Below are 60,948 nucleotides of genomic sequence, written 5' to 3' on the forward strand. Positions count from 1 at the left end.
GCTGTGGATGTATTGACAAAATGTCTGAACTGAGTCCCTTGTAGACACTAAAGGTGCCAGTATACCCCTCACCCACCAATTTCTGAGTGTCCAACAATTATTGTAACTTTCCAGAAGTAACTATACGAAATTTACTCCCATGTGACAGCATGATTGGCTCGTTAGCTCTCTTTTTTTACTATTTCTGTCACTTTTCATGTGAACCACTAAGTGCATAACTATTAAGGGCTTCCAGGAGAGATGAAAATGTGCACTGCTATCCCTCTTGCTGTCGAGTGTGCCCATTTGGAACAACTATAAACACTTTGCTTAGGTGATTGGACAATTCATCAAACAAACTAGTTATTTTTCTAGCATAACCTGACCGTAACGTTTGTCCATACTTAATTTGTTTAATCCTGAGCAAACCAAAAAGGAGCCTGGGTATCTGGATTTGCACACAAATAATATCCTTAACTGCCCTCAAACTACTGCATTGTGCTCAGAAATGACTTTGATCATTTGCTCAAGTTAATAGCATTTGGTTAATGTGGCAGTTGGAAATGTAGGCACAGGTTTTTGTGGCTAGTCAGCAAGACAGAATCATCCAAGGCATTAGTGTTGTCAGTGTAGGCATGCCCTGAAATTATAAAATCAAATAAATGTTGCCTTAATAGCAGTTGGAATTCAAGTTGTTAGTATAGTCAGTTAGGGAGGAGAGTGCCAGCAGCACACAGCTATGTTTTAGTTTAGACAAGTCTATGGAGTTAATTTCCACCCTGATCCCCTCTGTACACAGATTATTAATATTCCCAGTGGTGCCTGTGATGCCCATCGACCTATGTGAACAGGGTGTTACTGTTGGTGTTAGTTAGGCCTATCTCTCACGCTTGCAGTTGGTCCCCCATCTTGGTCACCCTACACTGGCTCCCTCTACATTTTAGAATTGATTTAGAGATTTTATTGTTTGCCTACAAATCATTAAATGGCCTAGCTCCAACCTAACTCTTTGACCTTGTACAACCTCACATCCCATCAAGGAAGTCAGGACCAGTTGTTTCTGGTTGTGCCGAGATCATGGTTGAAGCCCCTAAACTCTGGAACAAGTTGCCTCTGCGTGTTTAGTTGGCCTCCACATCCCCTGTTTTTTAATTCTGTCTTATTCCTTCTTCTATTTTTATTTCTTGGTTTGGCTTGCTTTTTATGGCCATTATGGTCTTGTGCTCTGGTCTTTGTGTTTTTATTGTGTTGCTTTTTGGCTTTTGCTTTTTTTTATTGCAAAGAACTTTACTTAAAATGTGATTTATACATGAATTTGGATTAGACTGGATAGGAATCAACTCTGTGGATCACAGATGACATCCTCTCTGGGGTCTTTTGTTCTGGTGAGCCCATTTGGACACCACAGTGACATTAAAAAATGGTGCACTCACACACAAAAAAGCAGGAGTGTTTCACAGAAAGGTCAGCGTTACTCTGGGAGAGGTAGTGGGAGAGAAGAGGACAGCAGCAAAACAATGAATGTGCTGAGAAAAGCGGAAAAGGTTATGAGCCTTCCAACAATGATGTGATGTATTTTATTTACTTTGTAAAAAGTGACATTTTCAGGTATTTTATGGATACTTGTTGGGTTATAAAATCTGCCTTTTAACGTATATATATAAAAATAAATATGAACATGCGTTATAGAGAATATTTTGCACAAATGTGTATACATATACATATTTTGGCTTGCCTTTGTTATGCCTGCGACAAAGTTTGAAAACCATTGCCTTACTTTATACTGTATCAGGTAAAAGTATGATAGCTAAACATGCTGTTGTACTAAAGGGATCAGAAGATTTTGGATGCCGAATAAGGAGGAATTATTACACTGATGACAATATTTAGAAGACTGGGGAGACTGCATTGAAAAGGCATCATGTATTTAGAAAGGAGAAATTATGATAATAATTCATTATAATAATTTGATAGAAATATAAAATGTCCTTTTTTGTGTTTTTTCTTTTTTTCTTTTATTTTTTTACATGGGATATGTTTACTCAATAACCTTTCACCCAATGCCTGTGTTTAGTGGTGAATCTAATTGCTTTAAGGATTTCTCATGATAGGACAGGTTAAGTATCAATATTCATTTATTTTCAACCAAAACACCTGAGGAGTAACTCCTCCACAACAAATATTATTAATGTCTCTTATTCATTCCCCAGCACACGGGAAGCAGTCTAAGGAATTTGTTCATTAAGTCAATTGGGTTTATTATGTGTTTAGGATTTTTACCATGATGATGAAGTGCCAGTACACCTGTCGCTAGTACTCTCCAACATTTATATTCATATGTCCTTTTGGGAGTCATCGGCAAACTCGGTTATTCTGTCTTTTATGTGACGTGTTGCAGATGCTCCTACAGTCTCCAAACTGATGAGGAACTTTACACACTACAGTTTCAAAGTTGCCTGTGGACAACAATCTTTGTCAATTTGTTGATCCTTTCAAAACCTGGTCAGTTGATTGAATTCTCTGTGGATTTTTATGCAGGGTTTTCAGAAGATAAGCACAGACATGAACACCATTAAAGTGTATTGTGTTTTTAAATATATACTTACACTCTGGGAGCACATGGATCTGGATCTTAGCTGACACTTTTCCACCTTTGTAGATGGCAGACAGAAGTATAAAGGTTGGGAGAAAGGAGACATCAACAGGGGGCATTCTTTTATGCAAAAACACAATGCCCTTCATCATAGCTAAAGTAGAGTCTTTCTTATCAGCAGCCGGGCTTATGCTGAAAGGTCTGCAATAACAATGTTAGAGATTTGACGTAAGCACCTGGAACATTTTTAATTCGTGCCTTCAGATGAAAGATCGTTCAATGATGTGAGCAGCACCTTGTCCTGTTCTTTGTAATTTAGTGCCCTCTCCCATTAGTGGTTGTTATCTAGTCATGCCACATATTTGTATTTACTGTATTTAGCACAGATAGAATAGAACATTGTTTGTTGGACAGAAAAGAGAGATTGAAAAATCATTTTGAGCAAAATGCTATATGCCCCAGGCTTGAATAAGTGATCATTTAACCAGCTGAACCCAATGAAAGTCATTTGCAGTTATTCTTCTCAGGTTCATACTTTCGGAAGCATTTAACGTCCATAAACGAGACCCATATAATTAAAATCAGCAGGACTTGGCCTTTCAAAACATGCTGCCGGCTTTGTTCTGCGGCCGTGATTTAAAACTGTTCAAACCCTGTACTTGATATTAGGCTATAATATCCATATTTGCACTATAGAGAAAATTTGATTTTTGCTTTTAATAGTATGGACTAGTATCACCCAGTTAGGCTGCAAATTAACACCACGAGGCTGCTACAAAAAAACCTTCTGCCATGGCTTCACAATCCTCTAAATCCTCTCTTTTTCCTATACTTTTTCATAATGTCCCTACTTGAAAGACATAGTTTTGCATGTAAGCTCCTATATTAATCAGCTGCACCATCATATGGACAATGAAATCTGGGGACATGATTAAGAGCTTTATCTCCATGGCAACAGTGTTTAATTTTCAATAGAGAAAATGCAAAGCAAGGACACATGAGTATGCGACATATCACATATTCAGGGAGAAAGGAAGAAAAAAGTGAGTCTGTCCAGCTCTTACCATGCTTTTATCCAACCTGAGAATTCCAACCGAGTGGGCGAGTGAAAGACAAAGACAGGGCAAGACAAGTGTGAGCTAATGACACAGGAAGGGACAACCTGTGGGAAAGAGTCAGTGAGAGACTCCACATCAGCTCAGTGACAGTGGATGAGTGACATTGAAACTGAGTGAAAAGGGCCAAGTGTGACTTACTGAGGAGAGATCTCATGTCGTCGTGAGAGGCAGAGGGATAAAAACAGATGATGGAAAAAAAGAGAAACTTGGGGCAGATGAGCTGTATATCATCGTATGTGCATGTTCAAAGATAAAATTAAGAGGGAAAGGTATGAACACACTCCATACTTACAACCTGCTTAGATATAGGGTAAGGAAGTAGGACACACTGTATGACTTGGTGATTTGTTGACTGGTTAAATAAAGTAGTCAATAAACAGGAATAGAAAACAAATCGGATTAATTTAAATTAAAATAGATAGATCTCCAATCTCCAATCATAATTTGATAATTCATTCTACATATAGTAGCACCAGTTGTTTGTCATATACTTACAGTAATAAACTGTCAAATAAACTGGGATCTGAGGAGTGCAGTTTGGTATCATGAATAATTTTGACAAACAGCAGCACTGACAGCACTGATGGACTTATATATTCTGAGCTGTGTCCAAACCATTATCTCTTTAGATTGTTTTAATTTGTTGATGAGCTGACTGGATCCTTATAAACTCACTGCCACCAAACATGCTTTGAAAAGTTAATTTGATTTGAAAGCAGTCAGCATTGTCTCAAGGAAAGAGATGTTTAGTTTTGACTGGGAACAACTGGTAATCCAGAACCAGCCGATCTGATAGGTCTGCAGGGTTTGTACTCGGTCATGTGATCTGATCTTGGACCTAAAGATACTTAGTGATTACTTACTGACGGAGTCATTTATGGACAAGCAATATCATTTAGAATTTTTGAAGAAACTGGTTGCCCATGTTGTGATCTGAGAACTGGAGTTATATGAGCGTTTTTGGTCCTTGTTACAACCCTGGCAGCAGCCTTCTGGGTCAGCTGAAGCTGTCTGCCTGGGAACAGTTCATTGCGGTATTCCAGCTGAAGCTGTCTGCCTGGGAACAGTTCATTGCGGTATTCCAGCCTGCTAGAGATAAATGCATGTACAAATCTCTCTATATCATGTTTTGACATCATCCGTGTGATATTTTTAAGGTGGTAGAAGTCTGATTTTGATTAATTTAATGTGGCTAAATTTAGGTCAGAATCCAGGATCACTGAGGTTTCAAGCTTGATATTTAATCTTGAAGGACAAATGATTCTTTCTTTACTGGTCACAAAGACAGTGACTTAAGTTTTGTTCTTTCTTGAAACATCCAGCTACTAATTTGTTTAATGCACTGTCCCAAGGAGTCTTTTGAACTGTATTCGTTTGGTGACACAGCTATATATATGTGTATGTCATCTGGGTATATGTAGTATGAAGCCTACACATTTTGAGTGGGATTTTCAGTGGGAGACTAACACGTAAAGATTAAACAACAGAGGTCCCAAAATCAACCCTTGCAGAACTCCACACACTTGTGGGAGGTGCACTGATGTGCAGCTACCAACTGATACACAATAGTCTCCATCTTGAAGGTAGGACTTAAAACAATTCAGGACCTTGTTAGAGAGACCAAACCAGTGTTAAAGTCTGTATATTAATATATTGTGATCAATTGTATAAAATGCAGCAGTAAGGTCCAATATCACAAGGATAGAGATTTTACTAATATCTATTCTAAGATTGATGTCATTCAGATCCTTGATAAGAGTAGTCTCGGTTCAGCTCCCTTTTCACCACAACAGTCTGGTACTACTTCCGCACTACTGCCGCTGCATCTGGCTGTCAGTCTCAAACTCATGAACAGGATCCAGAAATATTTTAACTCCTTCCCTTGAGACATCATCTCACTCCACACTTTTTCATCAGAGTACCGTTTCCTCAGACTCAAAGTAGGCTCCTTTCAGTCCTCAAGGACTAAAGGTGATTGTGTCTTTGCCATTGTGGCTTAGATATGGTCAGGTAATTTAATCCAGTGGTTCCCAACATAAAGGGAAGATAAATGAGGGGTTGTAAAATGATAAATAATTGGCTTCGAACAATTATATAGATAGCATCATCTAAGAAGTTTAGAGTGGACACCAGACACTGCTGTTTGGTAAGGGGGCACAATCCCAAAAGGTTTAAAATGATGCATATAACTCATCAGGTTTTTTAAATTTTTTTATGTAAAATCTTGAAGATTCTCTGTTTAGTTTTTGACCTCTAGCACTATGGAACTGTTTTACTGAGAGCGCAAGACATGCAGTGACTCATACACAATGGGGCCAATAGTGCAACACTATTCCACTGATAGAAGATATGTAACAATGTGCCACCAAAGGCAGGGAAGAAGACAGCAAGCTAGTAAACAAGGATGTGAGGTTTATGAGAAAGGAAATTCACTCTTTTGGTGAGTAAACAAAACTTATATTTGTTTACAAGAAAACTCCACAGGGCACCTTTAATGCCATGACATGTAACTGATATATAGCTGCAAAAAATAAGGAAGTATAAAGTATGAAATGGAAATACTCAAGTACAATGTTGAGGTACTTTATGTTACTTAAGTGCAGTAAAAGTATTTTCATCGCACTTAACCACTGCTTTTTGACCTTTTCAAAGTGCAAAACATGTAAAGGTCACTTGTAACTCTGTCTGAACAACAAGTGTGTTTGTTAATATCATCTCTCCAGGGCTCAACATGGCCGTAATAAACAATTAACATCTGAGCTCTTCATTGTTATTCAGGATCTTTTTTGGAAGGGCTTGTTCTGGAGATATCACCCATTTACTGATTCAATGGCAACATTACCCTGAGTATAATGTGTTCTATGACGCTACAGTGCAGCAGTAATTAAATTGTTTGTGCAGTGAACGCTGGGCAAACAGTTACATCTGTCAAACTGATGTTGTAAATAAGCACATGGTGGGAAATGACGTTCTTGGAGGTTTAGCAGGGCAAGTTGTACGAGGAAATGAATGAATTACGGTAAGCATATCATCGTAATTGCATTTGTGTTATTTCCCCGGAGTCCCTCGTTTGCCGTTGCTTCTCCCAAAATAACACAAATGAACAGGCTTACACACACACACAGTCAAAGACTAGATGTAAAGGTCCTGCATTCATAATTTGATTTAACTAAACACACTGAAAAAAGAGAGTATAGAGAATAAATAATAAATAATCACTATCCGCAAACTGTACACAAGTACCAAAAGAAATAGCCTTCTTAAAATTGGATACAGTATAACAGAGCAATGTTACACTGTGTTATGGAGTATTATTATTATTTAAACTACTTTATTCACTGTTGTTTTATAAGTGTATTATAAACAGGGCTGTAGCCAAGATTTCAGGAATACTGAAGGTCCCCTAAACAGTCATTTTAATCCCAACTACAATCTTTCTCCAAACTTAAGTTGTATGCCAAACAATATGCCAAAGTTTGCAAAGAGAACAGCTACTTTAAAAAAAGTTGATGGTGTGGGTTCAGGTTAACTTGACCCAGTAACAGTGGGTTGTTGTGACCCAGTCTTATTTTTATATTAATGTTGGGTTACTGGATCTGCCCTTCCCTTCTGTTGGGTGGTTCCACCCATTGGTACTGGCTAAAATTAGCCCAGTATTGCTTTGCTGCTATGTTGACCCCACACAGTATTTTTTCAGTGTGTTTAGTGTGAACTTCATTCCTCAGGATGCAGAGTGTCGCGGCTACTTGTCTTCAGCTGAAGAGAACAGCACATTTATCTGAAGGTAATACACTGATGCAGGTGTGGGTGCAGTGCTTCAAACTACTGTTCAATCTGTCTTTGTTCTGTCTTTGTTAGACAACTTGAGTGATGATCTTAAAAACTCTAGCTGTATGTAACTCAAGGTCCACTTACAAGCTTGCCATCTGCACTTTTATCTTTTCAACCTAAAAAATATTGCTCTTGTTTTCATGCGAAGAATATCAGGAAAATGGAGGCTACAGTCTGGAGTATGCAAACCTTTTTGATTTAGCTTAATGAGACCTTGGTACCACTTTCTAATTAATCACACTTTGAATAGAGTGGTAATTAATTATTATTTTTTTCTTTTTTCTTTTTTTGTTTTTTCAATTAATCTGTATTTAATCAGGCAGTCTTAGTGAGAGTAAAATCTATTTTCCAAGAAAGACCTGAGAACAAGAAACACACAATCAGACAAAAATTAAGGAATTAATTAATAACTAATCCTTTAAAGGACGTTTATAAGTTTTGTCCACTGACTACTGGCTTCTGTTCTGGAACAGAGGTCTGTCTTTCCCTCTGTGTGATTTAGGTCCGTCTGCCCCTCTGAGTGCCCGATCACCCACACTTGAAATCCATCTGCTCGTCAGTGGAGCTGAATATCAACCCCCCAGACCCAGTGCTTCCCCGAGTGCTTTGCTGCCATAGTGAGCTTGTTGCACTCTGTGGGGTTTTTAATCCATTAATAAGAATACGTTTTGGGTTGCCAGGTTGTGAAAAAAATCTTTACCCACAAGAATTTCAAGGGTAAACATAAGCCACGTAGATTTTTCAAATTGCTCTAATGGCTAATAATAACTGATCTATAAAGCCTTAGTGGTAAGGATCTAAGAATAACGGATGTGTTTTCTGGTGTGTAATGAGCACAAACTCTTCAAGGGTCCTTTTCTCTTTCCCTTTCTTAATCAGGTTGGTTCCACTGTGGTCTGTCTGGGACTGTGAGTCCCATCATCAGTGTGATCGTGATGCAGGAAATGATAACCAATATGCTCATACTTAACCCAGCTCATAAACCTTTTTATGAACCAACACTGCCATCTCCTGGCACAGAGTTAAACACCTCACAGACTCCCTGACATTGATGTTATTCACTCATTTGCTTGATTCGACCTCCACTTTGTGGCTCCTTCTCTCTCATCACATTTGTTGCACCTGGTAGGGCCAGGCAACTTATAACTTTATTCTTTTTATTAGTACATGGGGTTCGGTGAACTTCCACCATAGCTTAACTCTGTGCAGTCTTATCAGCCAGAATAATGGGGGAAAAAATCTACTAGTGGTTATAAACCAGTGGTGGAAGAAGTAACAAGTCAAAGTCCTGCTTTCGTAATCCTAAATACAGAGGAAGTGCCAGCAATATGTACTAAAAGTAGTAATGTAAAAGACATATTATCATTATATGTAAACAAATACATATTTATATAGATTAATACTTATCCATCAATGTGTAAGCAGTATATGAACTACTTTACATAGTTAAAAAATATTGATTATAGCCACTTTATGACTTCCTAAGGAAAAGAATCAAGCCCAGGATTTTTTATTTTTTAGCTGAACACATACATGCATGTTGTATAATGTCTTCCTTCCATCTCTTTAGTTAAATTGTTTGTGCAGTGAGCAAACAGTCATATCTGTCTAAATGCCTCAGCTCTCTCCTCTTCACTGTCCAGTAGAGGCTCAGCAGGATCAGTCCAGCCCCGAGGCCTGCGAGGCTCAAGCTAATCAGCACCTGTGTGTTTAGACAGAAGTGCTGATGAGTAAAACAATTATTTTGGTATTATCCATGAATCACTTTTTTAATCTGCTGGCTGCATAAAAAAAGATTTTTTATAATAAATTCATCAATAAGTAAAATGATCATTAGTGCATCATCACTTCCTGATTCAAGCTTTACAGTGTGAAGAAGAGCCGTCCTGTTGTCAGGCTGGTCTGAAGCAGTCTGATTTTCCTGGTTTTCAAAGTCCCACTGGGCCAGAGAGCTTTCATAGTCCAGATTGAGAACCCCAACAGGCATAACCCGGATCCCCCAGTAAACCCTCTTCACCCTGCGGGAGGTGGCATCCTGAACGTCACAGCGATAAGTACCTAAAAATTACATGACGATTGTATTTAAAAGATTTATTTTTAAATCTACCTAATGTACAAAATTCAGAGTCTAGGTAGTAGAGGTTTCTTTGTTTACCTGCATCCTCCTCCTTGACGGGGTCCAGAACCACTCGGTCCAGCAGAGGAGCATCCCAGCGAGTAAACAGAGAGTCATCAGAGCTGATTATTCCTCGGGCATAACGCCACGCCACCCTGAGACAAAAAAGGAAACATCACGTTGAACTCTATCGAAGAGCTGCCATAATCACGGGTTGTTCTACCTGAGGAGGAAATGAACTAAACCCAAGACCCAAACAGTTTCTGGGGCTGGGAAAATACACTGGCATACACTGATACAGTACAGAAGTGACTTTAAAGTATTCCTGCTTGTTTACAAGGCCCTAAATGATATGGCTCCTAAATATATTTATGACCTGCTCACTGGCCATAGCTCAACCAGATCATCAAGCATGTTTTGATTCCAGGTACATTACCTGGAATCAAAACTAAATCATGTGAAGGTGCATTTAGTCACTACATGGTGCTGTTCTCTGGAACAAACTGCCTGATGACCTGAGACTGGCTGCAACTGTGTCCTCTTTTAAAAGCCTCTTTTTTCTCAAGCTATTAGTGGTTACTTTAGGCTGAACACACTTCTACAAACAGTAAACATTAAAAAACTTTAAATTGTATTCTGCAGTGGGTATGAGACTCTATCCCGGCCAACATTAGAATTTCTGTTTCCATTGTTTGCAATCAAAAGGTCTCCCTCCACTCCTCCATCCTTACCTCCAGGAGAACCTCCCCACCGCCTCCATGACTTCTCCCAGACAGTCAATCTCCACTCTCTGTCCGGAAGTCACAGTCATCGTCCTGAGTCCACACTGCCACGACTCCAGACACTTCACCTTACGGGCACGACACTCCCCAGACACCTTTGATTGATTGATTATTGTTCTTATTGGAGCTGTTTTGTTACATTTCTACATTTTCTGTTGTCATTTAGTGCTACATGTTCAAGATGTCTGTATGGTACCTCTGCTCCATCTTTACTTCCCACGTCTTCTTCCATCGCCGTCTTGCCATCTTTCAGTAAACACAGGGTTTGAGTTTTCACCCCCAGCCCACAGGTTGCGCTGCAGGGGGAGCCGTCAACAATGACCTCCACCAGCACTTTATCCTCTTCGTCCTCCAGGTCAACTGAGGTTAGAGGATGGATGAGGAGGAGGAGGAGGAGTAGGTGAAGCCTGACAGTCACATGTTGCATTTTGATGTTTTAAATCTGTAGGAAATAAAAACGTTTTCCGCTTAATGCACAAAGTATCAAAGACTTTTGTATTCTAGGTAACATGTTATATTAAAGATCCCCTCCAGACACATATTACAGCATACACAAATAGTCTGCTTGGAATAATAATGTGTCTGATATGTCTCTCTTTATCTGTCTCTCTCAGCAGTATTTCTCTCCAATATTTAGAATGATGTAACGTTACCTACAGTGAGATTAACCCTGGAAGACTGAGTGAAATAATTTTTTGTATGTGACATGTTCAAACAAGTAAGACAATGTCAGTAACTGCACTAACCCATACAACATACAGTAACTATTCAGTTAACAACTAACGTTAATACAGGTCCAGATGAAGCTGTCGGGAAGTCAAAGCGCACTCACCTGTTTGTCAAACCAAAGTGAAATACAAACTGAAGAAGTAAAAGATGATGTGATGATGAGTCCAAACTGTTGCATCTGCTGTGTCTGAAATATATTTTGAATTGAATGTTGTGTTGTGACAACCAGAGTTCCAGGCTGCAGCAGGTTCCCTCCTTCACAGTGTTAAGATACAAAGTGCTGGAAAAAGGTTAAAGGCCTCTTTGCTCTTTATTTTATTATTGTTTCCATCATGGTCATAGCTGTTAAACATTTGTTGATGATGTTTCAGAATGAATCTATGACATTAGATTCAACAATTTATAAACAAAAATGAATGAAATGACATACAATACAAATAAAATAAATTATATAACAATCTATTTAATAATAGCCTTATTCATAAACATTAAATGTATTGTTGGAGTCAATTTCAGGACACAAAATCTGATTTTAACCAGAAAAAGTTTCCATTTTGTGCATCCAACCTGTGATTGTCCAATAAAAGGGACATCTGTTAAGTCGGTTTATATTTTTTTCCAATGCAGTAATCTGGATGATGTTGCAGTTTGTATGATGGCCACCAGGTGTCAGACAAATGCCAGAGAGAGAGCACAGAAACCCACAACATACAGCACTGTACTGTAAAGAGACTGCAGCCTTTAGTTCATTGATCATGTTCTCAATTTAGCAATAAATCAATAAATTCCAATTTTAGGGTGTTAAATTATCTGCAGTAAAAGTGATCAAATAAACATACAGTGTAGAATATAGAGCAACAAGGTAATAATGATTATATGATTATAATGTTTAAAAAGTAAAATATCAAAGTCATGTTATTTTGTTAATCAGACCACACACACACAACACAGATCCACTATTTTCTAATCCGAGTCCAATCCATGTCCAGGTATGATCATCACATTTAAGTTTCCCCTAGTGTCGTATATACTTTTTCTTCTGTATTTGGTTGTGTTTTCTCTGCATCTTTCATAAATACTGCAAACATGTTGTTAAATTGGTGAAGGCGTTTTCTTTTACGTTGCTTTTACGAGCTCTCCCAGCCACTGAAATAAACACTAGTTTTGTATATTGTGTAACATGAAAGTTGTATTTATAGTTGGACTTTTTGATGGCAACTTCTTGGTTATGACTTGGATGTCAAGGACCCACTTTCTTGGTCCATTGCTCCCACTAATAGAAAGGCTCCAAACCTGCCTGGGGTTTCAGGCCCAAACAAAGATTATGGCACTGTTAGCTCTTCTTGACAAACCCAGCCCATTGTCAATGTACTATTATGAACCCTACTTGGTTCTGCTACTGATAACTGGAAAAAGGACCAAGACACGAAAACACACAAAAGGAAAAACGCACACAAAGAGAGTCACAACGATGATTCAGCATCAGTGGAGGACTGCAACATGTTCAGTAGCCAGTAATAGTGGCCTAGTTGGCAGACCAGTAAAAAGCATTGTGGTCAACACCACATGTCTCAGTATGTGAAAAAGAAGAGTGAGGGCGATGAATAAGTGTGATGGAGGAGTGATGGGGGTGTGAAAGGAGGAAGACAAACAAGAGATATTGTATAAGAACAGGTGGATGTGGAGGAGGAGGTGAAGTAAGAGTGGCAGGACAGCCCATCAGGAATTACATCCATATTGGACATCTCATCATTTATCCGTGTCATTTGAAGCAAGGTAATGTAATTAAATTTTATTTGTATACCGCCAAATCATAACAGAAGAATCTCAGCACACTTTTCAAATAGAGCAAGTCTAAACCCTACTCCTTATAAAATAACTCACAGAGATCCAAAAATTCTCATCATGAGCAAGCGCTCGGGAACAGTGGCAAGGAAAAACTCTTAGGTTAGGTTCAGATGAAAGTAACCTAGCAATGTGTTGTTTTTGAAATCCTATCCTATCCTAAGTGGAAATTAAACACACTGACTTGGCATTTGCGGTGTGAGCAGTGGCCCTCTTAGGAAGTGTTAAAAAAACACAGCAGTGAGATACATTTGTCTCAAAAACCCTCAAAATCAGACCAGCATTCTTTGAAATACTGATTAAAACATGAAAAACAAAAAAAAAGTGTGGCTCAAGAATGGACAATTGATGCAATTTCATGAAGTCTAAGTCTCCAGTTTTCCCTAAACATTCTGTGAGCAGCACCAAGGACATTGTGTGTGATGAATGAAAAGTTAGAGAGACATCTGCCAGTCTACAGCTCCTTTCATGACTTGTTGGCGCCAATTTCAAGCCATGTAATGTATTTTATATTTCACATAATGTGGCACAAGAGAACGGACGGGAGAAACTAATCTGCACAGATTCATCAACTGTTTCAGTTTCCTGTTTCATGAAGGTGTGGTTTATGACGCAGAACGATTTATGGCATTTGGCAACTTCCTTCTTGAAAGTAAAACTGATAAATTTGAATGTTGAGCTACACGGGGAGACAGCCAGCAGTGTCTAGAGTTATTCTTTAGCTATGGTTTTAGGGTTACGGTTTATGGTTTCTCGCACAGGGTAGAGAAACAGCTTAACCATACTTATCTTATTCTTTTGGGTTTAGAAACCAGGAAGTTTACATTTTAAGTGGGTAGAGACTGAAAGGTAGTTAACATGTTTAGCAGATGCAAAAAAGGCTCAGGTAAAGTCCAATCCAGGTGGGTTATGGTGGAGTATTAGTTTAAAACAGCTTTGCCTCATGGATTTCCTCACATGACTTTTGAACTTTGAGCCGTTGGCACGTGTTGCCGTCCGACAGAGGACAGAGATGACCGAGCACCTGATGAAAATACTGATTGTTGGTGATGGAAATGTTGGGAAATCCTCCTTTGTGCATCGCTATGTGGACGGCCAGTTCAACAAGACCTACAAGATGACAGTAGGAGGTAGGACTGCTGAAGTTTATCATTGTTCTGTGGTTTGGATTGTGTGTGTGTGTGTGTGTGTGTGTGTGTGTGTGTGTGTGTGTGTGTGTGTGTGTACTATTTCATTATTGCTAAACTTTATACCTCCAGTTCTAGGGATTTTTTTACACTGTCGGATCATTGTAAGGTTTGCATTATCTCTGTATAAGCTGAAAAATGTGACTCATAAAAAACCCTTTTAGAACTTTTCAAATCTTATCCAAAATACTTTGTCAAACAGGTGAGCCCTTTCTAACATTCTTCCTGTTTTATTACCAACAAATCCTCATGATAAATCTAAAACAAATAGTCCTCCTCCCAATACTTTATGACTGACCCCTACCCTCCGACCCAAACATTTGCATGTTAGCATTGTCAATGTGAGCATGCTAGAGCGCAGACATTGAACTATGTACAGCCACACAGAGCCACTTGCATGGTTGTAAAAGGTTTATTATGTTCATAAAACAGCTGGACACGGTAGCCTTTAGCAAAGGGAGTAAATGGTGGATTGGTTGGGAACTATTTCCACCCAGAGATTACTGTAATATACTCCTGGTGCTCTAGCGATTAGATGCTGTATGGGGGATTCACTGATCCCAGCATGTTCTGCTTTTCAATGAACTGTTCTGCAATATTTGCTGTGGTATGTTCTGCAACATGACCTGTTTCACCAAGGATAGTTTGAGTAAAAATCAAATCAAACTTTCACTTCTGTTTTAGTTTTCTCACTTCTCACTTATTTAACAGCAATTCACTTCTTGTCTTTTTTCTGTCTCTAATATTCTGTAATTGTCTAGTGGATTTTTCTGTGAAGCTGCTGCACTGGTCGGATAAAGAAAAAGTCAGACTACAACTGTGGGACATTGCAGGTACATAACATCTTCCAGGAGATATTTATGAAGTGGATGGATATTTGGATGGATGACAATGTGAACTCTGTATCCTCCATCCAGGCCAGGAGCGTTTCATTTCCATGACCAGGGTCTATTATAAAGGCGCGTTGGGCTGTGTCATCATGTTTGACGTCACCAGCCCGTCCAGCTTCCGTAGCTGTCGCCATTGGAAACAGGACCTAGACAACAAGGCTATGCTGCCTAATGGACAATCCATCCCCTGCATCCTGCTGGCCAACAAGGTGAGTCAGAGTATTTACTGTAACTAATGAATGATTTATCATGAAGCCCTTTTGGCTTAGTTTTAAATAAATGAGCATTGTACTGTTGCTTGATGGATTAACACTTTCAGCCTCAGTGAACCAAATGAATAAAGAACCAGTCTTTTTAGATTATTACAACATTATAAATAAAAGGTAAGGTTGTTGTGGTTTAAAAGAGCAATATTTTTTTAAACCTTTTAAATTTAAAGACTTAAATTGTCTCTCTGCAGTGTGACTTAGCTCAGCGGGTTGTGTCAGCAGACAGCATCGATAGGTTCAGTAAGGTCAACGGCTTCATTACATGGATGGAGACTTCAGTCAAAGAGAACAAGAACATCGGAGAGGCTATGAGGTAACTCGAGAAGAGATTATAAAAACAGTTCAGATGATGCAGTATGGATAAAGAGGTTGTGTCCAGTGTATTACGTCATTTTTTTACCTCCAGTTTCTCCAAAATGTCAGACTTCATCCTATCATGTACCAGTCAATGTACACCCACTAAAAGTGCTTTTTTGTGTCACTGACAGGCTCAGATCACCTGAGATTTAAACTTAGCTTGCTTCCTATTTGCCTTCATTATAAATGTTAACAAATTGTTGTTTGGATGACTATCGACCACTTTGTGAAAGCTAATGGGGATCCAACTTAAGAATAAAGAATAAAGATTGTTATTTTAAGTGTCTGACATTGTGCAAAGGATCCCTACAGAGACAGACCTTTTGTTAGGTAGCCACCAGACTCCAGACACAAAAAAAGGTCATTTTATTGATGCCATTGTAACGCTGACTTGTAGTAGACAGAAAAAGTCACTTTGTTAGTCTTTCCACATTTTTTTCCATTATCTTTTTCAGCAATCACTAGCTCTGGTTTGGTTGAAATGAATCCTCATTCACATGCACTTACATGTTCTGTATAAACAAAGCAGAGACCGTCTCAAGCCTGGGAACCAACACAGGGTGACGTCATTTTCTGCTCAGGATGCCAAAACCTCACTATATCTTTACAAAGCAAATATTTGTCAAAGGTCCAGTGTTTAGGATTTACTGGAATCTTGTCGTGTAGTTGCAGATAGCAACTCCCTTGTTTCCTATATTCAAGTGATTATACACTAATAGATCTTCCTAAATGTTACACACTGGACCTTTGATGTTTTAAAATCTATATTTCATTTAAAATCTACACTTGTGGTTTTTACCCAACGCTTCCCATATTTGTCAGATTTCTTCTTTTTCTCTTGTTTTTTTAAATCTTTGGCCAAAGTCTGCACAGATCACAGACTGGTTTACACTAAGAAACAACAAGGATGCGTGGGTAGCCTTTGTCGTCATTTACAGGCAAATGGAAAAACGTGCAAGACAGTAACATAGAGTGTACTCAGTTTTTTCTTAAAAAACTCATGAGTGACGCATGAGATGTTGAAGGTTGGCAAAGGCAGGAATTGAGTGATTCTGAAAAAGTAAGAGCATGGAAACAATAAGACAACTGATAATGGACACAGGCTGCTGTGCATCCTGTTAGTAAAGTACTGTAAAAGTGTAGCTTGACATGTTTGGGAAACTAATACCGCTGAGATAGACGCCTATAATTTAATTGGCTGTATAACTAATAGCTGGACCTATGTTGATGATTTATAGAATTTACATTTCACTTAAAGTCACAAAATCTGTTGTGTTTCAGGAGGTTGGTGCAGGAGATTTTGTCAGTTGAGTCCAGTCTGGACCCGTTGGAGCCAGGACCTCAAGACAGCACTTATTCCCAAATGGACAACAGCAGAGGAGGAAGCTGCTGCTGAAGCACTGCTTTCACACTACAATCGCAGGGACAAGCAAACACAGCCAGCGCCTGTTCATTAGTTGTTTGAGGTGCCTGAGCAACTGAGCAAGGCACTTCCACCTCAAGTACTTAGTGCGGCTGTTCGCTAATAGGAGGAGGCCAGTGGAGACATCCTAGATGCTGATGTAAGGCGGTGTATTGTTTCCAGTACACTAATAATCTTCCCCAGATAACAAATAGTAAATGATAACAGCTATCTATCTATCTGTTTTGAGCATCCAGTGACAACTTTGTTTCTGCTGAGCCAACACATTCTCAGCAGGGCATTAAATACCAGCATTTTGTCACACCCCTCAGCGTCTCCATGCAGACACAGAAGGTACCCCTTAGCGCCTGTTTGAGATGCAGTGGGTTGTCATGTAACTCCATTGTAACAAGAAGGTCAGTGTGGGGAGGTGTTTGGGGTAGATGGATGGGTCAAACAAACACTTTCAGCCAGGAGACCAGGATTTGTGTCCCTTGCAAAACCAAGTTAGTGAAAGTTTTGTTTCATAATGCTAAGTATGTGATTTCCGTCATGTGCAGTAATGGCAACATGTGACTAACCCTAACCCTTGCATCATGCAACATATTTATTTTAACGAAAATTATGATGTAACCCTATCTAACCAAGTAGTTTTGTTGCCTAAACTGTGACTGTTTCACAACATTCACTACATGTTAAAAATGTGTCTTAGTGGAAACAAAAGGTGCCCTTGAGCTTCTGTACTTAGGGGTGTGACAAAACAGCATTGGTATTTCATGACCTGGGATAAGAAGGTGTTGGCTGAGCAGATCGGTGGTGTTCATGTGTGGGTCTGTGTGGCTCTAAAAGGACACTAGTATTAAAGTAACACACACTATCTCACTGTTTTCAGGGTATGATTAGAAAATACTTGATGATACTCATGGGAAAGCAACACCTCCGGTTTTACTGGCACAAAAGCCTAAATAAAAATTTCAACTTTTCTAGCCCTTTAACCCCATTTTCAGGACTATACTACTATACTTTATGTATGTATGAGTACGTCAAACCTTTTTATTCTAACCTTTAAGAGTGTGAGAGGAGCTCCACATGGATAAGATGTATGTGTACTGAAAATGTATGTCTTAGAAATCTCCCACAACTCTATCTGCAAATCAGCTGCCCCACATCAGGTCCCAACTCGAAGGTTAAGGAAGTAATGGACCTTCCATCCCTTCAGATTTGGTGTGAGTGGTATTCTGTCAATGATGTACATAATTATTAAACATTTTACAAACTTACTGGAATTTTCATACTGTATATTTTTAGATATGCAGCAGCAGGAACAGTTTAAAGAAGAAAAGGAAAACTGGATGGGTAGCACTTGCAGCGATTTATGGCAGAACAGACAGATAAAAGAGCGTCACCTACAGAAACTTTAATCTGCTTCAACATACAATCATACTGTTTGACTTACATCTCTGAGAAGAGTACACAAAGACTTTACAGACAGCAACTGTTCAACTGTTGTAATTTGGGTGATGTAGAGAGGCAGACAGCGAGGACAAGGAGGAGAGAGAGGAATGAAGAGAAACAGAAGGAGCAGAGGGATGGTGTGTGTGTGCTTATTTAATGGGAGGCCTCTTGGTGTTAGAACGAGGTGTGGAGCGTGTTCAGTGACGCCGCCAAGCCACCTCCTCCAACAGGCTGAGTCAGATAGACACATGGCGTCCCCGTGCTAACAACAAGGGGTGTGTGTGTGTGTGTGTGTGTGTATGCACCTACACACCTACACACCATTTGCCTTACTGTGTGTGTGTATGCACACACACACAGTAAGGCAAATGGTGTGTAGGTGCTGCTGTGTTTGTGTGTGTTTTTTTGCACATGGCTGTGAATGTGCCTCGGAGACGTCAAGAACTCACACATATCCTGTCAACATTCTGGTTTTGGTTTGTCAACCTCAGCCTTTAACAGCATAGATTTGTGAGTAAAATCCCGCTGTTTTTAAGTCCAACATAGTCTTGAATGTTTGCTGTTACAATGATAATCAAAAAGAAAAAAAGTAAAACTCCATCTTCGTTATTGTCAGAACTACACCCATTAACTATTACAAAGAAATCTCTCTGTTGCAGAGAAAAGCTCCAGTTAATTCCTAATTCAAGTTTTCTTTTAATGATATCTTCAATGTATCCACCACAGAAATATGGTAGTGTTTTGAATAATCTAATGATATTATAAGTATATATCAGTTTAAATTATTTTATCTTGTTTATGAGAAGTCTTCTTTTCAGTTTGGTATGACAGATGGTCACACAGCAACAGTCTACATACATGGTATTCATTTTGTTCAAGTTTCAAGTTTGTACAGTTGGGGTTTCCTGATTGAAACTTGGAACATCAAATAAATGAGATTTAGGATATGAAACATTCAGCATGTGGCTCATTGTCCATGGAGAAAAATAATGGGACTTTTGGAAACCCAAAAGAATTCTTTCCAATCCACGACTCTGTAATATAACGTTAAGTGAATTTTAAAAGCAACCCAGTTTCGTAAAAGATTGAGTTGGATTTTCTTTAAACCTTTATTTATTCTGGGAAGTTTAAATTAGAGCCAACATGCACAAACAAATCTTGAAGCTGTTTGACTCTAATGAAACAAATGAGGACAATTGAGAGAAACAGGTGGAAAATAACAGGAAGATCCTTTTTTTACTCAAATTCAGACACTTTCAACTCATGCAGACTCATCTCTTCCTCAGTTCACAGAGCCTGAAGTAAATCTGCACCCATTTGCATCAGTTCACTTATTTCCAATGACTTTGTATGCAGTTGTAATGTCGCTAAAATTCACTTTGTGTTCATTTAAAACACATTTTTAGAGACCTAACAGTGTGGTGTGGTGAAATGTAAAGAGCCACTTCCTGCTGAAGCATGAATGTAAGTGAAATTTCAACCTGTCTGTTGGAAATCTAAGATATTTTGTGTTTAAAGGTGGTATTGTGACCTGAACGTGATGCTAGAGAACCCGAAGCGTGTGATACACACCAGTCCACTGTGGCAGTGTCACACTTTCAACATATTCTCATTCTGCTGGTAAGATAGACTTTCAAAATAAAGCTTGCTTAATTAGGTTTTGGCACGAAAACATTTCTTTTTAGATTTGGAAAAATATCGTAAGTTACATTACATTACATTACATTAAGTACATTACATAAGGAAAGTAAGTCAAATTTGACTTTTGACATCACACTGGACTCAAACAGCAGCCTCCTGGGTGAAGTCCTGTGTTTGATCCATCCATCCACCCCATCCACCTTCCTACCTGGACTTTGTCGCTCTTTATACTGCACCGTCTATTACGCGCTTTGAAATGAGACTGGGCTGCAGGGGGTGACCAAGCAACATATGGACAGAAAAGACAGATGGACATAGCCACAACAAGGGCAACCCAGTCACACACACACACACACACACACACAGTATTTTTGCACTCCTGTGGGGGATTTTCTGTCTCTCTATGTGTAGGCTTCTATTCTTATCACTGAGTTGGAGGAAGGCAGAAGCTCTTGGCCGTGACTCAGTCATCCACAAATGCTACAATTCTGGAGAACCCTCAACCAAACGACCGGATGTTGGACAGATGGACATTTTGTCAATGTGCCTATTTGTCAGGATGTAATAGTCACTACACAATGAGTAGGTCATCGTGCCCCATCATGTTGTTTTTCCCTTCCTCTCACAACATCCCAGCGGTTACAAGGGCATTTCAGCAGGACTCATTATATGTAAATGGAAACACTGGCTGCTGCAGAGAGAACATTGTGGAGCTTTTCAATGCTGGAACGTTCTCTCTGTTCATGTGTGCCAGTCTCCAAAGTCCAGTGTGAAGTGGAATCTAGTGCTGAGGTTGCAGTTTGCTACCAACTGAATACCCCTCACCTCAACCCCCCTTTCCAAGCTTGTAGGAGAAACTACGGTGGCCACGAAACTCACAAAAAAGTTTTGGTTTGTCCGTTCTGGGCAACTGTAGAGACATGGCGGTTCAGCATGGTGGAAGAGGATCCGCCCCCTCTGTAGATATAAAGGGCTCATTCTAAGGTTACAACATTTCATACTGCAAGAAGTGGAGTTTATTTATTGCTTGCCAAGTTATATTTGGCCTGTTTGTTACCAAATAATAAAAAATTGGAATTTTATAATCATCTTCAATTGGAAATGTTGATTTTTTTTTTTTACTGTATCTATTAATATTTGTAATAAGTATTATGAGTGACAGTACCTTTAGGTTTGTAGAGTTGGTGGTTCAATGAAGTGAGGAAGCACCATACCCACTGGCCTGCATTAACATATGCATACAACGTGGTTGCCTCAGCTATACTGATAAATGGTACGACGACAGATCGCGGTATTCTACTACGGCTGGGGGGGTGACAGGTTGTATCTGTGGTAACTCTTTTACGATTCTGACTTTAGTTTTTTCAGTAGCTGTTGGCAAAGTCCATTTTGATTTTCTCTCGTCCTTTTATCTTACAAACTTACAACAGCTCAGTATCACCTGTTACCTTGCAAGGCAGCTGGACTCACGAGATCACGAAGTAACAAAATCACATGAGAATCCATCTTGCCAGGCTTCAAGCTGCACACTTAAGTCCGAACCACAAGTGGTTCAGAGCAATCAGCATCCTATTAGGAACTAATGGCAACAATGCATGAGCTACACACGTGGTTTAAAGCTAGGTGTGTGTTTGACTGTTTGCTCGAAAACAAAGAAGAGGTTAACGTAGCTGCTGCCAGCATCACTGATATCAGAACTGGAGATTATCACTTCACTGAAAGAAGAGCAAAGAACAGCACCGAAGGCTTTTTTTATTTTTATGGAAAAGATGTTTTTGCTCTTCTAGACTGATGGTTCATCCAGTCACCTGCCAAGTATTGGCGTGCCCTTTTCCAGACAGTGTCCAACGATGATTTCCCAGATGGTTCTGTGTAACAAATCATATAGCGCAGTAAGGTTATATCACCTGTACCTCGTCACCTAATCAGAGGACTTGGTCACATTACAACAACTTGCCCCTTACTCCAGATTTTAAACAATCATTGTCTTGGATCATGGGTGCCAGACTTTGAGATTTTGTCCAATCGGATCTGTGGACACTGCAGATCTTTAAAAAGCAGCGCGAGGCTTTTGTTCAGTTTGTTTTTTTATGTCACAAGTATGTCTTTGTTTTTATATCTTTCCATTTTTATGCTCTTTACCATTGTTCTGATTGTGATGTCTGCTCTTAAAAGGTGCTTTTGCTTACTGTCTTTGTAAGTAAGGACAAAATGGAAGAAATTGAAAATATGATTTCTGGCAGCTGAAGCTTTAAAAGATGTGGCAGTTCCCCCTTGTTGCCATTTGGGGCCGCCATTAAGCATCAAGCCTTAAGCTTTAAGCATTAAGACATTAATGATGCTGATGCTAAGGAACAACCATATGATGCCAAAGATAAAAAGCATATAGCATAAAATGAACAACTGAAACACTGTGATCTTTTAATTTTTCCTTCAATCAGATTAAAATTGATCTTTATATCTGGTTTTATTAATGTTACTCCACTACATCCCACATTTATTTAGGGCTTCATTTCTTTCTTTCCCAGTAAACATAATGGATGATGACAATGAGGTCTGGCATCAGCACATCTCTATTCCCGGCCTCACTGCTTACCAACCGTGACGCTCGGAAGCAACAGCGTAGGAGGCCTCCCACCAGCTCATGTGGGCTGACTGAGTGCCCTCTTTCATATCAGAGGTGTCTTTTGCGCTAAGCAAGAAAGCCATAGAAGGAACTGTTCTTCCTGTGTCGTGATCATTTACATAGTCCACCAGAACATGTGTTGCTCCCAAATGAGTGTTTATTTCATCCTTTTTTTAGCACATTTTTCACATGTTGGCTTTTTTCCTCCAGTCTATTATCTTGATCAATAGGCTAATTATCACCTGTATGAACAATATGTTTGAATTTGATCCCTTGAGTTCATGTTGTGTCTTTAGCTGCATCCAGTGGTGGAAAGTAACTAGGATTTAGTCTAGAGCTGTCCTTTATAAAATACAGCACAGTGTAAGATTAAACCCCTTCTGTACCTGGTTTCAGATGTGTATTAGTTGTTTGCAGACATTTCTTCTGCAAACTTCTCAGATGGTTTGATTTACATCCCATTATTTCATAGTAGGCCTACTTTTACTTTTGATACTCTGAATATATTTTGGTGATAGGATAAGTAGTTTTGTAAAGGATCTACCACCACTGGCTGCACTAGCATCATACAGTCATAAGGACAGATACTAACTGAATGAACTATGAGTTTATAGGGGAAATCAGATGAGACCAAATGAACCAGACATTCATTATGAAGTTCTCCAAAAACATCCCGTGATGTCGAGAAAACAAAAGTTGTTGTCTCATTATCTCAAGAAATCAACTTTTTGTTTACTCAAAATAACAAGGTAATTAACCTGTGATCTCGAGATAAGGAAGAATTCACTTCTAAGTTTATCACTTCAAAGAAAACTCTTAGTTCTTAAGGAGTATTGTAATAAGTAACATTCATTTTATTTCAGACGTTGTCCAGCAGGGTAGCTTTAGTTTTACTAAACCGTGACTTATACAGATGCAGGTGGAGGAAAAGGTTCCCCGCAGATGTAAAATACAACACTTCAGCAAAAGAATTTGCTGATTTTGCAGCAGTAGCGTCAAACCTCCCCGAGGCCTTGAGACGAGACGTCAGCACCTTGAAGGAGTCGCTCAAGGACCCTTCTGACCCTCCTGGAGTAACGCAAGCAAACAAACACTTGCATTGTGGATTACGTTTTACATTTTTATGACTGAATTGGATAATGACGAAGAAGACACATTATCTGGATCATCCACAGCTGTAGCTACTCAGATGAAGGTTGCATGACTTAAAGTTTATCTTCCTGCTTAAAGTGAAGTAATGCAGTGATGTAAAAGAGTTTCCACAAATCAACCATTGTTTTTTATTCCTTTGTGTTTTATTCTTCTAAAATACTCATTTTGATTTGATTTAAATTTATTTTTATTTCAAACTTTTTCTACAAAATTAGATTGTTCAAATTAGTGTTCATTACAACCACTTTTTGTGGGTGAATAATAAAATATATCAATTGTGATTAAAGAAAAGTCTGATGATTATTATATGACAATCTGTCAAATGACGCTGGAATAGAGTGACAGCAAATGGAGAAAGCCTCATTTTGGGGATTGTTCATGTCGGAATTCTTCCACCAACAGATCCTCGGCCATCTGCTGATAGCGAGTCACAGAGAGTAGGAGGCAGTCAGACAGACAACAAGTGGAGACAGGAAGAAGAAAAGGACAAAGAGACACAAAAAAACACACTGTCCAGGTCAAGTAGCTATGTTGCTGACCCACGCAAACATTAATAACCAGGTTAAAATAACCTGGATGCTTTCCAACTAACAGACACATGGTCAGAATTACAGATCCTAGTCCAACAGACGGTAAAGCTTAATTCCTTTGCTTTTAATTGAGGAGGACACCAACCAACACCAATATACAGTTGCTCAGACTATGCTAGATATTATATAACCATCTTTACACATTGTGCAATAGAATGTACATCAGTGTACACCTCCGGGCATACTTCTGCAGATGCCATGGGGTATGTGGAGAGCTTGTGCAGTAGCTCAACTAAAAGAAAAACAGAAATTATTATTTGAATTTTAAAAATATTGAATCAGAACAGAGTATATAAACTACTAGAACAGTGAGCAGAACCGCCTGCAGCTGACTTTCTACGTCCTGAACGTAGAATAGATAGGTAATAGGTAGTAAGGTGAGGTAATGATGGACAATGGAACAGAGGGGGAGACAGACTGGAGAAAAGAAACAAATATAGTGAACAGAGAAGAGTAACAGAGAAAGACCAAAGCGACAGCAGAGAGACAGAAGGAGCGACGTAATGAACAAGTGAAAGCAAATAAACGAGCGATGCCAAGAGCAAATGATGGCGGTGTTATCTTCCCGTTTCTTGGGCTTATGGATCTTACAATTATCTAACCATCAATATGTCACAAATGGGCCGTGATTCCAACACTCATATAATCCAATTTGTTTCTATCTATCTATCTATCTATCTATCTATCTATCTATCTATCTATCTGTAAAAGGTCTACAATGTAAGTATAACACAAAAAGTTAAGAAAATAAAGACACCAAATGATTTGCACATTACTACAGTAAACTATCCTACACTGCATACTCTATACATCACTATACAACATATATGGGCCACTGCATAGAACTATATCTATGTAACTATATCATAACAAAGAAAAACAAACTGTTATAATGAAATAATGAATAAAATATAATTATATTGATGCTGAAGGTTCTGCAATAAAGTACAGAAAGACCCTAAATACTTATAAATAATAAAGTGCTGCTTTTAATTTACCAGTATGGGTTGTATTGTGTGGAGGAATACAGCAGCTGCTGAATCAATCAATTTAATCAGTTTTCAATTAAATTTGTAAAAAAAGAAAAGAAAAGTGAAGGGGACTGAATACTTGTGTTTAATAATGAAATCAAATGGCAAAGGTGGGAACCACAGCTACAGAATATAAAGAAAAAACTAAAACATCACAGAGAGCAGGTTATCTAGGTTATCGATCAATATCAGCTTTTGTCTCCATTTCAGTTTCAGCTACAGTATATGTGCAGTCAGTCAGGAATGAAAAAGGCTGCATTGTTCAGAGAAGAGGCGCTTTTTGATGAAAGGATCTTCCGCTGCCACTTTCTGCCTTAGAAATGGACTTCCGTCTTTCCATGCCTCTCAAACGTGACCCGGCATCGTACAGGGGATGTAGAACCGACCAATGGGAACGCTGGATTTTAAGCACGTCGGGGTTCACGTTTGAAAGAGCTAGTGGTGCATTTATGGCTGCGGGAAAGAAGAAATATCCGACTTTTTTACGTTATATTACGATTCGTATAGGCTCTCAGGCGGAAAATACAAACAATTAAGCTTCTGTTTTAGCTTTACAACACCCTCGGATTATGTAATCACCGTTATTATAAAATAATTGGCGCCAAAGTACACAAAATGCTGTATTTCTTTACATAAAACAAAAAGGTTCAAAGTGAATGAAGGTCTTTCATTATATGTCATAGTCAATATCCCTACATTAACAATAACACGTAGTTGAGCCGTTGTCTTTGCTGTCATTATCCACGTATAACGTCAATAACTGCTCTGACAAGTGGACGCTTTCAACAAGTGGGCTCCCGGTTGTGCTTTTAACCGCTGCGCCTTGAACGCAGCATGACAGAGGGCTAGGACGCCGGAGCATGCGCAGTAAGCCAAACTCTTATGAAACAAACTAGTGCAGCGGCAGAAAACAGGTACAGTGAGACAAGAGGGATTCACAGGCTACAGGCACCTACCCGGCGTATAGCACCTCTCCGCACATCAAAACCAAGGGAAGAAATGCTTCTATCTTTGGGCTTGACATAAATATCACCTCCGGGGAGCCAGCACAAGGTAAGACGGGTCTTTTTGGTCTCTTTGGGGGTTTAGTTTTAAGAGAAAAACCGGCTATACATTCATAAACAGCGCCACCACTTACATAAGGATTGCTCTGGTGACCCCGTTTTGGGCTTCAGAGATGTTGGTTTTTTCTTGCCAGAGACTTGAACTTTACCTCAATTATATTTATCTAAACCGGTTAAGACTCGTATATTTTCACAGTGGCACGCCCAGCAGCTCTTTATTAGCAGCGTTATTTAATTTCTGGGTGAAGTTTACATAAGGTAGACACAGAACCAGTCTCCCATTCAGAATAGACGCTGTGACCTAATTTCCATTTGCAGAAGTCATAAGAGCCACCACTGGGACTTGACACTTGAGATTTAGCAATAAAACTGCCTTTTCAAAAAACATCACCTGCTCTGAAATATAAAGTCTGATTGAATGTGAAGTGTGCCAGTGAATTAGTGCCATTAAGATCTGAAGCATTAGCTGGGTGTTTGTGTTTACAGTGGAGTCGACCTGTGTAATTCTCATTTAATACAGTGTTTCCTGAAGGTCACATTGAATAAGCTTTCAGAATATTCCCTTAAGATAGCTTTATTTTGCTAAATGTTAAGTGTTAATCTAATTCATTGTGAAGTGACAATACTTTTTTTTCCACTGTCCTAATTACAATGTAAAACTTGTGAGGGTCATTCCAGTTTATCAGAACCCTCCATCTTTACCCACTCACACACTCAGCGGGTGTCCCATCGACCCCGTTCCCCCCTTTTCCACCCCACCCCAAACCATTTGTGTTAGTCTTTACGGGGGAATTGTATATTGGAGTTGTTTCATTGAGAATGACAGATAATGAGTATTCTCAGCGCTGATGACAAATGTTTCTTTTTACGCCACAGAGGCTCCCCTAAAAAGATCTGGTCACCGGCTGTTGGGTTTGTGCTACAGTGCCGGAGAAAACCGACGCACATTTTCGATGTCACACTGTACAAATCAGCAATGTGGCAGAGAATGTGTTGAATTCTGTTTCTATTTGTGACAAATAATGATGTTCTACTATAAGCCGGGGCTCATTTAAATGTAAATGCAACGTGTAATCGCAGATGCTCTGGAGCCATACCTGCTCCGGGAAGTCATTTCTCTGTGCTGCTGATGATGCATCTTTTTTTTGAAACCACTGATTTGAAACGAATGTCAATCTAGCTTCACAGAGCCCAGTATGGCTTGAACTTTTCTTGGGAAAGACCCTGATTGTCCTGGATGCTGGTGGTCTGGTCCAGTCAGGAGCGGCTTAAGCGGCTTCATATCTTATTGATTAACTAATGTTAAAACTTTGATCAAGTAAGAATATATTTGCAGACAGTGTGCATCAAGTTGGTACATTTATAAGCCGCTTTTAAGTTTGTAATTTGCTCCTTCATTGAGGATGGCAGTTACATTGTCTTCTAAGGCCTCAAGGGTTAAGGTTATAGGGGTTCAAAAAACACCTTTATACCATGATAGTCTCATTAGACTCATTAAACTCATTCTGATCACAGGTTAAACATCATATTTGAAATTGTTCTGGAGGTCCCAAAGTTTCCAAAGAGGCTACATTTTCAGGAAATGTGTGTTTGATAATGCACATCTATAATATTTCCATTTGATGGAGTGGAGGAAAACAAAAAAAGATGAGTTTTGGGTTTGATTATTTCACTCATTAGTCAGATTTTCTCACTGACTTGTAAGACACTTTATTCCTTCCTATAAACTACATTCTAGTGAGTGAAAGATGTATTCAATGGAGCTCAGGTAATCCTAGTTGAGTGTAAGCTTTGCATGACATGATAAAACATTGTGATAGGGTGTTAAATCTTTTTGGAAGTCTTTGTGGATGTGGGAGAAAAAAACCTTGTTGGTTATATGAAAAATTCTAGTTAGATATGGACCCAAAGTTCGGCCCAGAATTGGAAGAGGTTGATAATTAATTTTTACCTTTGGGAACATTAGTTAATCCTAACTCTGCTTGAATATACATGTACTGCTAAGATACAGCGTGATGCTGCCGTCCATTTCTGGTCCCTTGTGTTTGTCCAGCGACTTTTATTATAAGAAACTATTTGTGCTTCGATCCATTCAATCAGCCCTTCAAAAAGTAGGATTTCTTTAGCAGAATTTTTGTTTCTGTTTTTATGGCACAATGTCAGAGCTCTTGGACTACCTAAGGGCACCCTTACTGAATAACCATGTATTATTTATACTCAATGTTTTAAAGATGGGGGAAGAAAGGAAGAAAGTTTTGAGCTGTGGCATATTGCCAGCAACAAACTGTCTTATTCGAACCCAAGGAATATCAATTCTGTTTGTAACAGCTTGGAAACTGCGTAAACGAGTGATTGGTTATGAATGAATTTCAGCTTTACAGCAAGTCTCAGAAATCGCCCACTATATTTCACTCTATTTCTGTTTTATTGCAGACAGATGAATGAAAAAAAAGGGATTTCTTTGAGGCTCCTTGAACATTATTTTCTTTTCAATCTCTGAATGAAGCACGCTGGCCAACAAGGTCTCGGGATCAACCAATCAGTCAGTCAAGAGATTCAGTAAATCTTATGAATAAACCTGCAGGAAAGCCAAAGGGCAGCTAGCCAAACAGCTAATTATCCCCTGAAATTAGTCAGCGCCTGGGGACAGTCAGGGACATTCTGTTTTTCTTCCACTGCCATCAGCTGCTGTGCTGTGTACCAGCCAGCTATTTGTTGACAGGAGTCACACCTCGCCATATCATCCTTGCATGGACAAACTAAACTAAATGACTTTTACTGGGATAAAAAAACAACCAAGAATAGTCGCAGCAGCATAAAGTTACCAAAAGATATACAGGGGGTTTGAAGTGAACACGTGTTAGGCACCAAAAGGCAGTAAGAGTTGTACTGTGTATGGCAGGTCAATCCCTTAATGTCACCTGTCACGCTGGCTGCTATTGAGGCCTTAATGTTTTAATGCCTCAGTTTTTACCTGTGGTCAGGCTTTGTCCCGACTTAACTGCGGCCCAGTTAATGCTCCCTCTGACCATGAACCAATCAAATCAGTAGTCCCGTGGCTGGTATCACACAGGCTTTAGATAGGCTGCATGTTCTATACATAGATAGCTAATGTACAGGGACACATTCTAAAGAAAACTGTCATCTGACCTAGTTATAGCTAATAGAAAAACCTTGGTGGGTAAATACTGTATTAGTCTTTGAAGACACATATTTCCTCTCCTAGATGTCTGTTTTTAATTCAATTTTTGATTAATTTGATTACTTGAAGAACTTATTCCTCACATAACCACCTGGCTCCTCCAGGTGAGAGTAGACTCATAATTGACTCAAAACCATTAATTGACTAATCAAATTGGAGATTAATTTAATAGTTGACAGCTAATCGATAACAACTCTAGAATGTAACTAATACGTCTTTGACTTAACAATAATACATAGAAAGAACAAGCAGAAGCAAGAATTGTATAATTTAATATCATAATTACAAAATGTTTAATTTTACTTTTGTTCTACTTCAACAAGCGCCAAATGCCTAAAAATGTCTCTGCTGACGACAGAAAGCATAGGAACTCTTTGGCCGGAGCGATGTGATGGTGTTCCTGTTCAGATTGTTCTGTTCTCGGCACGTCCCACACGTTTGGCAACTGCTACAACTTGGATGCTTCAGTTATCTCTCCTGCTGGGAGACATTCAGTTTTGTACCAGTGACCTGTAGTATTCTGTTGTATCCACCATTCAGCGGTTTTCAGCTCTTCATTGTCCGCTCTGACCAATTCCTCTTCTTCATCACTTTCTCCTTTCAGAATAAGATGGCCCCAAACTCCATCCACTGGTTCCGTAAGGGCCTCCGACTCCATGACAACCCAGCGTTACAGGAGGCGATCAGAGGCGCAGGCACAGTGCGCTGTGTTTACTTCTTGGACCCATGGTTCGCAGGCTCCTCCAGTGTCGGGGTCAACAGGTGGAGGTAGGATGATTATTTGTTTTTATTTTATTATAGTAGTGGTATACAGAGACTACAACTGCTGGCTGTGTAACATACCTGTAGTAGAATCGTATGCTGACACGTAATCTGACGATTTCATGGAACCATTTTACACTAAAATTCGTTTTTCCGAATCTGTGGGTCACAAGGTAAACGTCAAGGGTCGTGAGATGATTAAGAGGATAGAGGGGCAGAAAAAATAAATTTGTGCAAGAAAAAAATTCAGCTTTTTTTTCCCGAAACATTCCTCTAATCATTGCTTTATTTCTTGTAAATGACTTTACTTAAACAAAGAAATAAACTTTTGTCTTTCGTTGAACTCATCAGACGTTCATTAGACATAAGCAATCAATAACAAGTAAACATCCCTTTGTTTTAGGGGTCACCAGCCAAAAAGGTTGGGAGCTACTGGTTTTAATCAATGAATCCAAGTATTTTACAATTAAAAAATAAATAAAAAAAAAAGTATTATGCTTATTTTACTTGCATTAAATGTCAAATTGAAAAATGTGATATGTAATCTTGTTTACATTTTTTTTTTTTAGATTTCTTATTAATGTTGTATGTATAATGTATGTGATATTGATTTCACCCAGCCCTGTAATTGTGAACCACCAATACTTAAATGGATGCTATATTATGACAAAATAGCAACAATCTTTTAAAGAAGCTGTAATCCATATTTTTCTAATAATGATAATAATGTATCAAATGATAATGAGAAAACAGCGCAACATTACAAAGGGGACACTCATAATTATAACCTTATAGAGAATTGTCAGCCAAATCTGCTGCTCCCCTCAGTTTCATGAGTTTTCAGCTCATTGTTTAGCTGTCCAACCCACAACTTTAGTAGTACAACTATAGTTTCATAAAGGCGAATTGAAGCTATTTCATTCATTTTTGTACAATAATGATGACAGTCAGTCACAGAAGAACTGTAAGAAGGTTTGACTCATCCATAATGAGGAGCTCACTGGTTGAGAGGAGAAACGGGGGGAAAATAGGAGCCACAGAGCTGCAGTGCTTCAACACGCAACATGATGTCAGCATTTCTCTGCTTTTGAAGCACCATTCGTTGGCTTGAAGGCTTCCAGATTTTAAATGGTCAAGGTGGTGGAGACTCTTTTTGAATGCTGTCCAGTCTTTTTACATGAGGGAGAATTCGGAAAGTGAAAATCCATCCTATAAATTTGTTAAGACTTCTTTTCTAGCCATCTGTTGTGGTTTTAAGTACCACGGGCAACAACAGATTGTTTTAAAAAAAGACTCTCTAATTAAAGTGGATTTAACAGACGATATAAATAGGGGTTTACAGCTTTGACCTGGATGCACCTGCTCAGCCACAGGGTGCTCTTTTGTTTTAGTCTCTGCTCACATACAGTAATCCCCATTATAGAGGTCAGTTGGCAGGGCTCTGCGACTGGATGAATAGGTTACAGCAGGAGTCCACCTTCTCTGAACGAGCAGGCTCTAGAGGGAGTCTTAGAAGTAGGTTATTAGAAAAGGTGTACAACCTGCACTGCTAAATGGTGTGTAAATAGGCTGTGTGAGTGGGTGACTGCGGGGGGGGGTGTCTTAAGCTCAGCATTTAGAGAACGCGTGTGAGTTCACGTGAGCGTTGGGTCTGTTTGTAAACCGCCATATCTGCTCTGCAGGGGAGAGTCAATATCACTCCAGCGTTCATTGCTCGCTGGCCCATTTTCGCTCTGAAGTGCTATTCGTGGGCTCCGCACAGGAATAGTCAATATTGAAGTCAGTGACCCAGTGATATCCATCTGATTTGTGATACTAAAAATGTTAACAGATCACCAATGGCGGCGGCCCCCAGGCAGGAAACACACATCAGTGATGCACATGCCTGTTTGCAGCTCACAGATTCCATAACATGATTTGTAGCTAATTGCAAATGCACTCATTTGTTTTTGTCAGCCTGTCTTCATGAGGATAATAGTATTCACTGATAGCATGGAAGCTTTGGAAACGCTTTATTTTATAGGTCCATATTTGCTTAGAATTTCCTCGGAAGGCAAATCATCCATCTTTGCTCACTACAGCTTATCCTTTCTTACCCTCAGGTGTGTAAGAACTACAGGTTATAAACTTCTTTTCAAAATACAAAAACGATGGGTTATCTTATTGGTATCCATCATGAGAAGCAGGTAATTATCGGTTATCGTATCGGCTGGAAAAAAAAGAAACAATTCATGCATCCTTATCATCACGTCATGTTCAGTAAGACAGGAAAGCTCCCAGAGTGGCTAGGCTGAAGAGATTTGACACAGCTATAAAACGCAGTATATATACAGGAGAAAGTCCTGCAGCCTCCACCTCGCTCACTCTGGAAAAACTTCAGACTGGAAACACCCGCAGTCTCTTCTTAGAAAACACAGACTGGTCTTCTAACCCTAATCATCCCAATTCCCAACAGCTTCGTTTCAAGGAGTCACCATGGTAACTGGCAACTTTCAGCTGAATATGAAACTAACTGGCGACATTATTCTACTGATAGTTGGCAGTTAACAGTGCAGGTGATTAGTACAGGTACTGAGGTGAAACATCATCCGGCCGTACCTCTTACAAAGTAATTTGCAAAAACAAAACAGTGGTCATACCACGCTGTTGAGCCATCCTAAATCACCACACGAGAAATTCCTTAACTGCTACAGCCCTAGATATTACATCAAATGGAAACATGGTGACCAAAGGGTGGAGGAGGATAAACTTCCTCAAGGCAGACTGAGGTGATTCAGTAGCTCTGTTGGACAACCAACATGATTTATATTCATTGTGCTTTGAAAGAAAGCATCAGTTCAGGGGAATATGTGTTTATGTTGGTAAACCCTCTTCTGAGTCTTTCTCAACTTTGAAGAAAAGCAGGCATCTTTTTTTTCACATTTTCAATTGAAGTGGGCAGAAAATTGCAGAATCTGCCCCACTTATCTGGGCTGAGGCAGTGACGTACAACAAACACCGCTGTCAGACTCAAGGCTACAAGGCTTTTATCTGCAGAAGCTAAAAACCCACTGATGCACTGAGGTAAAATTAAGACTGATCTAACAGAATTGAGGTCACTGCTCTCTGCACTCACAGACATGTTATATTTCCATGTCACTGTGTTATGCACACTGTGAAAGGATTGCATTTTGAAGTCATTTAGAAAGTGGGGCACCCTGGTAGCTTAGCTGGTTGAGCATGCCCCCCCCTCCCCTTACTTTCAGGTCCCTCTTTAACTGCTCTGTCAAAATAAAGACGATGAATATCTCTTAGATTCTTAAGAAACTCATTCATCGTGTCCCATATATAGACAGCAGGTGAGCTAGACCAAACAGATGTCTGCAGCACTAATAGCCATCACATGCTCAGGCAGTGACACTAAAACCTGTCCAGCTGCCCTGCCACCTGCAGGTCTGTGTATGGCAGGCCATCATCCAATTAGAACAGTTATGTTTACCTTAAACTGGGGCTAAAAATATCTTTTTATTTAAAACCATCTTTATGAATGGGAAACCTCCATCTGCATCCATTTGTGCCAACCACTGTGTATTTGATCCAGTTCATAAACCAATAGTCTACATCCATGCAGAATAGAGTCTGAGGAGTTTATCTGTCATATGTTACTTTTCTCCTCCTGTCCCATGCTCTAGGAAAAAAAAACAGAATCAAAAAGGTATTCCATTATCAGTCTAGTTCTAGTTTCCACCTCATGTCTATAAAGATTATGCAAATTAGAGAAACATCTTCATTGCATTCATTATCCAGTGTTTGGTTAATGGTAGCATAATGTTTCAGTTGCCCCACTTCCACTATTAGGTTGCCTTATTTGCCACGGCTTTGTGTGCCCAACAGCTAGTGTGAGTGCTCAGTAAATGTAAACAACTTAACCATTATAATGACTCTATGAGCCTAACTGCTTCATCACTGGGCAAGGCACCTAACTTCTCCCGGAGCGCTGTTACATGGCAGCTCATCCACCATCTCTCCACATTTGCATGTCTATAAGCCCTGCATGTGCTTGATCGTATTTCAGGTGTGTGTGTGTGTGTGTGTGTGTGTGTGTGTGTGTGTGTGTGTGTGTGTGTGTGTGTGTGTGTGTGTGTGTGTGTGTGTGTGTGTGTGTGTGTGTGTGTGTGTGTGTGTGTAAAACAAAGAGTGAAAAGAGAATTTCCCTATTAAGGATTAATAAAGTATTGTGTTTGAAAACAATGTACTGAAAGAGCTCTCTAAAATGTACGTGAAAAGTAAGGTCCAAGCTTTTATAGCCAAAGTTTTCTCACTGAAGTCGGAAAAAGAAAGAACCGTTTTTGTATTTCGCTTCGGTGTCGTCTCTTTACCAGTTTAATTTCTTGTGTTGCCATCTTTTTCTATAGATTCGGGCCGTGTTGTCAGTCGTTTTTTTTTTTATGAAATAAAACGTTTTTTACCTCAGAAACTCCAGTTAAATGTGCATTTTCAAGTCCAGATTGAGCAAACAGCAGATTAAGAAACACTGCAACCACAGTGGTAGATAACATAGGAGTGCTGAGTAAAGAGTTTGAGCTCTGGAAGCAAAAACCAATAAAGGTGAAGCTAATCAATTTTTTTTCAGTCTAGGGGAAAATGTGAGAATTGTCTGTGCAACAGATGTAGGTTAGTGTGCCACTGCATGAAACTTGTGAGAGGTTATGTGATTGTGACCTACTTGTGGGAAGGCTTTCTCGCGTGGCCTGTTACCCGACGGATACACGCTGGAAAACCCTGGAGGTGCAAAGATAAAACACCATACAGTGCATCCGTTTGAAAATTAAACAAGTTGTCATTCATTATCTGCGAAAATACGCAAGATCTGAGGTTCCAGGCGTCATCAGGAGTTCTCCAGTGGCCAAGGTTGCCAACTCTTCCCTCCTTTTTGAAAAATACCAAACAGTGAAGTGAAACCCAAAGTTTAACAGTTGATGTTTCAAACAAAATGTGTGAAATGGACTCAATCAGAATTGTTGTTAGCAGTTGCCAGGTGGGTTTTTCCTATGCTTGTGATAAAAGGCTCCCTGGAATGATGGGAGTTGAAGCAAAAACACATTCCATTAAAAATAAAAGAAATGTTGGCTTTAGAGGGCTGTAAAACATATTTGTTTTTTCTAAAGGTTTACTGCTTCTTGTTCACACTCTAGAATATGGGTGAGTGTGTCCTCCTTGCTGTGTGTGTATGCGTGCGTGCGTGGCCAAGAATGAGGTTACTAGGCTTAGTGATTGTACTGTGGTGCAGTGTGTGTGTGTGTGTTCTTACAGATGTAGGCCAGAGCAGTTATATAAGGATTGATGTTTGAGCAGGCAGCACGCGTGCGCGCACACACACACACACACACACACACACACACACACACACACACACACACACACACACACACACACACACACACAGGCGGGCAGCCAAGAACGTCAACAGGAAGTGGCTAACCCAGTAGCAACACACATAAACACAGAGGAACAATCAGACGCTCACAAATGTGGAAACACACTAATGCTCATGCATGTGCACATGAACACATGCACACTCCTAATAGGTGCACGCACACAGACACTCATGTTTGGGCTCGTGTGCACAGATTTGGATGAATGCATGTGGGCATACATGCTTACCCGCTGCATGTTAGGGTGCACACATATAACAGATGGTAGAAAGTCACCCAGAATGATTTGTTGAGCCCCTCTGATATTATTTAAATGCTTTTTGTCTACTGAGACAGAAGGAGGGCAGTCCAACAGAATATGATTTAATCGGATCAGATACATATAAGGACTAACTGGTGATGACTATGTGACTTAAAGTAAAGAAATGCAAAATCTGCTCGTTGTTTTCGCTTTATATATAAATACAGTTTCCATGGTGTTTAATAATGTCTTCAGAAAAGCAGCCTCACTGACTTTTGCTTTTCACATTTAAGATTGTTTGCATGATCAACTCAGATCAACTCAGTTCAGGACACTGAGGTCATGCCCTCAGTTTATATTCTGGAGTTGCACAAAAATGACGCATGGTGTCTTAATTCAAAGTAATTTAAAGAAAGAGGCAGACAGAGGGGGTTCCTGTGCGTTCTGTATGGCTTCAGGTGATGAGTGCGGTCTGTAAGTGGTGTAACCACAAACCATTTGTGGGACCTGATCTCACTGTAACACATGCCCACTGCTGCATGAAATGACTCAAATGATCAGATTTTCAGTATTTTTCAAAGTTTTGGTTCTTAAACAGGAAATGGCCTTTAAAACATGCCAGCTTTGAGTTTTCAGGCTCTCTTGTAGACCCTCTATTAATCTTGAATGTGTGGTTGAAAAATGTTTCCTTATTAGAGCCGATACAAGGAACTTTCCTTTTGTGTTGATTCTGGCAGCCCCTGTGGACAAAAGCAGTAGTGTTTCTACTCCCTCATTTCATTGATTTCAAGGGGAATCCAACTGAATCCGAACCGGTGGCAGGCATTATGAATAACTATACAGAAATAGCCAATCTTCTCGCTGATTGTTTTGTTTGTCTATCTAGGTCATACAGAGGCATCAGTATTAAATTGAGACTGTTTCATAACCAGCTAAAAACTCCTTGTAGTACGCTTAAAGTTTGTCTTGTTGACCAACTGTGTACATGTCATAAGTAGCAAATAAAAGCTTAAATTAGAATTACTATTTGAAGCTACAGTCTGAGCTGGTATACAAAAAGACCAACCCAGACGGTCAGTTATCAAGCTTCACAACTCTGTCTAGCTCATGCATAAGCAGGCACGTGCCTCAAGTGTGCACGACCTTGCCGCTCGGCTCTGTGTGCGGATTGGGAGCAAACAGAGCTTTGCCTGTTATCAAGCCCTCCTCTGGTTTAATGATCAGGCGAACGGGGTCAGACGGGAGGGAACAGAACTGAGCAGAACACAGTCTGTGCCGCTGGGCTGTCTGCTCGGTTTGCCGACTGTCTGCTTCTTCTCTGATCCCGCCAGATTCTGCTAATGATCAGGAGGAGGGGTGATGCTCAGCAGTTTGACCTGTGGTATTGGAGTGATGGCTGTTACCTGTTCCAACATGCAGGTTGTCTAACACACATTTTATTAGCTTGATGAAAGGATCCGTGTTCACATCAACTTTCACCCTTTTGTGTTTGTTTTGCCGTGTTGTATTATTGTGACAGCGGTGGAAGAAAAACGTTTTATTTATCTAGATCTACTGAGATAACCTTTTACGTTCATATGGTGAATTCAGTCGCGGATTTCCACATCCAGCAGTTACAGAGCAACATTATCATTCATTTGGAGTTGTGTTTCTGGCCACTTGATGAATTTAAGTCCAATATTTACTCTCTTTTACCTCTGTCATTGGTCTCTACCAACTCTTGAGGGATATATTCGGTTCCTATCCTGAATCAATGGAAACCATGGTAATAGATCCACGGCACTGTAATTAATTAACCACATTGTCTGCAGCTGAAGTGCAGTTGAAATAACAGCATTTAAAACCTGAAATATTATTTGACTTTTTCTTCGTTCTTTATTCCTCCTGCCTCAGTGATGAATCAAAATTTCCACAAGTGAACTTAACACACAGCCACTCACACACCCTAGTTTCCAAACACAGTTTGGCAGCGTTGCTTGGAAATTTGGATGTAATATCAGGCTGCCTGTCGTCAGAAGTTCTTTCTAACTAGCAGGACGCCACTCTCCCTTTTTTTATTGCCTTATGAACAACCAAACATGCTTTATGATAGAAAAGAAGCTGAAGTTTTGTATTTCAGACCAAAACTATGTATCTGTTATTGCGCCACGGAACACTTACCCAACCTCCCAACTTAACCTGATTGAATATACATTTTAAGAGGAAAATCTATGCCGTCATATATTTGGCTACTGCTTTAAAGCCATAGTTCAAAATGTTGCGATATACATATGTACATATAAAATACAACTCCAATAATATTAAAACAAGCTTCTTCTTTTGACAGCAATGTGGGAAATTAGACGATGGAAGTGCTCAATCCATCATCCAGCCAGATCATTGATCGTTCGGGGCATTTAATCAGGTGTCATGACCCATTCCCTCAAACTGCTCATTAACCAACAACTGAAGACTCCAAAATGAGATTTGGGACCAAAACCAGGCTTAACCCTCTTCAGAGCTATCACAAAAACACAAATTTAGCAAACTAACAGTTGGTGCATTTGCTGGTTGTTAGTACAGTGGTGGTTAGGAGCAAATAAACACAGACAGCAACACTCAAACAGTACTTAGAATGCAAATAAAGTGAGGCTAAAATTTAGTGCCAAATAGTGAGGCTAAATCTGAATGCACGTTTAGGGAGAGGAAGTTGACGGTTGAGCTCACAGTTCACCTCCTGTCTCCTACCAACAGTTTTATTTACCAGTAATGTTTGGGAAGGATCACCGTCATGGTTTAAAAACTTGCCTAAACATAACCAGACCTTTACCATAGAGGTGGCAGGTCTGAAAGCACTCACATGAGTCACCAACTCCCCAAATGACCTATTACGTCATTTTGGGTCTATGGACTTTTGGTGGGGTTTTTGCGTTTGTGCATGTCCAGAACTTTATTGTCTTTCTGAGTCGCATCTTACTTACTGCAATCCAAAATGTTTGGGGGTCAGTTGATTATCGATCATCGGCTATCGTATGATGACAGTTTAGCCTCTGGGAGCAAGGGCCAGTGTTTCAGGGCTCACTATAAATGTGGATCTACAAATAAATGCAGATACATTTTTAAAAAGGTAATAAAAAGTTAAATAATCTTTAGACAATTGCTGATGATTTCCGAGATTGCATTTCGGCCAATGCGTTTCATCTCTTTTGCTCTCCACACTTACTTTTTATCCTCATGCAACTAAAGCCAGTAAAAATGTGATTGGCCAGCTAGTCGGACTACAAACATAAACCAGAACGTTTCTGATGCCAAAATCCCCAAATTAGAGTCACTTTACAGATTCTGCACATGCAGTTATCTGTTTATAGAGATCAGAGAAAGATGAATCACTCATACCACTGTACAAAATGTATTTATATATAAATGTCAGTATGTAGTTTTTTGAGGGCAGAGAAGTTCATACGTAGGTGTTCTGTCGCAGTGGTGCACACTTTCAATCTTGACAGGGATGAGGGGGTGAGAGCACCCGGACTCAACCGTCAGCGCAGATAACTGATTGTGACTCTGGAAACGGTGAAAAACAGTCAGTCGTAGTTTGTTTAAAGGTGAAACATCAAAGGAAATTAGACTGAAATGAAGTTTGAACAGGAACCTACTCATGCAAACGGTTTACAGTCGCAAGATTCCTATCAGCCCTCTCTCCACTGAGAGTTAGGCCTTCAGTATTGTCAGCCACACATTATTAATTTAATGATTGTTAATTGATTGAATTGTTATTTATTCTCTTAGGGTTCATAAATGCAAATGTACAGTCTCCTTTATTTGGCTAGTTTGTAACTGGCCTCAGTCACTTGAATGTAGAAACCTCAAAGTTTAGTCCATTATAGGGGAAATAATCTTAAAATCAATGTGCTGAGAACCAGAAGAAGGAGGCTAAAACTGACTTGGTTGAACAACAAAAATGTAGGTCATCTAAGCAAAGGCAGTGCTTGGAAGGTCAGGGATTCCTATCAGCATCATCCATATGCAGCAGCAACTACTCTTCCTCACTGGAAGCTGTGATTGGTCCGTTTGGAGAACAGACAGAAGTGTACGTCACAAACAACCTTTGTGCAGTCCTTCAGAGGCAAAAACACCAATACCTTTTAACCATGAAGTTTGTATTGGTTCGAAGGTTTCCCACCCCCTCCCACCCCCCACCCCGAGTTTCATGAGAACAGCTCGTCCATTGTATGTTTTCTTCTTTTATAAAGGTCATCCTCCTCTGATGACGATTTCATGTGCATATATTTTCTAAAAATGAGGGCTGTTGAATTACAATTAATGGTACGTTTCATTCAAAAAGACAAAAGAGATTGCAGTCTGGTCCTGGAGAGACAATATTTAATGCATGTTTGGATATGCAGATGAATGTATCACTGGCTGACTGTTATTGTTCTTATCAGTAACTGTCGTCACTTGTCTGCTTCAGAAGGACAAACAGGATTCACTGAAAGTGGGTTGGCACTAATAGAAATGCTATTGTAGAGTACACTCAAGAGTTGAATCTGCATCCATCCTATCCTTCACATTAGATGTTGGACACTTTCTTTTTATTCTTTATTTTCAGTGAGGGAGACACAGAGGGAGTCTTCTTATTCTGTGTTTTTTCCTGGTATATGTTGTACCATTAAAACTTCAAATGTGCGTGTCTGACACTGAGGGAAATCAGTTCTCACCAGGGGGTCTTATGCGTCATGCATGAAACCCAAAACACATACACACATACTCTTCATCCCCACACACGAACGGATATCACAGGGTATTTTTCTCATACAACACAGGTCGATAGCCTTTTGTTGTCTAAGCACTGGCAGCGTGACGTCAAGTAAGGGCCAAACATCTGAAGCCCCTTAAAAAGTACTAAACAAACAAACAAACAGCAAAGTGAATCATGGGAGAAAATGGAACCCAGTCATGACCAAAAAGTCATTCATACATATTTAATAACAAAAGAGAAAGATCATGAATTCAATTCTGTCTGAGAGTGCTCAAAAGAAAGAGAGATCATCAATACATTTGCTGTCCTCTTCCTTCTTTCTCTAACTCTTCTTTGTCTTCCCTCTTCAGATTTCTCCTCCAGTGTTTAGAAGATCTGGACGCCAACCTTCGGAAGCTCAACTCTCGCCTCTTTGTAATCAGAGGCCAACCTGCCAATGTGTTCCCACGGCTCTTTAAGGTCAGTGTCAACTTCTTCCAGCCTCTCAAAAGTTATTTGCTGATTAATGCCTTTTAAAAAATTTTTAAAGACGTCCCCTTGGGCTTCTGATGGGCAAACTGTCTGTGCTCTCTCTCTGTCCCAGGAGTGGAAGATCTCTCGGCTGACCTTTGAATACGATTCTGAGCCTTTTGGGAAGGAGAGAGATGCTGCCATCAAGAAGCTGGCAATGGAGGCAGGAGTGGAGGTCATTGTCAAGACATCGCACACCCTCTACGACCTGGACAAGTGAGGAAAAATACACAGACAGACACACACACACACAGACACACACACACAGACATACAAGCAGTGTAAAAACATACATGATAAAACTGCACATTTTAGGACTGTTGAAATGTTAACATATGTTTCTGTGCCATCATCCCCAACACAAATTTTTTGTAGTTTTTGTTATACTTGTGCAAATAGTAAATTTAGATTCAAACTTGACCAGTTCCTGTCTCTGCCCCTCCCCAGGATCATAGAGCTGAATGGTGCCCAGCCTCCTCTTACCTACAAAGCGTTTCCAGACCCTGATCAGTCGACTGGATCCTCCGGAGATGCCTGTGGAGACGCTGTCGGACACCTTGATGGGTCGCTGCGTCACCCCCATCTCCGAGGACCACGGAGACAAGTACGGGGTCCCGTCCCTGGAGGAACTAGGTGAGAAACGAAACAGACACCCCTGCACTTAGACCTGGACAGACTTCAAAAGCCTTTTAACAAGGACGTTTAGATGTGTAGGCAGCATGAGGAGAACATACTGACTTCAGACCAACCAAATACATTTCTGAATGACAGCAAAACCCCTTAAAAGCTCAATAAGAAACTCCTATAGGTTAACTGGATTTCCTAAACACTTTTAGGTTTGGCTAATCCTAATAGACACACGATAAATGGCCTTGAAGAAACATTAACTCCAGTCCTCAAATATAATATGACCTCCACTATATCAAATATAATCTCCAGAAATCAATATTTTTAAAGTTTTCAAATACTTTTTAAATGTTTTCTCAGCCCTAAACCCTAAAATTACATATATCATTTAAATTTCGAATTCGAAATAAGTCGAATAAGATGTATTATGTGATACTTAAAATCTGACCAATATAATAACAAATCAATGATTGATTAAGACTTGATGAAGATCCCTTCTACGATCAAACAGTACACTCATTAACCCTGCTTAAACAGTCAATTCAGTTTTCTCTATTTAAAGGTACATCTCTTCTAAACCCTCACTATTGGATTAATCCAATGGCACGGCTCCCTTCCTTGGGTTTCTATTCAGATGTCTGGTTTCCATTCACAAAAATGTTAACAGTTCATTCATACAGTGGCGCTGCAAACTGCGCTGTAGTCATCGGCTGGCTGCATCTGTGTAACTATTTCACTAGTGAATAAGATATTTTAGGCATTAACGTTCTAAAAACTGCAGTACAGATGTCCAGTTTTCTCTGTAAAGGTTTATTCAACACAGGCTGTCATTTGTCACCTAAATTAAGCAGGTAACCCTCTTACAATCAGTCAGTCAAGATGTCTGGTTTCCATTCACAGAAGGCCACTTTCCATTGACACTCTTACAGCACTGCAGCCATCTGCTGCTCACACCTGCACCTGTGTACCCAGGGAACTATTTGGGTCACCTTCTAAGAGCCAATGCATTAAGATAAGCTTTCCAGTTTTATAAAACAGCGCAATTAATATAGATTGTGTGTAGAATTATGAATAAATCAGGTAAAGTTTGAAACACTGAGAATAGAGTTTAGTAGATTTGTAAATTTCAAAAAAAAAAAAAAAGTCAAGTGACATATGTTGTGTTAAACACGACAGACTAATGAAGTCACTATCCACATAAATTACTTGCAGTGCATTTAATGTTGTGTTACTCTTTAAAAACAATTAAGAATAGTTATTTTTAATCTCCTAATCACCCCTAATCTATTTGAATGATGTGTTGCAAGTTGACACTGTGCGGGACACTGAACAGCTCCTATTTAACACCACTGATGAATATCTATGTCTCTACTCAAGCTCAGCACCTGTTGCTTCATCTGCAGGTGGCTCGTAAACTAAACTGCAAAACATATGTCATATCTGTCAGATTTGTATGAATAAACTGAAAACAATGGGCCAAAAAGTTCCTGGATTAAACCAAAACTAGCTTTCAAGGAAAGCACTGATAACGTGGCTGGCTGTGCTTTGATGGCATTATTATCAGGCTGGAGTGCATGCTGATTGCCTGGATGAAACTAACGATGAGCTTACAACAATGTTGTATAAGCTTTTAATTTAACGTATATGACATAACTGAAGGATTATTGAGTCATCCAACGTACCGGTGCAACAGTGTTTGTTAACCACGAAGGTGATTCAATGTTTACAGGCTTTGACATCGAGGGCCTGCCTACAGCAGTGTGGCCGGGAGGAGAGACTGAGGCTCTGACGAGGATAGAGCGCCATCTGGAGAGAAAAGTCAGTACTGCACCACCTGTTGGGGGCACTTTGGGACACTACAACTCCCCATCAAAATATATAACAAAAATCTTTTGGGAATTGTACTTTTTTAAAATTGTTTTCCTTGTCATACAGAACTGTGGTATATTCTAGACCCTGAGTGATGGAGCGTAACTGACTTTTAATATAAATCCAATGTCATATAATTAAGAAACAAATTTTTCAGTTTCAATCTAAAAGAAAGAATCACATTCTTTAAAGTTATTATATTATATATTATATATTAATTGTGCCCTGCAGCTCTTTTATTCACCATCTGCCATCTCTCATCTGTCTCCTCCTCCCTTCTTATATATTTCTCTCTCTCTTTCTCTCTGTCTTTCTCCAGGCCTGGGTGGCTAACTTTGAACGTCCCAGGATGAACGCCAACTCGCTGCTGGCCAGCCCGACGGGCCTCAGCCCATACCTGCGCTTCGGCTGCCTCTCGTGTCGCCTTTTCTACTTCAAGCTCACTGACCTCTACCGCAAGGTCAGCTCACAGCTCCTCCAGTGCAGCTCAGTCAGAGTGAAGCTGTTTTTTATCACGTGTGAAAAATGTTGAAAGAAAATTGTGGGCTGCCATGTCATGCATGCACTTCACAGGTGTAATTATATATGTGTATCACAGTGTATATAGATTTACAGCATAATTATACATATATTACTTATCTATTTAGTTTTTGAAAAATTACAACTGTCTCTGGTTGCTAAAATAAATTCTACTTCTTTACAAAAGATCTCATAGCTCAGCTGGCATGCTTATGTACCAAATTCTAACCAATTCTTTCATTGTCTAGAAATTCCCTCACCATCTCTCTAGTGTTTCCAACTCCCCACTGCCTTTTTGGCCTAATGTTCTCTATTCCTGCTGTGTTTATCTTTATCCAGGTGAAAAAGAACAGCTCCCCTCCACTCTCTCTGTACGGCCAGTTACTGTGGCGGGAGTTCTTCTACACCGCGGCGACCAACAACCCACGCTTTGACAAGATGGAGGGTAACCCCATCTGCGTCCGCATCCCCTGGGACAAAAATCCCGAAGCACTTGCCAAGTGGGCTGAAGCTAAGACAGGTTTCCCTTGGATAGACGCAATCATGACTCAGCTGAGGCAGGAGGGCTGGATCCATCACCTGGCCAGGCATGCAGTTGCCTGCTTTCTCACCAGGGGGGACCTGTGGATCAGCTGGGAGGAAGGGATGAAGGTGAGGATGCAGGAATTTACAGTACAGAGTGGAGTAAAGAACAGGATTCCCATGTGCCCTGGAAAACATGGAAAATATAGACATTTAGAAACACCTGGAAATGTATTAAAATGAGCAAATATCGTGGAAATAATCAGTTTTGTCCTTCAAAATTTTAGTAGTATTTTAGCACCTCACTCAGATCGTCTATATAAATGTGTATTTGGTTTAAAACTCGTCTGTGGGGAGGATAGGCTGCACTGTATAACACTTCAAAACTGGAGATAAATGTTTCAATACTAGGTCTACCAGTAAATTATATGACTGTTTGTAAGCAAGTATTGTCCTGTATTGTCAAGAAAAACTCCCAGATAATGGGAGTGGGAACCCTGTTAATGAGAAGCTGTAGATCAGTCAGGACACTGCAAAAAAAGGTCTCTATTTGAGAAACCTCTGCATCATGCTTAAAACAAACGTCTGGACAACCCTCTTCCTTTGTGTTGCAGGTCTTTGAGGAGTTGCTTCTAGATGCAGACTGGAGCGTGAACGCAGGCAGCTGGATGTGGCTGTCCTGCAGTTCATTTTTCCAGCAGTTTTTCCACTGCTACTGCCCCGTGGGCTTCGGCCGCCGAACCGACCCCAACGGGGACTTCATCAGGTGGGTACCTTTTCTGGCATCGCCCCTTGTTGCCAACCGCTGAGCCCCCACCTGGATGGCACCCTTCCTCCCTCTGTCTCTCCAGACCACACACATACAGGGAAACTCTGAGAAAGCAGGAAGGAAGTCAGACATGCTCATATAGCAGGACCAGACACACTTCTAAACACATGCACATAATATGAATGCAGGTTCAGTGTCAAAGGAGCTTTAGAAATTAATATATGTAACAGGAGATGCGTCATTTGAAGTTCAGTTAGCTATTGTAATGACCACACATACACACACACATACTGATGCAGAGAACTACCTCACAAGTTTAATTTACCAGGCAAAGGGAGAGATGGAGGGATAAAAGGGGTCCCCCATCCAGATCTCTGGGTAAGTGAATGAAAGAGAAACATCCTTCCCTCCTCTCCTCTTTTTATTTTTGCCTGTTATTCCATTTTCTTTTCTGTTAAAACTTCAGCACTTTAGTTTTTGAAATCAGGCATGTCTTTTGGTAATAATTTCAGTTCACAGTGTTCTTCTTTGCGTGCCTTTTTAATTGTCTGTGAATGTCCCTTTGGTCATTGTGTTCGCGTTTGTGTCTTTAGTTGATATATAACTGTTGCCACCAGATGATTTTTTTACTACAAAGGCGTAGATTAATTCTTCTGTCTCTGGATGTGGCTCTGTCTTTGTGTTTTGGCTCATCTGTTTTTGGGGGATTGGGGGAAAAGGTTCAGCTATCCCTCTCCTCTTCGTAGATTGTAGCTGATTGCTTTTAAGATGATTGGCCATTCTCACGCCACCCCCAGCCCCCCACCCAGGTGCAGCCGGGCTGTCAGCCAGGGCTGCCTTGGATGGAAGTCGGGGACCGAATTGAGAAATCGGTGATCGTTTGTTTGTACGTACCTGTGCACCCGAGGGACGGCACTTGCCTACTCGTGCCCCAGCGGTACCCTCTGGGCAGGTTTGTAACTCGGTAGCGTCTCATTTCGTCAAAAGGGATTCTGACCGCTTGGTAAGGAAATGCAAACGCCTTGCCTGCATTCGTTAGGTAGGGAACTCTGAAGCATTCCCCAGAGGGTAGTGAGGAGAGGCGTTGGACCAGCTGTTGCTCTGCCATCGCAGTGATGCACGGTTGGCGCCAGTACTCGTTACCTGTGCCGTGCCACGCGAGCCGGTCCATTGTCCAGGCGCTGGGCAAAGCCCCTCATCCGACCCTTTGTGAAATGTTCAGTGGTGCTCTGCTTATGTGAATGCAGCCTTGCTGGTTCAGGTGGACCTGGAGCAGTGGCTGGTCAATATAGGCACACACACACACACACACACACACACACACACTCAAACACAGACAAGCAAAAACACACACACACACACACACACACACACACACATACACATAAGATACACACGTTTCATTTTAATAGAACTTCTGTCCAGCATAGACATGCATAGCCCTGCAATGCCTTTATATAGAGCTCTCAAAATTCATGAGAAGCTTATGTGAAAAGGTTAATTTACAAATGCACATTATGTAAAAAAATTATAATAAAACATTTCAAACAAAAGCAAAAAATGGATGAAACAGCTTATTTATTTATTAAACAACAGCTTCACCTTAGAACTTGCACACACACACACACACACACACACACACACACACACACACACACACACACACACTCAACATCACCCACCACAGACCCCTAACACACCACCTGCTGTCCTCTGTAGGGCTGCTTGCTGCTGGCAAGTTGCGGATCTTCCTGGCAAAAGGGTTGTAGTCCCTTTTGTTGAAATGAGGGAGCCCCCTAGTGGGCCAGCCCAGAGTGTGGTGCTGTGGTTGTGGGAGGGGGTTGGGGTGGGGGGGCTCTGGGCCCGCTGACCACTTAAAAGACAAACACCACAGTCTGAGCGACAGGGGGAGCAGGCATGAGCTCTTTTCTCAGTCCACCACTGTCTGATCATTGGGGGAGGGAGGGCGGGGGCCAGGAGCTGTGAGGTATAATGGAAGACTTCTGTCACCGACTAGGAGCTTTTAGTGTTACTTTAAGTAGACATTTAGCTTTAGTTTTTTTTTCAACAGACATCAATCGAGGACACAGGGTTGTTGACAGTGAGCTTTAAGAAGAATTACACCTGTAAATATTCAGATATGGGGACTTCTTTTTTGCCACTGTTGCCCTAAATCAGTTCCCGATCAGAGGTCAGCTGAAGGGGAAATCAGAGACGAGTAGTTTTTAAATGAATACTTTTTTTCCCCAGTGGTACTTTTTTCGATGGCAGAACTTTTCCACTATACACCTGTTCTGGTCAGGGTTGGGTGGTGGGGGTGGGTGGGGGTCAATACACTCTGCTTTCTAACCGCGTGTTACAGTAGACGTCTCCTAGCATCATCAACCCAATCGGCAGTGATCTCTCCTAACGACGGGGCGGTCTCCGTAGCAACCGGAGCGCCGTCCGTCATGTGTGGGCGTGTGTCCACAAGGCCACACTGCTCCTACCCCACCCCCCACCCCTCTCTCTCTGCCTCTCAGCGCTGCACTGTGCCGCTTCCCACAGTTCCCACTTGCCCCCCTCCTCTGTCCTGTCTGTCTCCCCTCCTCGGACTCGGTAAGGTCGGACCAAGTGCAGTAGGTAGGTGGCTTCTCTTTGTCACATGAAGCAAATCCACGACAGTCCAAGGGAAACAAAAAAAAAAAAAAAGACAAAAACCAACTTCAGCAGGTGCGAATGGTGCTGTGAGATGTTGAACTTGTTGCAGTCAGTGTTTTATTGGCTTCCTCTGAGGATCATACTTTTTGTCTGCGGTGTGGCTGCTATCACACCAACTTACAGTAAATCTTGTTCGGGACCACAGACCCTCGTTTTTCTACCACGCTTGTGAACTGTAGTCCTCATTGCGCACTGTGATGGTAACTCACTTCAGTGCCAGAAACTCCGAAAGTCCATAGTGACTTTGTACTCGTACTCTCATCTACTGTAGCCATACTGTGCAGTGTTGTGGTTGTTTGTAGCTTTCATTTTGTAGTAGCTATTTTCCATACTACTTGTAAGCATGAAGTGCTGAAGACCAGCATGCTCTTATTAGTTACAGTACATACAGAGGCTGTAAAAAACAGTTTATAGTTATAATGTTCTCAGTAAGAAAAAACCTTAAAAAGTATCTTATCAGATATATGCATGATTATTGATGAGATTACAAAGATTACAATTGTACTACACTTTAAATTAAACTTAGTTTTTCAAACTAATATTTGAAACAGTGAAAACACAGTTGTAATTATTAAAGATTTTTTTCTAGTAATATTTTTGTTTTTGTTACAAAAGACACATTTCTTCCTAACCTGTTGTGAAAGAATAACTATTTGCATCCCTGCATCACTCACGCCCCTAATGTACTGCATAACCTTCCGTGTCCTTTTGACACAAGCCGGCAAATCTAATGTCTCCTTGTGCTTCCAGACGATACTTACCTATCCTCCGAGGTTTTCCCGCTAAGTACATCTACGACCCGTGGAACGCTCCGGAGTCCGTGCAGGCTGCCGCCAAGTGCATAATCGGCGTCCACTACCCGAAGCCCATGGTGCACCACGCAGAGGCAAGCCGACTCAACATCGAGAGGATGAAGCAGATCTACCAGCAGCTTAGCCGATACAGGGGACTGGGTAAGAAATCCAAAAACTGACGAGACTGAAAACATAAAAAAGGAGGGAAGCCATTCAATGCCAAAATAAAAATGGTTTCCTTTCTTTTAAAGATACCTTGTGGAGTTTCTTGTAAATTAAGTTTGTAATCTGAGGAATTAAAATATATTTTTAAAATAAACTTCCTTTTAGGATAAAAAAAACAAATGTATGTATATGTGTTTTTCAGGCCTGCTGGCGTCAGTGCCGTCCACCAATGGGAATGGGAATGGAGGAATGATGGCCTACTCTCCCGGAGAGCAGCAGCCAGGGACCAACAACAACAACAACAACTCACATTGTACGTGTGTTTCACATTTTCTTGGTCACAGAAATGGTGTGGTACTTCGACCAGTGTCTTCATCTGTGTTATTCTTTTTTCAGTGCCTGGAGTGTCGGGGAGCTCTGTTGCTGCGGGTAATGGCAGCGGGAGCATCTTACTCAACTTTGACAATGAAGAACAGACCAGGCCTAGCAGTGCTGGACAACAGCAGCAACGCCTGCAACCGCTACCACAACAACAACAACAACAACAGCAGCAGCAGCAGCAGCAGCATGGTAGGAGTCACTGGTGTTTCCTGTTAGCATTTCTAGTAATTTACATTCTGTCCGTGTGTTGTGCATATGTTGATAATTGTACCCACTGGTTTGAAAGAGCAAACCCTTTCTACCATCACCATGGCAGCATTGTTGGCACTCTTTACTCCACCCTCGGCCCACTGTCAATGTATGCATTCCACATTTTAAAAAATGCAAAGGCTACATTTTGCATTTTGTGAACCCCCCAGTAGTCTACACATTCACTGAATGCCTGTTGATTAATGTGCACTTTACCTGTTAAATAATCCAATAAATAAACTTGACATGTGTTATAAAGTGGATGTACACTAAGTTCTCAAACTCACAGTGAGTCTAGTGTTACTTTTTCAAAAAGCCTACCAGCATGAGATGTGCCATTATTATAATATGAGTTTATGATACTGGACTTTAAAGGTTTAAAGTGTCTGTTTAATGTGTCAGCTGCAGGATACCACTCAGTGCCAGACACCAACCAGACCATCACCAGCAGCCGACTCTACCACGAGTTTGCTGTGCCTCAACACCCAGGTAGGAAACAGGAAGGAGCAGTTATCGCTGTTGTGCTACTAGACGCTCAAGTCTAGCATTTGATATAAATGATATACCCCCATTCTAACTTGCACTGCCTACATTTGTTATGTCGCTTTTAAAAGTTGTTGAAGAAATTGAAACACAAATGAGTTTTTGATGAACATTAAATAAGTATAATATCTAGAATAAAATTTCAGATATATAAATCAAGGCCTGTCTCTAGTGTGTATGAATGCTGCCACAGGAGGGGGACTCTATTACTCCCCATTAGGAGTGACCTGCATCAGGTGGTTTCAGATAATGATAACGTTTTTCTTCCTGCCCGCTGGGACATTCAGGACTCCTCCTGCACACCAGAGGTATCACAGGAAAGAGGGAGCGCGAGTCGGAACGTGAGGGGTCGGGAGAGAAAGACCCGACGTCCTGCTCGGTGCACAAGATGCAGAGGCAGAGCGCAGAGGTCAGTTGGGATGGCTGATACTGAAAAGTCCAAATGTGGCCTCTTGCTTATGTTTTATGTTCTCTTTGAGAGCTGAATGCTTTTGTATATTGTTATAGTAATTTAAAAAGAAACAGCTGAATGAATTTCACATAATTTTACTCTCTATCAACTTTAACTTTAAAAACGTGCAAGCTAAATATCTGCCAGCTTGTGAGCCTGTTCGTTCCTACTGAAGACATGAACCTTTAATAACAGCTCACAAATATATAGTTACATTTTAAAATGTCCATTGCACAGAGGAATAAGATATATCAGACGTCATACCGTAATTGTTAGCAGGGTCTGTTTGGCTTTGGTTCTGGTCTTCATGGAGTTTGTTGACAGTCAGAAAAAACAACTTTAAAGTCTTCCTGATACCAAATCTCAGTGCATTTTAGAGAACTATAGATAACTAGGATGTTCCAGGACTTTACAGTCTTTGCCTGTTGTCAAATTTAGTGCCTGTCAACTGCCATCATGCATCAAACTGTTATATTATTTATATTTATAGATTTACACGCAGTTGCCGGTCATTTTGGAGGCTGCACTTTGTGTTGCTGTTGAACTGTATTGTGTCACACTGGCTCTCATTGACAGATGTTTCTATTATTTAGCCTAGCGTGGGTTGTTAAATAATATAAACACCTATCAGTGTAATGCAGGACAGTTCAACATCCCCACATACTGCATCCTCCAAAATGATCAAAAAGGGGTAACAACACCTCTCGGAAACAGGTCGTAACTGAACATTATGACCACATAACGTACTATATCACGATATACAGTATATATATATCAATATTGCAATCTATAATGACATAGCCATTAGCAAACACACTATACAGACGTAAGTATGGTAGCTGGAACATGCTAATGCACGAATCAGTGAATGGAATAAAATAACTGTTTTTCCTGTGGCGTATCCTGCCGCACCACAACACATGTCCCACCCCCCGTGTGTGTGTGCTTACATAGAAAACAATTCCTCAGGCGTGGGTGTTTCGGCGCTGTTTTTGCCCCTTACGCTTCATGATGAATTATAAATGTGATTGTTGAGATAAGCAAGTTTTAAATCTGCACACAGCCTGCCACAGATGTTTATTGTTAATCCTTCATGCTACCTTTTGGTGGTGTATAATGTGTGTCTGCTCCCACTGCAATGTCAATATTTTGGTATCATCACACGGTGTGTTGGAAGCAAGGAGAGTCGTCTATGTAAATGTCAGCCTGTCATGGCGTTGCTGTAGTCACAATAAAAAATACAAAACAGAAGGCACTATGCAAAACAGTTGCTCAAGTAAGCAATGGAAACTATGAAAGGAAGAGTGCAGGAAAAGAACAGTCACACTTCTCTGAATGCCTCTCCTATGGTCACTTTCACTGCAGCAAAGAAAAAAGAAAAGGATTTCTGCGAAATTAAAAAATGAGCTGTGCAAGGTTGGTGTCTTCTCTGTTTTTTACTCTTTTTTTTTTTTTCCTCCCTGCAGACTACCTAAAGCGAGCGCAGTTGAGACCGTCTGGATCCACGTTGGAGCCACCATCTGGCCAGTGGAAAAGAGGGGAAATCCATAACCCTAACGTCACCACCCAACACACACAGTGACTGTCTCGTCTTCACACAGTGCATCTAAAACTGCTCTCTGTCTTTACAGTCACAAATTCCCCCAGGGTGCAAACACAAAGGTGAAAATGTGATTTTTGGCTCAATTTCTAAAAGGGCTTTTTTACATCGCAGAGTCCTCTTACAGTTGCGTACGGACAGGTGTGACGACCTCGGACGAATTTGCGAAGAAACAAAACGCCTCAAACTTACAGCTCCACGAATCATTTATAAAAAAAAAAAATAAAACTAAAAAACTACATTGTTGTCTTAAAACTGCTGCCACCAGCCAGTATATACTGTATGAACAATGAAGCAGCTATAAGTGTGAGTAATGAAATATTTCCTTTTCTTAAAAAAAGCTGCAAATACAACCACGTTGTGCGCACATTAATGTAAAGCCTGGCTGATTGTGTCGGGGTTTACAGAGAATATTTTTTACTACAGCTTTGTAGTATGTTCATCCTAATGTGCTCCATCCACCGCACATGCCGACCGGTCGTGTCTCGCTCTACTGTAGGAATATTTATGTCACAAATACAATAGTCTTTACATTGGAAAAACACTATTTATATTAATATTTTTATGTTTATGCTATTTTGTGTTGCTGAAATGAAATGTCTGTAAATAAGGTAATTGGATTTCTAACAAAAAAAAGTTTTTCCCGGAAGATAAACAACCTGTACTTTCCAAAATGAAGGGTTTTACTGATCTTTAAGCTGTAATTACTGTGTCATTAACCCTGATTTTACCAGGCGAAATGAGAGAAGCACGTGCGTGTTCACAGTAACGTTTCAGGGACTTTGTTGAAAATGTTGAGAGTGGGTTCTCAGCTTCTGTCTCACTAGTTTGCATGTAAAGGGTCTTCAGGCACTGGGGGTCCAGTTGGTGAGTGAGCACCTCCTTTTTAACACAAATGCGACAATTCACAATATTCACGGGGAACACCTAGCACTGCCTGGTTAGCGTGTGTGATCACTTGATTTGTATCGGCAGCTAAAAACTGTGATTTGTGTTGTTTTACTGACCTTATTTATGACGTATAATATCACAGTCACACCGGTTTCTACTGTTGGTCTTGAAAAACATGTTTACAGTGTGTTGCTGTAGATTAGTTAGGAGACGTTAAACTGCTTTTAGAATGTGGCATTATGGGTAAAAGAGTTCTCATGTAGCTTTCTTTGTAGTTCTTTGCTGGAAGTGCCATGGCGTGACGTCTTTGATCTCATCAGAGGTAGACATGTAGCTGAACACAGGAAGTCAAACTTCTAGTAAACGTCAAGTAATTGTCGTGATAGTGTTGCTCTTGCTGTTTTGTTTCTGTAGGTTTTTTTTATTTGTTTGTTTGTTAAGGTTTTTCCATTTTTTTTGGAAAACCACTTCGAGCCTGAGCCTTTGCTACTTTAAAAAAAATACAAATGATGATTAGTATTTTTTAGGATTCCCTTTAACATCAGTCAAACATGAGCAGGCTCTGTTCTGTATGCTTATCGAGAATTTAAGTTTCTTTTGTTCTTCGCCCTTAGTTTCAGTCGTCCTCTTAGCATCGTTTCCCACGTTATTAATCATGTACAGATCGTCTCTGTGGTTTCACACTTGATTTAATATAAAATAGACTTGTGTTGTCGCTCAGCTCACAGCTGTTGACCATCAGAGCCTGGACGATCCCTTTACAGTGTTTCTGATTTACCCTTCAAAAGTCAGTCACATTTTCACCTCTCTGTTTCCCCCTGCAACTCTTCATCATTTCTCAAATGTCTCAAAAACAGATCATGCCTGTAGAAGTTCAGAAACAAAAGACTTTGGAGTATCTCTGAGGCATTCTGTCTTGTTGGAAGATTTTGAACTTTTTTGCTGTGCAACACGTTCAACAACCAAAATAAAAACAACCCGTTGTGGTCAGTTTGGCAGAGGAAGCGGTTCGAGGTTAACTTCTGTCGAATACAACGAGGGCAGAGAACACAGACAGTTGGGTGCAAACTCCTCTCAAAAGGTGTCACATTTTTCTAAGATTTCTTATAAAAACCAAAAACTTGCTACACAAAAAGGAAGGAATAAACAAAACAAAGTTGAGTCGACACAATAAAAGACAGACGACAGCGTCTGATCCAAGTGAGCCGAATTCTGCCAGAAAACAGAAACCAACATTCCTCAGAAACGAGTGTGCCCTCCTGACTACTAGGGTGCAAAGAGTTCAACGATATACTGTACGTGTATGGCTACTCGCGACATTTTGCGACCCGGACAAATTTGATTTAAAGAAAAAAAAAAGATAAAAAAAGTGATAAAACTAAATGGCCAATAAATAGCTAAATGACCACAATTCAATACATCGATTTACTGTAATCAAATGAGAAGGGTCGCAAAATGGCCGCTGTGAAGTTGAAATGCGAGGACTGTGTAACAGCATTGGAAAGATGAAGTTGGCGTCTTATTTAGATTCCATCCACCCTCCTATCCACTATCAACTTTACTCCTGGTGAGATCAATGCAGTCGAATTGAACCAGAGAATGTATGATTCCCCCCCTGTGAAATACACACACACACACACACACACACACACACACACACACACACACACACACACACACACACACACACACACACAGAAGCACACTTAACTCTTGCATGGAAGGTTGCCCGCTGACAATCTGGAGCCCTTTTAATGTGCAACTATTGTGAGAATCAGGAATAAATGACCTGTCTTTGATAATAAAGGCATTGTATATTTGAGAATGTGTGGTACATACATACAAACACATTTCAGCACAAACCTTTTACAAAGGCTTAACTCCTGTATCACACAAATACAACACTGGTGAAAATCACTCAAATGCTGACCTGAGCACACATAATACATACCACACACACACACACACACACACACACACACACAAAACCTTCTAAGTGGTTAAACAGGAGAGAACTGAAGTCTGCTTAAAGCCCCAATCTGCTGTCCGACTGTGTTGAAGAGGTGTAAAGTCACAGTTCTCTACGAATGACTTGAAATGAGAGCGTCCCATCACATGCCATTTCCATTTGGTTCACTCACCTCTTTTTATTAAATGCTCAAATTAAAGACAGCTTTCTGGAATGGCTTCCGATGTGAAATCGAAAACTAGAAAATTAAATAAAAATCTGGGCTCCCCAGTGACGGCTAAACCACCGTTACACTCACCAAAAGAAGGCATTAAGGCCTATCTTTAGCAGCCAGTGGGAGTATATATTCCTGATTTGAGGAAGCCTGCAGATTGGGGCTGTAGATGTGCGACGGCCGTTTGCCGTTTGCCGGCGCTCTCCTGAGAAAATTCTGGTTTCAGTGGAGCCGTGATGACTCGTGTCTGTGTACAGTACTCAATATTTGTTCATCTGTGATCATACCGGCTTCGTCTTCAGGAGTAATTTGGAGGGTGGGGACTGGGGGAGTGGGGGGTTGAAGGGGAGGGAAGGGGAGATAAAAGTATTGTAGTGTTTCTTTATTATAATTCTGTATGTTCTCAAGGTTTTTGTAGCTTTTATCACTACGGAAAAACAAGTTTTTATTCTCGCTTTCTTTGTTTTTTTGTTTTGTTCTGTTCTCCCTTCTGTGACATGAAGGTGAAAACAGATGCCATCTATCATCTCTGTAATATTATGCTCTTTCTCTGTCTCTCCTTGTGTTGTGAAAGGCTTTTTCTTGTGCTTGATCAAGTTCATGACAGGAAATAAAAAATTGTTACTACTTGACACCTTTCATTCTGCCCTTATATTGGATTTTGGATGCCAGTACCGATTTGTGATATGTCACCCAATATTCATTTATAAAAAAAACACAGAACATGCCAGAATGTGACTGCACTGTATAGTCTAAGTTTAGTTCAGCTGATATTCCTGAGCATTGCTGCCCTCTCTCTGCCCTCTCTCATAAGCTGTTCATTTTCTCAATGTGGACTTAATGGCATTTTTTAATGAGGTGTGGAAAAGTGGCCAGAAAAAGATTTATTTTTAGCTCAGTGGTTTCCATCCTGGAGGTCAGGACCCAAAGCTTCACGCAAGGCCTTCTTGATTTTAAGGGATGTAAGAAAAATGTTAAAATGTATACATGTATCTCAGCATTTCACTCATTTCAGTGAGGAAAATTAAATTGATTAAATAGTCTTTTTGAAGGTTTTGATTTGAACTTTCTGACAACCTCATCCTACGTAGAAAAGTAGAAGGAGACACTGAATTTGTCGAAAAAGAAGAATCCTATAAAAAGTTCTAAATAATATAAGTAAAACTAATCTCTGATATAACATTCACAAGATATAATCTGCTCAGTTAATTGCACAGGTTATCACTTGTTCTGTTATTGTCATGCATTGAATAGAATATGAAATATTCATAAAACATGTTAGGGGTCGTTGGTTCACTCGGTTATAGAAAAAGGGATCCATTAAAACATAAAAGGTTTGGACTGATCTAGCTAATACAATATGTACATCACCAGTATGTTCGTATGGGGCCTGGCTTTAGAGGAAACCGTATATGTCGTCACATTTGGGAAAGTTAGATTTATTCTTCTGATGTTTCTCTTTGTGTCAGCTGTTGAGGCTTTCTGTCTCCTTGTGACATCTTCGAGTTTATTTGGGTCTTTTTATTCATGCATTCACTTGTACTTGCAAGACAGTGTTATGACCTATGCAGTGTTCCACTAAAGCCAGATGCTTTCGTTCATTATTAATGTTTATTAAGTCAGTTGTCTTCACAAAAGGTTTCCTTTGTCTTGTAATACCTCTATTCTTAACTTCCTAAATCCCCTGAAAAATACCCCTATATATATATATATATATAAATCACTGAAACTAATAAAATGAAACATTTTTAAACAATAAAAACTAACCTGAAACAATCAAACCCCCTACTAACTAAACTGAATTGTAATATAACATACTGTAATATAACTCTGTTGGGAGCTTCCTGAAACAAACCAGTCGGTGGCACCTGATCCACGAGGAGGCCGTTCCTCCACCTTCTTCACGCTCTTTCCACCAAGAGCAGACCTCAAGGGGGACACATGGGGTACCAACCCAAATCAAAGTCAAATTTAACACCTTAATTCCAAAAATAACCTGTTCAAAAACCAAAATGAATTTACTGTTGCATTATGGTGACATTTTGCACTCAGTGGTAACTTCAAGGAAAAAAATTTAAATAAAGCAATTTATTGATTTTTAATGTCACCTTTAGATATTTCGATGCAATGCTTTCGTAATGTGCAACAGTAATGACCCCGCTCCTGCTCCCCACTACACTTTGTTTACTTTTCTTTCTTTCTTTACTTAATAAACTTCAAATTTTAAACTAAACGCTGGTTCCTCCTTGTTGTTGCCTCTCCTGTGGGCCGGTAATAACACACCAAAGAAAGAAGGGGAGACACAGGATGCAGAAGGGAAATTCAATTGCAATCCAGTCAAGTTGCCAATTCAAGGTGTAACACACACACACACACACACACAAATACACACATACACACTACCCCAAGCAAACATTAGCTTAACTACAAGATTTTTGTTTGTGAGTCAGCAGATGCAAAGCATGCTGCAGCTTGCACTGCTGGCAGGTTAAATGTAGAGAGGAATCTACCTCGTCAGAATGTTTATTTACACATCCGCCATCTAGAAAAAAAATAGTGGTAAATTCTGAAGATCTTCATCCAGGTGTGTCTGAGGGTATGTGCAATAAGGAGTGTGGGTGAAGTTGTGTATTAGTGTGAGTAGCAGACGGCAGGGGAGGCAACATGCAGGTTACATCATCAAGGTGTAACCAGACTGGACACATATGCAAATAAAGGACAGTTCCAAAACACCAGTGATGTAAAATGTCAATCTGCCAACACTAACATGGCCGCCATGTAGGTTCTCAAAGTGGAAACAAGAGTCCAAACTGAAGCAGTGTTCGATCACCCGCAGCCCCTGCTGTCTGGTTAAGAGGAGCAAGGAGTCAGCAGTCGGTGGTTGTATAGAACAAAGCAGTTAATTGAATAGGTTTTTTAGAAAATGGGAATCAACCATGAGAGGTCCTTCAGCAGACAAAAAATAGATAAGGCTGATGTTCCCAGTAGACAGAGATTAGCTGACAGATACACAGACGGACACACACAGTCTAACACATGATTCATAACTCCATCAGGCAGCAATGTCTTGTTTTACGAGACAACATGAGGCATCTGTACTGTGCATGTTGAGCAGATAGTTAATCATAATTATTATTGCGACAGAGTGGGTATCTTCCCAGCTCCCCATATACCATATGATTGTGGGAATTTTTCCTATTTACTTTTAATTTCCAATTTGTCTATTGCTTTATGCAACCCTTTTTTGTTGTAGACATAATAATTGTGTCATCTGCGTACAGTTTTTAAAAAAAAAACAGCATTACAGCATCATGACAGCCATTCTGTAGCAGGAAGTCCAACAGACAATGGGGACACATTTTCACCCTGGCTAACTCCTGGCTAACAAAACACACTCTTTTGTAATTTAGCATGCTTTAAGCACGTTTATACCTGACTGCATCCCTCCAAACTGAATCAAACACCTTACTGTAATCAATGAAAGAACAAAACTGTTTCTTTTATAACAATACAAATCATCAGCAAAAAGATATGATCAGTGGTGGAATAACCCTTTTTAAATCTGCCCTGTGTTTCCATAAGAATAGAGTTTCCTATGTATGCCTGCTCCTTTTCCTGGTTTTAATTTCAGGATATCCTCCTTAATATCGTATTCAGTATAACTGCCATTTAAGACACTGCAGTCAAGAATGTTTCCATTACAGACTTCAGGAAGCTCATCCATCTTTTAAAATGCTCATGCAATTCTTCAGGTGAACTTGGGTAATACATTCATCGGCTTTCCACTGACATGAAGCCCCATGTGCTTTATGTAATTCTTTCTTATGCTGTCTTTACACATGCAGCACTAATTGCACTTTAATGAACAGTATCCATTCTCTTAACTTTTGGGTATTCTTGTCTTTTTTGTCTGCTTTCCATGTTGAAGCACACTGCCTTTTTACACCTTTTTTTTTTAGGGAATGTGATCTATGCACCATTAATCATAATACCACAAACCTCCTTTGTTATTTCATCCACTGACATGTTAACCAGGTCACACAGCAATTTGTCCTTCTCAAGCTAAATATTTCCTACAAAGTCATCTATCTTTCCTTTATCCCGTTCACCAATTTGTGTCTGTTTTTCGATATGTGCGACTGTGATGGCTCATTCTTTGGTCAACAAAAATGCAATTATTCTCATTTTTATGTGATTATATGAAAATATACTTATGAATATTATATTTATTCCTGACAATAGATCCTCCTAAATGTTATAAACTGGACCTTTAAGTGAAACAACAGAGAAAAGTGAATGTTGATGAATGTTCAGGCTCTTGCAGTGCAACCCCATAAGGGAGCTGAACTTCCACGATGCTAACTGAAGAACACACATTCAGGTGATTCACGCTAACACAACCATCGCCAACCAAGCTGACCATCACAATTCAGTCTGCAAACACAGCTCGCAACTTTTCAACAGCTAACCATTAGCCAGTTACATTTCTTTCTGCAGGATGTAAAAGAAAAATTTTAACAAATAAACAAATACAGTACATCGGTTAAAGGAGGCGAGAAGGGGGGAATGAAGGAACAGAGGATAAATAATAATAAATTGATTTTTGTTTGTTTTTTGCATGTCCATCTTTTTGAATGGCAGTTTTATTGATCACTGAGATATATTGACTTACTTTTGCAATGTCAGCGTAACATAGCTTGTCACATGTCTCTTACATCTTCAGTGTAGTGAGGCTGAAGTTCCACTTAGTTCACTACACTTCCCAAGTAACTGGTGTGTCCTCGAGGAAAGGTGAGGCCCTCAGAATGTCACTTCCTGTAGGGATTACGATTCTCACTTCTTGCACAGCTTGCATGATCATGTGGACATCAATCATCAGGGTGCTGCTATAGGCCTAGACTATCGGGGGATTTCCCATGGTGTACTGAGCTCTTCTCTTCCTCTCCCTCCCTTTCTGCACCCATTCATGTCCCATTATACTAACTTCACTTCTTCCCTGGAATTCTTGTGCTTTCTCGTCTCGCAGGTTCTCATGGATTACTTGTCACTGCTCATTGTCCCCCATCGTTGTTGTCGTCGCCATCATCTTCTTCATGTTCATCATCATCAGTCACTACTATTAGTGTAGTTGTTGCTACTGTTGTTGCTGTGCACCTCTGTC

At 40.1% G+C, this 60,948-nt stretch overlaps 2 protein-coding genes and 1 pseudogene across 4 annotated transcripts; 2 read left to right on the forward strand and 1 right to left on the reverse strand.

Annotated features, from left to right (window-relative positions):
- Positions 1-7,404: 7,404 nt before the first annotated feature.
- Positions 7,405-10,846, reverse strand: tmem81 (transmembrane protein 81). Its single transcript, XM_051424957.1, has 6 exons — positions 10,616-10,846; positions 10,369-10,514; positions 9,677-9,792; positions 9,389-9,579; positions 9,158-9,223; positions 7,405-7,446 (listed from the first exon to the last, which is right to left on the reverse strand). The coding sequence occupies exons 1-6, from the start codon at positions 10,844-10,846 to the stop codon at positions 7,405-7,407; spliced, it is 792 nt and encodes a 263-aa protein (XP_051280917.1).
- Positions 10,847-13,644: 2,798 nt separating this feature from the next.
- LOC127376944 (ras-related protein Rab-7L1) lies at positions 13,645-21,289 on the forward strand. 3 transcript variants are annotated; one of them, XR_007887579.1, is made up of 7 exons: positions 13,645-14,123; positions 14,942-15,013; positions 15,098-15,279; positions 15,531-15,652; positions 16,978-17,258; positions 20,072-20,173; positions 20,344-21,289. XR_007887579.1 is itself a non-coding variant. In XM_051424433.1 (5 exons), exons 1-5 carry the CDS (start codon positions 14,006-14,008, stop codon positions 17,090-17,092), a joined length of 609 nt encoding a protein of 202 aa, XP_051280393.1. In that variant the 5' UTR covers positions 13,645-14,005; the 3' UTR covers positions 17,093-18,378. The 3 variants fall into 3 exon arrangements, 1 of the variants encoding a protein (XP_051280393.1); XR_007887578.1 differs by having other exon boundaries at positions 20,072-21,289; XM_051424433.1 differs by lacking the exons at positions 20,072-20,173; positions 20,344-21,289 and having other exon boundaries at positions 16,978-18,378.
- Positions 21,290-26,474: 5,185 nt separating this feature from the next.
- Positions 26,475-56,419, forward strand: LOC127376910 (cryptochrome-1-like; annotated as a pseudogene).
- Positions 56,420-60,948: the final 4,529 nt, after the last annotated feature.

The sequence above is a fragment of the Dicentrarchus labrax genome, unplaced genomic scaffold, assembly GCF_905237075.1.
Source record: "Dicentrarchus labrax unplaced genomic scaffold, dlabrax2021, whole genome shotgun sequence".
NCBI lineage: Eukaryota > Metazoa > Chordata > Actinopteri > Moronidae > Dicentrarchus > Dicentrarchus labrax.

What these genes read in the sequence shown, in the direction of transcription:
- tmem81 (XM_051424957.1), bottom strand. Translation starts at nt 10,846, where the DNA reads ATGCAACATGTGACTGTCAGGCTTCACCTACTCCTCCTCCTCCTCCTC. An exon ending in CGTCAAGGAGGAGGATGCAG is followed by an intron (nt 9,580 to 9,676) that starts GTAAACAAAGAA and finishes TGTAATTTTTAG; the next exon opens with GTACTTATCGCTGTGACGTT. An exon ending in GGACGGCTCTTCTTCACACT is followed by an intron (nt 9,224 to 9,388) that starts GTAAAGCTTGAA and finishes CTAAACACACAG; the next exon opens with GTGCTGATTAGCTTGAGCCT.
- LOC127376944 (XM_051424433.1), top strand. Translation starts at nt 14,006, where the DNA reads ATGACCGAGCACCTGATGAAAATACTGATTGTTGGTGATGGAAATGTT. An exon ending in ACAACTGTGGGACATTGCAG is followed by an intron (nt 15,014 to 15,097) that starts GTACATAACATC and finishes TCCTCCATCCAG; the next exon opens with GCCAGGAGCGTTTCATTTCC. An exon ending in AACATCGGAGAGGCTATGAG is followed by an intron (nt 15,653 to 16,977) that starts GTAACTCGAGAA and finishes GTTGTGTTTCAG; the next exon opens with GAGGTTGGTGCAGGAGATTT.